This window comes from Lynx rufus, unplaced genomic scaffold (genome assembly GCF_022079265.1).
Source record: "Lynx rufus isolate CCGP_SWC_20201006 ecotype Redwood Valley unplaced genomic scaffold, mLynRuf1.p SCAF_29, whole genome shotgun sequence".
Classification (NCBI taxonomy): Eukaryota; Metazoa; Chordata; class Mammalia; order Carnivora; family Felidae; genus Lynx; species Lynx rufus.
Window position 1 is genome coordinate 3,152,109 of NW_025814844.1, and position 53,314 is coordinate 3,205,422.

At 37.2% G+C, this 53,314-nt stretch overlaps 2 protein-coding genes across 3 annotated transcripts; one reads left to right on the forward strand and one right to left on the reverse strand.

The window, feature by feature from the left end:
• Nucleotides 1-9,902: 9,902 nt before the first annotated feature.
• On the reverse strand, nucleotides 9,903-30,333 carry PSMG2 (proteasome assembly chaperone 2). The gene is made up of 7 exons (XM_047090339.1): nucleotides 30,177-30,333; nucleotides 26,684-26,855; nucleotides 23,040-23,098; nucleotides 20,070-20,188; nucleotides 19,041-19,214; nucleotides 11,041-11,161; nucleotides 9,903-10,209 (listed from the first exon to the last, which is right to left on the reverse strand). Exons 1-7 carry the CDS (start codon nucleotides 30,231-30,233, stop codon nucleotides 10,111-10,113), a joined length of 801 nt encoding a protein of 266 aa, XP_046946295.1. The 5' UTR covers nucleotides 30,234-30,333; the 3' UTR covers nucleotides 9,903-10,110.
• A 414-nt stretch (nucleotides 30,334-30,747) lies between these two features.
• Nucleotides 30,748-52,886, forward strand: CEP76 (centrosomal protein 76). Of its 2 annotated transcripts, XM_047090340.1 has the most exons (12): nucleotides 30,749-30,879; nucleotides 31,922-32,077; nucleotides 33,235-33,316; nucleotides 33,904-34,128; nucleotides 35,632-35,817; nucleotides 37,220-37,317; nucleotides 37,888-38,016; nucleotides 42,933-43,121; nucleotides 46,501-46,667; nucleotides 48,074-48,407; nucleotides 51,175-51,392; nucleotides 52,044-52,886. In XM_047090340.1, exons 1-12 carry the CDS (start codon nucleotides 30,817-30,819, stop codon nucleotides 52,180-52,182), a joined length of 1,986 nt encoding a protein of 661 aa, XP_046946296.1. In that variant the 5' UTR covers nucleotides 30,749-30,816; the 3' UTR covers nucleotides 52,183-52,886. The 2 variants fall into 2 exon arrangements, with proteins under 2 accessions (XP_046946297.1, XP_046946296.1); XM_047090341.1 differs by lacking the exon at nucleotides 51,175-51,392 and having other exon boundaries at nucleotides 30,748-30,879; nucleotides 52,044-52,143.
• The last annotated feature ends 428 nt before the right edge of the window (nucleotides 52,887-53,314 follow it).

The window sequence follows — 53,314 nt, forward strand, 5'->3', positions numbered from 1 at the left end:
CTTTAACCTAATCCTTGTGTCTATTGGACAGCTAGGTGCTTTTATTCTCTAGGTTATACACTCAGGACAACTGAAATTAATGTATATTTTTATTTTTATTATTTTTTCAAGGTTTATTTATTTTTGAGAGAGAGAGAGAGAGAGAGATGGAGTGTGAGAGAAGGAGGGGCAGAGAGAGAGGGAGACACAGAAACTGAAGCAGGCTCCAGGCTCTGAGCTGTCAGCACAGAGCCTGATGCGGGGCTTGAAGTCACAAACTATGAGATCATGAGCCGAACTGAAGTCAGACGCTTAACTGACTGAGCCACCCAGGAGCCCCAAAATGAATGTATTTTTAGTAAGCCTGGACCAAGGACGTAAATTTAGTTCTCCTTACTTTGCTTCTGTCACGTCTGTTTTGGTGTGTGCACAAGACTTCTCTCTCGAGGTGGAGAGGCTCAGAATGGATTTTTCCTCTGTTGTGTTTCCATTGTGTGCATCTGGCACCAGTGGCCTGGCACAGGTGGAATTTCATCATGGCCAGAAAGCATTGCCTGCTGCGCCTTCCAGGCAAGCAGGGCAAATCCCTCCTGCACTGGGGCTGTCGCTACATGACCAGCAGTGACCCCAGAGTAGAAGTGGGGTGGGGGGTATTGCTGGGGCCCCAATTCATTTCTAATAGCATCATCTCCACACATCTACTCTTTACTTTCAAAATCCTGCGAGCATCAGTAGCATCAGTACCAAATCTAGACGTTTCAGAAGTATTTGGATTGTTTGACAACAAAAGGTCTGTGTCAAGTGAAGCTACAATTTGGAACTGGAAAACCAAAGACTACTAAAGTTTGTTAGCACAGCCACACAGCGGCCAGGGGAAAGAAGAGTTAATGAATGTACCTGTGTACAAGGTACTAAGCCTGGAAAAAAAGGTCTAATCCAGATATTTCTGTTCTACCCACTGTCTCAGCCTAATCTCCGCTGCAGTACCACAAAGCTTTTCATCTGTCCCTCCCAGAATCCTCTCCTCATCCTTCACCACCAGCTTCTTGTTTCTCCTCTAACATACAGAGCAATTTAGCTGCTTTGGTTTCTAATCCAATTACCACAGTATTGAAAGAGCACACATGTGTGATGACAATGAGTCCCCAATACACCCAGTACATTCTGCTTAGTGCGAATTTTCACTGAGCTCTCCCAGATAAAAAATCCTGCATATACAATTGTTTATTCACTCAACAAACATTGGCTGAGTGGCCACTAGGTGTTAGGCGCTGGCACACAAAGATAAAGCACAGAGTGGAGAGTAGGTGGTGAGAGACTCAGGCCACTGACACTACCCGCTGCCCGGATGTCTGTTTCCTGCCTCACCGCCTTTGTGCGAGCTCTTCTCTCTGCGGGTGTGGCCTCCCCTTCCCTCTGTCTGTAGGATTAACTTCCACTCAACTTGGACATCACTTCCTCAGCACAGCCCAGCCAGGCTGTTTTCGGGTCATCTCCTCCCTGTTTCTATAATATACGCGTATTTTTACCTTTACACCTGCCACAGGGAACTGAAAATAACTCCCCAAAAAGGGGAGGAGGGGAGAAAGCTCAATGTCCACCACATTATTTTCAGTATAGTTTTGAGTTTCAAGGATTTTATTTCTTCTGATTTACCTTCTGAAAAGGAATAAAGATGAATTTTGGCATAAGCACAGAGAATTGCCCTAGGAGCTGAAGGCTCCATGGGCCTGCCAGTATCCTGCCTCCCTGGTCGCCATTTGTACACTTGTCACTACAGAGCTGATGGCCTGTGAGGTGGCACATGGGCCAAAGGCCTGGGAGAGGCTTCCAGGCTTGTGCCGGACTGGACAGGAGGGGCCTGGTCACCGTTGCTTCCCTTGGGGAGCCGGCATGTGGGTCACCGGAATTGGAGGAGTGTGAAGCAGAAACAGGGCCCGCAGCAAGGCAGGTAGTCAGCTGGAGGAGCGGAGGCCAGCGGGCTGAGCTCTGCCAGGCTGAGTTTGCATGCGGTGGGCTCTCCACGGTGAACAGCAGAGGGTTGCTTCAGGTTGTCACTGGGTCTAAGGGGACAGTGCAGATCTCAGCTTGCGGTCCCCATGAAGCCTGGTAGCACATCTTCTGAGCTTTCCTCTGCCTCTCGACTTCTTTAGACCACATAAAAACTCATCACCAGAGATGTCATCTAAATATCTCTCTGATACAGGTGAGAAGAAAGATAAGAAAATTAATACACTAGAAATGGAAAACCTTAGGTTAAAAAGAAGCATTTTTGGGGCGCCTGGGTGGCTCAGTCGGTTAACCGCCCGACTTCAGCTCAGGTCATGATCTCACAGTTTGTGAGTTCCAGCCCCGCATCGGGCTCTGTGCTGACAGCTCAGAGCCTGGAGCCTGCTTCTGATTCTGTGTCTCATTCTCTCTCTGCTCTTCCCCCACTTGTGCTCTGTCTCTCAAAAATAAAATAAAAATGTAAAAAAAAAATTATTAAAAAAAAGAACCATTTTTAATTAGAGTTGCAAAGCTTCTGTGGCTCTCCACCTTTTTTGGGGGGATTAGTCTTAATATTTTATTTTAAAAAGTTGGGTGTGTATGTACACTTGTTATACTCTATACCTTTTTTGGTAATTATTATTTTTAATTTTCCCTAAAAACTCTGTTCTTCTTCCTATAAACTTTATTGTGGCAAAAAACACATAACACAAATTTACCTTGTTAACGATATCTAAGTAGACAGTATAGGCTTGTTACCTATATGACCATTGTTGTACAGCAGATCTTTAAACTTTTTCATCTGGCAGGACTGCAACTCTACACCGAGTGAACAACTCCTTGATTTTCCCTTTCTCCAGGCCCTGGAAACTCCCATTCTGCTTTCTGTTTTTATGAGTTTGGTTACTTTAGATACCTCATATAAGTGGAATCATGCAGTATTTGTCTTCGTGTGATTGGCTTATTTCACTTAGCATCATGTGCTCAAGATTCATCCATGTTGTAGCGTATGATGGAAGTCCCTTCTTTTTAAAGGTTGAGTAATATTCCATTGTATGTGTAGACCACATTTTCTTTATCCATTCTTCCATCCATGGACATTTAGGTTGCTTCCACATCTTGGATATTGTGAATAATGCTGCAGTTAACATGCGTAAGCAAATATCTCTTCGAGATCCTGTTTTCAACTTTTTTTTAGATATGTACCCAGAAGTGAAATTAATGAATCATATAGTAATTCTATTTTTAATATTTTTAGGAACTTCCATACTGTTCTCCATAGTGGCTGCACCATTTAGAATCCCACCAATAGTGCACACCCTCACCAAAACATGTTATTTTTTGGTGTGTAGGATTTTTTTTTTTAATGTGGCCATCCTAATGGATGTGACGTAATATCTCATTGTGGTTTTGATATGCATTTCCCTGATATTTAGAGACATTGAGTATCTTTTCATAAACTTGTTAGCTATTTGTATATCTTCTTTGGAAACATGCCTATTGAAGTCCTTTGGTCACAAACCTTGATCTCACAAAGACCTAAGCTGAAATCAAGAGTCACTTAACTGAGCCACACAGGCACCTCTGTTGCACAGTAGTTTTTAAGCTTGATATAGTCACATTTGTCTATTTTTGCTTTTGCTGCTTGTGTTTTTGAGTCATATCCAAGAAATCATTTCCCATTACAATGTCATAAACGTTTTCCGCAATGTCTTTTTTTCTAAGAATGTTATAGTTTCAGGTCTTAGGTTTAGTTCTTTCATCCATTTTAAGTTAATTTTTGCATATGGTACTAGGTAAGGGTCCATCCTTGTCCTTTTGCATGTGGATAGCCAGTTTTTCCAACACCATTTGTTGGAGAGACTATTGTTTCCCCAGTATGTAGTCCTGGCACCCTCACTGATGATCATTTGGTCATAAATGTGTGTCTTTATTTCTGGGCTCTTTGTGACAGTACCATTCTGTTTTGATTATCATAGCTTTGTAAGATGGTTTGAAATCATGAAGTGTGAGATTGCCTACTTTGTTCTTCTTTCTCAAGATTGTTTTGGTTATTTGAGGTCCCTTGAGATCCAATATAAATTTTGGGATTTTTCCCCCCCAAGAAATCCACTGGGATTTTTATACAGATTGCACTGAATCTGAAGATTGGTTTGGATATTATGGACATTTTGATAGTTGAGTGTCTGACTCTTGATCTCAGCTCAGGTATTGATCTCAAGGTTGTGAGTTCAAGACCTATGTTGGGCTGCATGCTGGGCATGGAACCTACTTTAAAAAAAGTTTATTAGGGGCACCTGGGTGGCTCAGTTGTTTAAAGCCCAACTCAGTTCAGCTTGGGTCATCATCTCATGGTTTGTGAGTTTGAGCCCCACATTAGGCTCTGTGCTGACAGTGCAGAGCTTGTTTGGGATTCTCTTCCTCCCCCATTCCCACACTCTCTAACAACAACAACAACAAAAGTTCATTAGTAAGTATTTTATTCTTTTTGATACTATTGTAAATAGGATTGTTTTCCTAATTTCCTTTTCAGATTGTTCATTGTTAGTGTATAGAAGTGCAGCTGATTTTTGAGAGTTGGTTTTATAATCTGCAAATTTGCTGAATTCATTGAACAGTTCTAACAGTTTTTGTGTGTAATCTTTTGGGTTTTCTACATGTAAAATCATGTCGTCTGCTAACAAATATCTTTACTTCCCTCTTTACAATTGGATATCTTTTCCTTTCTTTCCCTTGGATTGATGCTCAACCCACTGAGCCACCCAGGCCCCCCTAATGTTACATTTATTTTGTTATGTTGAATTGTTCTTGCATTCCAGGGATAAATCTTACTTGTTCGTGGTGTATAGTCCTTTTAAAGTGCTGTTGATTTGTTTTACTAGCATTCTGTTGAAGAGTTTTGCATTGATATTCATCAGGAATATTGATCTGCATTTTGTTGGATCTTTGGTTTTGGTAGCCAAGTAAATGTTGGACTCATAAAATGTGTTAGAAAGTTTTCTCTCCTCTTCAATTTTTGGGTGGGGTTCGAGAAGGATTGGTGTTAATTCTTTAAATATTTGGTAAAATACTCTAATGAAGCCATCTGGTCCTGGACTTTTCTTTGTTGGGGGGGAGGTGGTTTGAGTGAATTGGTAATTGATTATTGATTAGTAACTGATCATTAATTAAACCTTACTAGTTATAGGTCTGTTTGGATTTCTCTTTCTTCATGATTGAGTCTTATTAGATTGTTTCTAGGAATTTATCCATTTCTTTTAGGTTATCCAATCTGTTGGCATATAATTGTTCATAGTAGTCTTTTATAACATATTTTCTGTGGCATCAGTTGTAATTTCTCTTTCATCTCTGATTTTAGTTGAGTCTTCTCTTTTTTCTTTGTCTAGCTAAAGGTCTGTAATTTTGTTGGTCTTTTCAAAAAACCCAATTCTTTAAGTAGCTAGCTGGCTGCGTAGGTAGAGCATGTGACTCTTTATCTCAGGGTCATGAGTTTGAACTCCATGTTGGGTGCAGAGTTTACTTTAAAAAAGTAACCAATTCAGGGCACCTGGGTGGCTCAGTCAGTTAAGTGTCTGACTTCAGCTCTGGTCACCGTCTCATAGTTTGTGAGTTCGAGCCGAGCCAGGCTTTGTGCTGACAGCTCAGAGCCTAGAGCCTGCTTCGGATTCTGTGTCCCTTCTTTCTCTGCCTCTCCCCCATTCATGCTCTCTCTCAAAAGTAAACAGTAAACAATTTTTAAAAAGTGACCAATTTTTAGTTTCACTGATTTTTTTCCTATTTTTCTACTTTACTTATTTCTTCTCTAATATATATATATATATATATATATATATATATATATTTTTTTTTGCTAACTTTGGATTTAAATTGTTCTTCTTTTCCTAGTTCCTTAATGTATAAAGTTAGGTTGTTGATTTGAAAAGTTTCTTCTATTTTAATGTATTTACTGCTATAAACCTCTCTTAGTACTGCTTTTGCTGCATCCCATAAGTTTTCGGTATGTTGTGCTTTCATTTTCATTTGTCTTAAGATATTTTCTAGCTTCACTTGTGAGTTATTCTTTGACCCATTGGTTGTTCAAGAGTGTGTTAATTTCCACTTATTTATAAATTTTCTGGTTTTCGTACAGTTACTGATTTCTAGTTTCATTCCGTATTAGTCAGAAAAAATACTTAATATGATTTCAATATTCTTAAATTTGTTGACTTTTTGTGGCCTAACATGTGCTCTGTCCTGGAGAATGTTCTATGTTGGCTTGAGAAGAATGTGTATTCTGCTGCTATTGGGTGGAGTGTTCAGTCTTTTCGGTCCAACTGGTCTATAGTGTGTTCCTGTTTCCTTATTTATCTTCTATCTGGTTGTCTGGTTGTTCTATTCATTATTGAAAGTGAAGGTTTGAAATCACCTATTGTTGGGGACCCTTGGTGGCTCAGTCAGTTAAGCCTCTGACTGTTGGTTTTGGCTCAGGTCATGATCTCACAGTTCGTGAATTCGAGCCCTGTCTTCTTTGCTGCCAGCGCAGAGCCTGTTTGGGATTCTCTCTCTGCACCTCCCTGCTCATGTGCTCTCTCAAAATAAATGAACATTAAAAAAAAAAAAAAAAAAGAAATCGCCTATTGTTACTGTATCCTTATTTCTCTCTTCAATTCTGTCAATGCTTCATATATTTGGATGCTTTAACGTTCGTGCATATATAATTGTATCTTCCTGGTGTATCAACCCTTTTATCTTAGAAAGTCTTTATCTCTAGTGACAGTTTTGACTTAAAGTCTATTTCGTCTGGTATTAGTATAGCCACGCTACTCTCTTTTGGTTACCCTTTGCACTGAACACCTTTTTCCATCTTTGTATTTTTAGCCTACACGTGTCTCTACATCTAAGGTGTCTTATAGACAGCACGTAAATGCATGTTGGGGTTTTTGCTTTTTCTATCCATTCAGCCAGTCTAGCTGAAAGGATAGAAACAAAACAAAAGCTGGGGACTTAAATCTGTTTAAAGTAATTACTAATAGGAGAGGACTTAGTTTAGGCTGCTATACAACACCATAAACTAAGTGGCTTGTAAACAATATTTATTTCTCATACATAGTTCTAGAAAGTGGGAACTCCAAGATCATGGCATTGGCAGATTTGATGTCTGGTGAGATTCAGCTTCCTCATTGTGCCTTCTCACTGTGTCTTCACATGGTGTAAGGGGCTAGCTAGTTCTCTGCGGTCTCTTTTATAAGGGCACTAATCCCATTCATGAGGACTCTACTCATCACCTAAGTACCTCCCAAAGGCCACCTATTTAATGACCCGCATTTGGGCATTAGAATTTCAACATATGAATTTTGGGGGACACAAACATTTGGAAGATCCATAGCACTTACTATTGCCATTTTGGTTTTTCTTCTTGTCCCTCTTTTCCTCTTGACTTTGTGTTTCATTTATGTTTTTGTGTTGACATGCTTTGATTCCTCCCGCCCCTCCTTGTTTTCTTTTGTGTATCTTCTATGGGTGTTCTTGTAAGAGTAGTCCAGCCAGTCTTAAGGGTTAACTTGCTTCAAGTTAACACACTCCTTACTTGCTAGCCTAAGGCCCTTGATCTGTAACAGAACTAATTTACTTTGAGATTTGCAGACCACTGGCCTTGGGGAGTGAAGAACAAGTATGTTTCCAAGCTGCAGAGGCCAGCAAGTCTATTTGAAGCAATCTCAGCTTTCTAATTAGCCTACCATTTTTTTTTTTAGCAAGATGTTTTTCTTTTAGGTCACACAAATGATTTTACTGACTTCCCTTTGTGTATCTGTAGACTTTGCCCTCCTTTGCAATAAGAACAGAGCACTCTCACACATCACAAAACAACATCCCCTCGCACAACCCCCTTGCACTGAGATGTTTGTAGTTGGCATTGAGTCTGCATACAATCAAGACATGTTGCAGGATGCTGAGGTCTCCGCTGATTAACCACCCTAAACCCCTTTTAATCTCCTTGGGCCAGACAAACTCCAGAGTTGCCTCTTGAATAAGAGTCCACCTTCTCCCCAGGTTGCCAGCCTCCTGAATAAAGCTCAAATTCCTTTCTAATAAAAACTCCTCTGTTGGGTGATCTTTCAGGCAACAGGCAGCTGAAATTGGGTTTGGTAACATTTTCTTTGTGGTTACTGCAGGACTTACATAAGACATTTTATAGTTGTAACAATCCATTTTATGTGGGTAACCTAACTTTAATCATACACAAAAACTCTATTCTTTTACATCTTTCCACCCCCTTTTTGATTCACAAGTTATATCTTTATATATTTATTAATATAGTTTTAGATATAATTTTTTTAAATTTGTTATTTTTTTAATGTTTATTTTTGAGAGAGACAGAGACAGAATGTGAGTGGGCTAGGGGCAGAGAGAGAGGGAGACACAGAATCCAAAGCAGGCTCCAGGTTCTAAGCTGTCAGCACAGAGCCCGACGTGGGGCTCAAACTCACAAACCACGGAGATCGTGACCTGAGCCAAAGTTGGACACTCAACCAACTGAGCCACCCAGGCACCCCTTTTTAAAATTTTTTTTAACATTTAGAGAGACAGAAAGAGACAGAGTGCAAGCAGGGGAGGGGCAGAGAAGAGAGAGGGAGACACAGAATCCAAAGCAAGCTCCAGGCTCCGAGCTGTCAACACAGAGCCCAATGCAGGGCTCGAACTCACAAACCATGGAGGTTGTGACCTGAGCCAAAGTTGGACACTCAGCTGAGCCACCCAGGTGCCCCTAGTTATAGTAATTTTTAATGCTTTTGTCTTCTAAAGTCTATACCAGAACTGAAAGTACTTTACAGACCACCATCACAGCAATATAGGATTCTGTATTTGGCCATTTACTTTTACCAGAGTTTTATATTTCTGTATGTTTTCACGTTGCTAACATCTCTCAGCCACTCCCTTCTGGTGTCTAAGTTTTCTGCGGAGATACCCACTCATTATCTTGTGGGGGCTCACTTACATGTGATGAGTCATTTTTCTCCTGCAACTTTCAAGATTCTTTTGTCTTTGACTTTTGACAGTTTTATTTTTCCCCATAAAGTGTCTTGGGAGTGGGGCTATTTAGGTTCATTCTATCTGGAGTTCTCTGAGCTTCTCAAATGTGGATGTCCATTTCCTTCCTCAGATCAGGGAAGTTTTCAGTCTTTACTTCTTCTAATTTGTGTCCCTTTCTCTTTTCTCCTTCTGGAACTCTCATAATGCATATATTTGTCCATTTTATGCTATTTTATAGGTCCCTTAGGCTTGCTCCACTTTTGTTTTTATTCTTCTGATCTGATAATTTCAATGGTCAGAATTGCTGATTCTTTTCTCTGCTTGATCAAATCTGCTGTTGAACTCCTGTGAAAAATTTTTTAGAACTCCATATGGTTGTTTTCAGTTTCTCTTCGATATTCTTTTTGTTCACGCATTGTCTTGATTTTTAGTTGTCTGTGCTCTTTTGTAGATCATTGTGCTTCCTTAAGACAATTAATTTCAATTCTTTGTCATGTAATTAATAGATTCCCATTTTCTTGGTATTGGTTCCTGGAGATTTGATTTTAGCCCAGTGAGGACTAATTTTGGATTCCTCTGACTTCTAGAATTACCAGATAATAAATTGTATTGTTTTAAGCCACTAGGTTTGTGGTAATTTATTATAGCAGAAATGGGAAACTAATACAGAAGTCTGAGTTAATAAAAAACAAAAGAGGGGCCCTTAGGTGGCTCAGTTGGTTAAGTGTCCAGCTCCAGATTTTGGCTTAGGTCGAGATCTCATGGGTTCATAAGTTCAAGCCCCCACATCAGGTTCTGTGCCGGCAAGAGAGCCTGCTTGGGATTCTCTTTCTCCTTCTCTCTCTGCCCCTCCCCTATTTGTGCTTGCTTGCTTTCTCTCTCTCAAAATAAACTTAAAAAAAAAAAAAAGGACACATTTCAAATAAAGTTACTTAGGAAATATTTTATTGTACAAAATTTACATTTGTTGTAAATACTAAAATGCATGGCAAAACAACTTTTTGTTAATCCATTTTTTTTGAGATTTTCTGTGAAAAGATTTATTTCCTAATACATTCTCAGATAATATTTGTTTAACAGTTGTGTTGGTAATAAGTACCTTGAGACATAAGTTATAAAACTGAAAACAGATCAAAAAAGCGCAGGAGGAAGACCACTGCCAAAGAGTAATCTCCATGAACTTGGCATTTTCCACTGCAAGGCAGATGCTGTGGGGTCATCACACTGTAACTGAAAAAAAAAAAAAAAAAGTTTAATCCTTCAACTTTACCACCAAACCCCTTTTCACATTTAAGTAGCATAAGACCCCTTTTCTAGTTTCTTTTGTTTCTGCTCTTTTTGACTTTGACACTTTTAGTTGTGTTTCACTGTAAGTAAAAACAAAGCAATAAATTTCCATGTCTCTATATTAACTGAAGATAGATTTCCTTAAGTTCCAAATCATAAAGATATGCCAGAAAGGCTATGGGTGAAGTCCATCCAGTAAAATCAAATTTGAAGGGAACTGAGGTAAAAAAATAAAAAAAAATCAGTGCTGTGTGATTTGTATCAATTTGTTCCTAGCAAAAGCATGAATTAAAAAACAGTACCTATCATATAAAGCAGCCTTACGGTGCTTCTATTATGCCTAAAGGCTAACTGATTTCCCTGGGTGTAATGCTCTTATAACAGAGAAAAGTATTTTAATTATAATATGTATTTAATAGTTACAGTATTGCTTACATAAATATCTTTTGCTTTCCTGAAAAAAAAAATCCTGAATTTGAAAGAAATTTGTTTATTCTTGTAAAAATATGTCTGATATGATTAATGCAATGTGACCAATTAATACCATGAAGTACTTAAAAGTTTTCCTTTTTTGGAAAATCAGCTTTAATGAAACAACTGTAGATAACTGGTTGGTTAAATGCTCTCTTATCTTTTCAAAAGCTGAGCTAAACTAAATTTTACATAAAGATGTATCAAATTTTCACTTATTTGGCCTACTTATATAGAATATAAAATACAAGTTTACAAATACATAACTGGAGAAATCAGAGGCTTAAATGTAGTAAAACTTACACATGGTTTGATTATCTGAAGCCATTCATTAAGATATTCAACAAGACCTAGAGCATCTGGGATATTGTCTCCTTCTGACACAAATTTCAGCAGAACCACCATTGGAATTTCTTTAGAACAGCTATAATAAATACAGAGAAAAATTAAGTATTCTTCTACTGATATAAGACCCGGATTCCAGTGTGCCTGTTTTTATAGCTAAGACGATCTGCCAGGTTTTAGGCAAGGAGAAGATGCCACCTAATAAGATCACTTATTTATCCCCCTTGCCCCAGATGTATGGTATTTGTGGGGATAGACCTAGAAGCCATGTAATTAATGCCCACCATGGGCATATGTAAATTTGTGTATCACACAGGGCTGCATGAAAAAACATCCCCACTGAAAAATGTTCTGATCTACTCTTCAGATCTGCTGTAGAAGACAGTGATTTTCAGAAGCACCATAGCAAAGAGACTGAAAGAAAATAATACCCTTGTTATTAATAATCTAAAGCAGTGAAGGAAAAGTGTGGAATAGAATAAAGGGAAAAAAACTTATTGCTATTTCTTACAGATTCTATCTACTGAGTGATTTATTATGTGCTAAGGACTGTCTGCATATTTTATAATTCAATCCCTCAGCAATCCTTGAGGAAGTTATAATTATCTCCATTTTATAAATGAATCAGTTTGGAATAATGGGAACACAGACAGAATGCCTGGATTCAAATTCTAGCTCTGCTACTTACCAGACATGTCAGGCAAGTTACTTAATCAGAGCTTCAGTGTGTCTCATATGTAAAAGAGGGAACACAACAGAACTTACCTCACAGGTTGTTGGGACATGTAAAGGAGGCAGTAGAGGAAAGTGGTTAACACAATGCTCAATACATAGTCAATACTATGAATGTGTTAGCCAGTATGATGAAGTAACTGAAGTTTAAAGGGCTTGAAGCATATTTAACATGCTCAAAGTTCTGTATCTGGGAAGTGGCAGAGGTGGGACTTGAACCTGAGTCTTTCTGACTCCAAAACAGTCTATTTGCTGTAAATGTCTCAAGCTAGTGATGAGATGGAGGTAAATCAATGCAAAAAGCTTCCTGTTTGCCAACAAAAGCAAAAATATTTTCTAATACACTAAAATCAAAAACTAGGAGAAAAATACGATGCTAAAACTTGAGAGCACATGACTGATAGAGAGGTTCAGAAATAAAGTGAGTTGGGTTCCTAAGCAGGGGATATCAGATGTGGAGAAGACTCTGATAGGGAGGTTCAGAAGTCTCAGATGTACTAGGAGAGGCTAACATAGCATCTCAGTCTCTAAATATTAGAAATTGGAAGTTGTTGATGAATGGATAAAGAAATTGTGGTATATATACACAATGGAATACTACGTGGCAATGAGAAAAAATGAAATATGGCCTTTTGTAGCAACGTGGATGGAACTGGAGAGTGTGATGCTAAGTGAAATAAGCCATACAGAGAAAGACAGATACCATATGGTTTCACTCTTATGTGGATCCTGAGAAACTTAACAGAAACCCATGGGGGAGGGGAAGGAAAAAAAAAAAAAAGAGGTTAGAGTGGAAGAGAGCCAAAGCATAAGAGACTGTTAAAAACTGAGAACAAACTGAGGGTTGATGGGGGGTGGGAGGGAGGGGAGGGTGGGTGATGGGTATTGAGGAGGGCACCTTTTGGGATGAGCACTGGGTGTTGTATGGAAACCAATTTGTCAATAAATTTCATATATATATATAAAAAAAAAAAGAAATTGGAAGTTGTTAGCAAATTACATCATCTCCATATGTAGTTCTCAAATATCACAGAGGCTCTCAAGCTTTGTATGGAAGCACTGTGAGCTGTGATGACTCAGAAGATTCCAGATCCTACACATTCCTTAGAAATGGATCCTGCCTAGAGGAGGCTAGCTAGCCTCCCTGGCTGTGCCTTCATTTTCAAAGCTCGACCTTAAAAAATGAAGTATGGTCTTGAATTTACAGTGCCTCCACTACTAGTTTGTAACACAAAGAGTAGCGTAATAGTTTTAATACCATCCTCTGGACCTCTCTAAAAATGAAAAGTGGAGAATGACTAATTTTATTACTTTGTGACATTAAAAACCTAGACACATCCATTATTAAATTATAAATGCACTTCTATTCCCATTAAATATATGGGATTTCAGGTCAGCCACACCACTGCCACCCCTTATTATTAGAGTAACTAACATTATTTTTTCCAGAGATCAGAATATATATTTGTTCTCATAATGGGAAGGCAAAATATATACGTTACAAAAAATTTAGCAAATATTCATGATGTGCACTGAGGAAGAAAAAAAGGATTCAAAATTATATAAGCTCTATGATGAGTTTTTTTTCAATTTCAAAAATTCTTTATTGCAGTGAATGTATAATTACACTGAACATTGAACAAGGGTTTGATTATAAGAGAATAAAAGATGTGTGTTAGAAAATTAAAAGAAAATTGATTTTGTGAGAAACATTTTTAAACAGGATGAACTCTAAAGTTATAAAGGTAGACATGGTATATCTTGCAGATATGTGCATTTAATTCAGATATATTTTTAAAGGAGTTGGGAAGAGAACAAATGAAAAATTAGTAATGGTAGTTACTTCTGATACGTTATATATACACACACACACATATATATACGTATATATACGTGTATATATATATATATATATATATATACATATATATGGGGGGGTGGGGAGAAACAGGGAGAGAAAGAGCATGTGCGCATGCAAGGGGAGAGGGGCGAGGGGGGGCTGCGGAGAAAGAGAGAGAGAGAGAAAGAGAGAAAGAGAGAAAGAGAATCTTAAGCAGGCTCCATGCCCAGCACGAAGCCTGATGCAGGGTTCAATCTCATCACAACTGTGAGATTATGACCTGAGCCTGAAATCAAGAGTTGGACACTTAACCAACTGAGCCACCCAGGCACCCCAGAACTGAGTATTATAAATAATGTTTCTTTGGACTATTCTATATTTTCCAAATATTCTATGATGACTATGTCTAACTTTTATAATATTTTGCTACCTAACTCTGTGGGCAAGTTTACAACTACCCAGAAGTTATTCTTTGGTCTCACAGAATTTTACCCTACACATGTGTGGCTTAGACTTCAAAGACTCAGAGAGACCCCTACAGCTCTTCTGAATAGTCCTTCTATGGTTCTCTGCCTTGTACTTTCTGAGTGTCCTAGCATTCCCCAATGCTGGTATCTGTCTCCTCAACTCAGCAAGACTGGTCTGCTTAGGTTCCCTCCCCCTCCCTGTGTTGTAGTCCAGAAAATATCTCCAAGCAGAAAGTTGGGGGCAATTGTAGGACTTTATTTGCCTTCTCTCAGGGATCACAACTATGTGCTGCCTGGTGTCCAAGTCTGAAAAACAGTTGTTTCATTAATTTTGGCCAATTTCCAGTTGCTTATGGCAAGATGGCAAGTCTGAGATCATTACTCTAACACTGAGTGGAGCAAAAGGAGGAGGCTAATTTGTAAAGAACTAAGCAGACAGGGTGAAGGTGCAGAGAGCTGTGGGAATACAAAGAGAGTAGTAACTTCCTTGTGCAGAGGGAGAAGCATGTAAGGACACAGAGGAGTGCTGTACGAGGTGACTCTTAGAAACTGGGTTGGTTTTTGCAAGGGAGACAATAGGAGAAAGTACATGGGACAAGGCAAGGAAGAATGAGACAGCTTTTAGGAAACCATGACTGCTAGTAGTTTAGCTGGAGTCCAGGGCACCAAGGAATGAGCCAGGCAAGGAGATCCTGCAGGGCCTTATATGACACATTAAGAAATATGAACCAGATTCTGCATAAAGCAAGTAAAACTGCTGATGGATTTAAAAAAAAAATTTTTTTTGATGTTTATTTTTGAGACAGAGAAAGAGCATGAATGGGGGAGGGTCAGAGAGAGGGAGACACAGAATCTGAAGCAGGCTCCAGGCTCCGAACTGTCAGCACAGAGCCCAACACGAGGCCCGAACTCACAAACTGTGAGATTATGACCTGAGCTGAAGTCAGATGCTTAACAGACTAAACCACCCAGGCGCCCCACTACTGATGGATTTTACTCTGGGAATGTTGTGATCAGTTCTGAATTTAATTTTATTTTTCAATTTTTTTTTAATGTTTATTTTTGAGAGAGAGACAGAGTGTGAGCCCGGGGTCAGAGAAAGAGGGAGACACAAAATCTGAAGCAGTCTCCAGGCTCTGAGCTGTCAGCACAGAGCCTGACGCAGGGCTCAAAGTCACGAACTGTGTTATCATCACCCGAGCCAAAGCTGGACACTTAACTGACTGAACCACCCAGGTGCCCCAGTTCTGAATTTCAGAAGGTTGATTTTAGCAATACTGAAGATGGATTAAACGGAGTCATAATGAAGGAGGCGGGGGAATCAATCAAGAGATCTTGATGGCAGCAGCTACAGACTAAACTCACACCCCTCCAAAACTCATATGCTGAAGCCCTAACCCCCAATGCAATTCCATCTGGAGATGGGACCTGCACAGGTAATTGAGAGTAAACCAAGTCATAAGGGTAGGGCCCTAATCTGACAGCACTGTGGCTCTGTAAGGAGAGAAGGAATCAGAGGTCTCTGCTATCTGAAGATACGGCCAGAAGGCAGCCATTTGCAAGCTAGGAAGAGGGCCTTCACCAGAACTCAACCATGCTGGCTCCCCAATCTCAGACTTCTAGCCTCTAGAACTGTGAGCAAATTAATTTTTGTGGTTTAAGCCACCCTGCTGATTTTATTTTGCTATGACACCCCAATCAGACTAACAGCAGTCTAGGCTACAAATGATGTGGCCTGAATGAAGCAAAAGAAGGACTGAAAGCTGGTGGTTTGCAGGGCAGGCCAGAGAATGATTACGTAGTCATGGCTTCCAGGCTGTGGTAAAAGAATAGCTGAAGTGATATTTTATATGATGAGCAATAAGCTAGACAGGAAAAGAAGTAAAAACACGAATGGGTGACAGACTGGAAAAAAAGAAAAGTGAAAAGAAATGAGCAGGTTTTAAGGGAAAAACAGAAAGCTGGAATGGTACACAAGTATGGCCAGAGATGGACAAAACAAGGTGTATTAGGAAAACAAGCTGAAATGCCTGTATCCTTTCTGACAGAAGTCTTAGATATTTCAGAAAGAAGCAGGGGCATAAATAATTACAAATAACAAGGAATAGGTTCAACTTTTAGACAAAGAATAAAGCTCACTATGATCCTGGACCATGAGTGCTAGCTCTAGAGTGAAGTGGTTAAAAGTGCAGAATTTGGGGCCGGATGCCTACGTTTGAATCTTGGCTCTGCCACATGTTACTCATATGGCTTTTAGCAGTTATTTAACCTTGCAGCCCTTCAATTTTTTTGTTTATAACATGTAGTTAATAGCACATATCTATAAGATCAGTATGAGAATTAAATAATTTAATATATGTAAGGTGCACAGAAAGTACCAGGCACATAATTTGCTAACACCATGACTACTACTTATGTTACTATTATGACTTCTTCAGGTCATATAGAAATCACAATGCAGATTTCAGAGCAAGCAAACCAGTCATTCTACTTTGCAAGGCTAGGATTATACTCTTGAAATTTATTATGTTAAGTAAGGAGGCAGATTTTTGGTGGACTTTCAGCAATGGTAACGGGGACATAATTTTTTTCTAAGGTTAGCTCTGCCCACTTCTCTAGAGCCACCACTGACAGCACAAGTGGTGCTCCTTATTCATGTCTCCTCATGGGAGAGCAGAGAGTAGACTAGCAGTAGAAGCCACCTTCTAAACACCATTGGCTCTGTTTTCCATGAACCCACCAGGCAAATCAACTCCTAGCAAGGAGGAAAAGTCAGAGGGAGTTGAAGCATACAGCAAGGCCTACTGGTTAGCCCTAAATTTAGCCTCGGGTCATATGAAACAGGAAGCTAAGGGATAAGGCAGGCAAAAATGGGGATAGTGTAAGTGTCTACAAATCTGATGGCAGATTGGGCCATCATATAAGTCATAAAAGTCAATTTACAAAAAGGGGCTTAAAGAAAAAAAGATCTCTTTCTAGTTTCCTCCTTTACTTTTACTTGCCTGCTGTTAGTGATTCTCAAAGATCAATCAAGAGCAACTGCAGAGAATTTAAAAGAAAAATGCACAAAAATAACTATAAATCTGTTATTGGGCATATAATACATAAAGATGTAATTTGTGACAATATCATAATGGGTTGGGGGGAGATAGTGTGACCAGTAGTAGTTTTTGTATGCAACTGAAGTTAGTATCAACTCAGACTGTTATAACTTAAGAATGTTACATGCACTCACCATGGAAACCATAAAGCAAGTATCTTTAGAATATACACAAAAGGAAATGTGAAGAGAATCAAAAGATGTCCCTATAAAAAAGGTGGCAGTAAAGCAGTAAATGAAGAACAAAAAAGGTATAAGACATACAGAAAACAGCAGAATAACAAGTCCTTCATTAGTAATTACTTTTAATGCAAACGGATTAAACTTTCTAATCAAACGACATAGACTAGCAGAATGGATTAAAAAAATGATCTATTTACCGTCTATAAGAGACTCACTTTGAATATAAGGACACACATAGTTTGAAAATGAAAAGATGGAAAAAGATATTCCACACAAATAGTAACCAAAAGAGAGCAGGGTGGCTGTAAAAATATCAGACAAAATATCAAAAACTGTTGTAAGAGATGGAGAAAGCCATTACATATTGAATAAAAGGGCCAATTCACCAAGAAAATGTGATAAATACAAAGATATATTCACAAAACAAGAGCCCCAAAATATATAAGCAGACATAGAATTGAAGGGAGAATTAGACACAGGGCTACAATAACAGTTGGGAGACTTCAACACTCCACATTCAATAATGGAACAAACGGACTGATTCATAATGAAATAGAGGGACTTACACAACACCATACACCCATTAAACCTAACAGATGTATACAGAACATCCCACTCAACACAAGCAGAATACACATTTTTCTTGGGTGCACATGAAACATTCTCCAGGACAGACCTTTGGTAGGGCACAAAATAAGACTTGATAAATTAAAAAGATGAAAATCATACAAAGTGTCTTTTTCAATCATAGTAGAATGACACTAGGACTCAACAACAGAAGGAAAACCAGAAAATTCACAAATATATGGAAATTAATACAGTCAAGGAAGAAATAGGTCAAAGAAGAAATCACATGGGAAATCAGAAAAATACAGGAGAAAGAAAATGAAAACAACATGCTGAATTTAAGAGTTGCAGCTAAAGTAGAGTATGAGGAAAAGTTTCAGCTGTAAACGCATGTATTTAAAAAGAAGAAATTTCTCAGATTGATGACCTAAGTTTACATCTTAGGAACTATAATAAGAAAGGGAAACTAAACCTGGAGTTACCAGAAGAAAGGGAATAATGAAGATTAGAGTGGAGATAAATAGAAAACAGAAAAACAATAGAGAAAATCAATAAAACCAAAAGTAGTTATTTGAAAAGATCAACAAAATTTACTAAGAATAAAAGAAAACTCAAATTACTAAAATCAGAAATGAAAGTGAGGATATTAGTATGGGCTTTGCAGAAATAAGTAGGAGTTATTATTTAATGAGTACAGATTCTCTGTTTAGAACGATGACAAAGTTCTGAAAGTGGACAGATGGTGATGGATATACAACACCGTAAATGCATTAATGCCACTTAATTGTACACTTAAAAATGGTTAAATTTAATGTTACGTATATTTTACCACACTTAAATTATGTGATGTGTAAATATATAAACATATTCTCAAAGTTCTGATAAGTAATCCAACACACTCTCCCACTTATCTTACTTTCATTATTTTTAAGTAGGCTCCACACCCAATGTGAGCCTTGAACTGGTGACCCCAGAGATCAGAGTCACACATTCTACAGCCTGAGCCAGCCCTTCCTACTTTCATTTTTAAATAAGGTGGGGGAACAAATGAACAAACAGACAAACTCACCCTTCATCATAGAGTATTTTTGTGATACCTCCTCCAGGAATACGGATACAAAACTCAGAATCATCTATTTCAGGAATGCATGGGCTTTTTTCCATTTCTTCCCAGTTCAGGCTCTTTATTTTATTTTGAACAGTTTTTTGCAAGAAAGGTGTAAGCAGGTATCTGAAGGGAGTACTAGAAGCAATCATATAATTCAGTTTTTAAAAACATAATAAATTTGAACATTAAGGCAAGTATCAGTTCTTTTAGCAAATACTATTTGTTCCATGTGTATTTTGTTGCAAAAGCAAAGCACAAGTTTCAGCAGTCTATGGAAGAATAGCATATAAAAATATTGCTCTGGCTTGCTATTTACACACTTAGGAGAGAGCATAAGGACCCAGGCCAACTTAAACTAAGGCAAGGTCAGCATGAAGATAATCAATTTCCCACAAGCTATGCTCCCTTCTGGCCAAGAGGACTTTTGTGAGATTCCTAGAATTGTATGTTTATTGTGAGATTCCTAGAAATTAGCTCCAGTTTTGAAAGGTTAGTCTTGGCTAATGCTTTTCATCATGATTTTATAGGTGCGGAAATGATAATGAAATAGTTTATATTTCTATCTCTTGGATACTTTGCCTTATATTTAGGAATTCAGTGTGACATACCTGATTTATACTTAGAGGCAACTGGATTTCTGCAATGACTGAATAAATAGAAATACGAATTCAATTTTCCAAAAATCATCCAATGAATCTCTCCTCTTTCTCTTTATCAGCTCAGCTCTGTAATGTCACCACACACCATACCAAACAACCGAAGCACAGTTCCAGAACAATCTATATCTTTACACCAAAGCCTTCCTTCTGCCTCAACCATAACACTACTAACCATACTCCCTCCTATCTCCTGACTTTATCATCTTTCTAAATTCCAGAGAGGGGAGGTAAAAATATACATAACTTTTAAAACTTATTTTAGCTTTTTAATAGAGACACCATCATAATATTGCATAAATTAAAACAAAACTTTTCAAAGGCAAAAACATACCTGCGAAGCTGTAGGTCATTACGGTGATATGAATGACTGCTTGAAAGAACAATAACTTTGGCACAGTTACTACTTTTCACCCAGGAAAGCAGTTTTTCACAGAATGGCTTTGATTTATACTTCATATACCATTGAAAGAACAAAAAGAAAGTCTCAAAGTTAGATCTTAGCATATAATAAGAGTATCATATAAAATATTTTATTAGCTTTATGTGATGATAATTTATGTATTAAAATTATAATTATTTTTACTTCTACTTTCCTGTCCTTAAACTGAAGGTGAGAGACGAAGAGCAATGAATTGTTTATTGTAGCTTTACAATTAAGAAATAAATCATAAGAAATCTAGTTTTAAAAAAATTCTGTGCTGATGGACAAAGGAAAATTTCCCAGTTCTCTACTTAATCTATTGTTACTTAAAAACTATCACATGGTCATCTATAAAAACTATCACATGGTCATCTATGAGATCTTCTTGCTAGAAATTTCTGACCTGAATCTGATCAGGAAATGATTAGGTGAATCTAGGATGCTGAACATCTGGCATGAATCCTCGAAGAGTGAATACTATGAAGAACAGAAAAAGGAGGCCACTTCTACGTCAAAGGCTAAAACTAAAAAGACGTTACAGCCAAATGTAACATGTGAACCTTGATTGAAGGTTCCAAAACTGAAGAATATTTTGGGGACAATTGGGGAAATTTGAATATGTCTTATGATACTACTGAATAATTCATTAAGAGCTGATTTTCTTAGGTGTGATAATGCTGCTGTGGTTGTGAAGGAGAATGTCATGAAGGAGAGATACATGCTGAACTATTTATGGGTAAAATATCATAACATCACCAGCCTACTTTTGGATTATTTGGCAGAAGGAAACTGCATGCACATGCAGAGAGAGAGAATCAAGCAGGTATGGCAAGATATTAACAGTTGGTTAATCTGGGAAGTGGGTTATACAATTTTGGGGGGTTATGGAAATTCTTCTCACAGACCGCTATTAAATAATTATTCAATAAAATTTAAAATGCAGATAAGAAATAGCTAGTTCTTCAACTAGGGAGATGGTACAGCCTGATTAAATTAAAAAACTGTGTTTCAGTTTTCTGAAATCTCATTTTACAAATGAGGATAATGTTAATACCTGCTTTGTCACACTGTCGAGATGCTTATGTAGAGTAATATATATATAAAGTACAGCCATATTGGTGTGAAGAAATCAATGCTCAATAAATGTTAGCTATTTTGAAATCACTATTCCCATCTACCAAAAATTTCATTCAGACATGTTTGTCTTTCTTAATTCTTGAACTTACACTGGTATTAGGAAGAGAACAGAAAAAGCCACATAGCATAATGGAAAAATATTAGCAACTCTCACTGCAAAACTTTGGGTATGGTATTGTTAACTAAAGAAAGTAAAGAGTGGATCTAATATGAATATTAAAATAATCATAGCACTATTCACAGTTGTCTCAAACTAGAAAAAAACCTAACATTCCATTAACAGTACAATGGATAAATTATGGCTTATTTATACAACAGAATCCCACATAGAGGTGAGAATGAACAAACGACCTCTCCTTCGAACTACATGGATGGACCTCACTAACAGAATGTTGAGTAAAGGAAGCTAGACATAAAGTACATGCCATGAGATTCCATTTACATAATAATATAACTAAGATGGAGTATGCGGGAGAGGCAACAGAAAGCTGATAATTTTCTGACCTTCTTAACAGATGGTACCTTAATCGACTCAACCAACATTTACTAAGAGCTCCTCTACATGCTACATACTTTTCTAGAAGCTGGGGATATGAAAGTGAGTGATACACTGTCACTTCTCTCAGAATACTTACTTTATATTAGAGGTAGATAATAAACAAATATATGATACTCTAAGTAGTGATGAATTGTGAAGAAAACCACCCCAGGATAAGACAATAGGGTAGTCAGGGGAGGCCTTTCTGATGAGGCAGCATTTAAGCAAGGACTGAAGGAAGTAAACCATTTAGGTATCTAGAAGAAAAGTATTCCAGGCAGAGAAAATAATGTAAAGACTCTGAGATGGGAGTGAGCTTAATCTGTCTGAACAACACAGGGAGACCAGTGTGGCTAAAGCAGGGTTAATGAAAGAGGGAAACCATTAATGAGCAAACAGGAATGGCTCTAAGTTCGATTAAGTAAAGCAGTTGTCCAAGAGAACTCTCTGTGATAATGGAAGTGCTCTTTATGGCAGCTGCTTGCCACACATGGCTATGGAGAACTTCAAATGTGTCTAGTGTGAAGGAGGAACTGAATTTTTAATTTTATTTTAGTTTATGAATCAAAATTTAAATAGCTACATGTGGATAGTGGCTACCATACCAGCACAGAGGTAGAGCCTAATAAGTCACAGTAAGGGCTGGGAGTTCACTGGGATGAAAACAGGAAACCACCAGAGGGTCTGAAAAGAGAAGTGATGGATTTGATTTAGGTTTAAAGGATAACTGGTGGTGCTATCTGCAGACAATTAGGTATTTATGGAAGTGGGCAGAGCAAGAATAGAATTAGGGGTAGGAGAGAAGGCAGTGATTTGGACAAGAGTGGCAGTGGTGGAAGAGGAAAGAAGTTAGATTCAGAATTTATTTTGACATGTACATAATTTATATGTAGATGTCACTGGTTGAAATGTAATACAAATGGACTAAATCCAAAATATTCATTTGTTTAAATGTTTTCACCCATGTTACCTAAGTTGGGAATATATAAGATCCAAACAGTATGCCTCATTTCCTTTCAATATAATCAATCAGTAAATGATGGTAACACCTATTCTAAGATTGGTTCTCTATAGAATCAGACTTTTCTTAACCGTACATACAGTAAAAAGAGCAGAACTGAGTTTTGAATCTTAATTCTTAATAATACTTAGTATTTTCTCATTATATTTCACTTCAATCAACTTAAAAAGACAAATATACTAACCTTAATAAAAATGGATCTTAACTGAAGAGCCACTAGCTTCTTTGAAGGCAATGAATATACTACAAAGACAAAAAGAAAATGAAATCATGAGAGTTAAAATGATGGAGTTATACAAGTGAAATTACTAACATAAAAACTAAAATTGAATTGTAAGAACTTTTATACCTAATATTTTCAATAATTAAATATAAAACATATGAACTATATCATTCAGTTAAAATAGAACATTTTAGAAGTACCTTAAAATGCACCTGTGGGCTTTATTCTATATAACAGATTCATTTCTGAAAGGTTAACTGTTAAGAAAATATAAAATTATATTTCTTCTGACTGTGATTGTAGAATCAGGGAAGAATTCCCCGGAAACTTCTGGTGTTATGACACATGAAATCATTCTTAAGAATGTTTTTATTTAAGGGGTGCCTGGGTGGCTCAGTCGGTTGAGTGTCTTACTTTGGCTCAGGTCATGATCTCACAGTTTGTGAGTTCGAGCCCCACATTGGGCTCTCTGCTGTCAGCCTGTCAGCGCAGAGCCTGCTTCGGATCCTCTATCCTTCTCTCTCTCTCTGCCCGCCCCCCCCCCCCACCTGCACAATCTCTCAAAGAAATAAATAAAACATAAAAAAGAATGTTCTTAGCTAAAAACAAACAAAAAACAAAAAGGGGCACTTGGGTGGCTTAGTTGGTTGAGTATCCAACTCTTGATTTTGGCTCTGGTCATGATCCCAGGGTTGTAAGATCGAACCCCATATCAGGCTCTGTGCTGAGTGGGAGCCTGCTTAGGATTCTCTCTCTCCCTCTGCCCCTATCCCTCACACATGCTTTTTTTTTTTTTTTTAAATGTTTATTTATTTTTGAGAAAAAGAGAGAGAGAGACAGAGTGAGAACAGGGGAAAGGCAAAGAGAAAGGGAGACAAAGAATCTGAAGCAGGCTCCAGGCTCTCAGCTATCAGGAGAGCCTGACACAGGGCTCAAACTCACGGACCGTTAAGACCACGACCTGAGCCTAAGTCAGACGCTTAACCGACTGAGCCACCCAGGCACCCCTGCTCTCTCTCTCTCTCTTTAAAAAAAAAAAGTTATGCTCCCCTCTTCTCTCTGGAGAAGAGCAACACTCATTGGGATTTAGAGAAGGAATAAAATGCAAGAGAATGTTAGCCATATAATAAAATCCCTGGAATAGGTACATTTGTGTTCTTTAGAAGTTTTTGAAAGATAACATGCAAGATAATATGTAAAATTTTCTGAGTCAAGGTGTGTGCTCTTCTTCAAGGAAAAGGATCCACAACCTTCACTCACATTCTACAAGGGGGCCTACTGTACTGATGCTTAACATGTCCCTGCCCAACCTCACCTCTGAGAATGAGAACCAAGGACAAAATATGGAGTTTCTTAGAGGCATGATTAGGCCACTGTGCTAAAGAGTAAAATTTTAGTTACTGTAAAATAATTTACAAATAACCCAGACTCCAGTAAATCCTTTGGCAGATCATGTCTCTCCAGCTATAGCTCTTTTGGGGAGTGTTGGACTGGGGTAGTGACTAGGGGCTTTGCTGCAGCAGCAAGCCTAATGACCTCCAGGTATTTTCAGGACAAAGGAGGTAAGAGCAGAAATTTAGGAATTAGGGAAAAGAGCACAAATTTAGGGGAAAGGGACTAAAACATGAGCCACTTAGGCCTGTAATCTATCTCTGATGTGCACATTTAGTGCAATTCAACAGACTTAATGGGAAGAGGATACATCTGTAGGGAGTGAGCAAAATGTAAGACATACCACCTCCTACAATATTAGCACTCATATTCATCATCAGTGTATCAGGAAAATCTTTTTTAAGATCCTGCTTCCCATTACTTTTCTCTTCTGAGGTGATACAATACAAAAGCAACATCACCTTTCATGTTTTCTGGTATAAAATATGTAGCTTTTATCTAATCAAGGCTTTAGATCTAAGAAGTTACAGAAAATACAGACACTAGGGGACCAAGATAAATGACACTACAAGGAAGTTATAAGACATATGCAGAAGATAGGACATTCAATAGGACAATGGATCTAGTTGTTTCCTCAATAAATTAGTTTCATGAAGGGATTAAAAAAAAAAGAGACTGCTCTACAGTAAAAAGTTTCCGAGGCATAACAATCAGAAGTACTATGGTGGGTCTTAGTTTATTTTTTTATTATTATTTTTTAATGTTTATTTATTTTTGAAAGAGAGAAAGAGAGACAGTGTGTGAGCGGGGGGCAGTAGGGAGACACAGAATTCAAAACAGGCTCCAGGCTCTGTGCTTAACCAACAGAGCCACCCAGGTGCCCCTAGTGGGTCTTGGTTTAGACAAACTAACTTTGAAGGACATTTTGGGGTAAACTGGAACAGTCTGAATATGGATAGGGTATAGTTAAGATATTAAGAAATTACTAATTTTGTTAAATGTGATAGTATTTTAGCTATAAAGAAAATGTTCTTTAAAAAGACAAATATGTATTTAGAGGTGGAATGTCATGATATCTATAATTTATTTCAAAATACCTCATCTTAAAAATAGATAAAGTAGATTAGACATAGCCAATTGACTTGTTGTGAGTTTGTGTCAGAGAAAAGCCAGTGGGTCTTCCACTAGTGTGAAGGTCCATCAGGGTGGTGTGGTGCTTAAGAAACAGGTCTCAGGGGCCAGAGCCTTGATTAGAAACTCAGGTATACCAATTATTAGTCATGTGACCTTAACTTCTTTGTACAATGGTTTCCTCATCTATAAGACTACTTATAGAGTAGTTGTGAGGATTAAATGGATTAATACATGTAAAGAGTATTAATGCACACAGTGCTCAGCTCATATAAAATGATAGTTGTTATCATTAGTGGAAGTATATAAATTCTAGTTCTACTATTTCTAGTACTTTATCCTTTAAGGCAATAGCTGAATTCAGTCTTATGGTAAACAGAACACTGAGAAGCCAACAGAGCACCTTGTCATCAAACGAAGCAAGTGGGTGCTCCTGTGCTTCATGATCAATAGCTTTCCCCCACTCACTCAGAGCAGTTCTGTACTATAAACACAGTGGTCACGGCAATGTCAACTGTGTTCCCCAATTAAAACAAACATGACAGTGCAATGAGGAATTATGGAGATTTATGGCATGGTAAAAGCCTATGTCTACTAGTAGTATTAGGCAACTCAATTCTCTGAGCCTTATCAATATTATATTATTATGGATTCTATAATAACATGAGAGGATAACTATCAGGCCTACGTAAGGTAGCACATGTTAAACATACAGGACTGAGCTCGGTGGAATTCTCTTTACCTCTTTCTCTAGTATTAGTGGTGCTTATACTTGCCAGAAAGATCAGAAATTAAAACTGAGGATAAAAGAAGGACAAAAAACCTTTATGTTAAAAAAAAAAAAAAAAGGAAATCTCAAATTCTAGTAAAAAATATAAGTACAGTCATCTTAGGAGCTGCCATTTAGAAAAGACTAAGAACTAAAACCATGATGTACAATAGGACAATATGACCAGGTCATAAATACTGCACAAAACTGGCACTAAATAAATATATGCTATAAAACAATATCCATTGAATCTATTTCTGATTTAAAACAACTCTTCCTTGTAAGAGAATAAAACATGCAAAACCTTACATACCTTCAGCATTTATACTGAGTTCTGTTGAATTTTCTTCTGCAGTTGCATATGGATTGTTTCCAACCATTGGCACAAGACAATCAGTATAGAAGTAACCAATCTTACACATATTCAGTGTAGAAATAATCAAATCTATTGCAAGCTGGCCAACATTTCCAACAGATACTGCTGGCTGAAATAAAAAATGTTCATTAAGTAATCAAAATTAGCAGCACTTTTAAAAGCTTAGACAGAAGACAATAATCACAGGACTACATCTGAATGGTTATGCTCAGGTGCATCAGAACTAAATATGGACTCTTTGCATTAGCTTCAACAAGGTGTCAGCAGGGGCTTCCTCTACTTTGGAGACTATTGGTTTAACACCTTATTGAAAACCGACTATGTGCCAATCATTGCTCTAAGCACTAGGAATGCAGGAAGACAAACGGATAAAAATTCCTGCCTCGTGGAACTCTCATTCTAGTAAGGGAGTAGTTAAATATAATAAAATAGTGAAATAATACAGGCGTACTTTATTTTATGGCACTTGAATGTCTGTGGCAACCCAGCCTCAAGCAGGTCTTTTGGCACCATTTTTCCGACAGCATTTGTTCACTTTGTGTTTGTCACATTTTGGTAATTCTCTCAATATTTCAAACTTTTTCATTATTATTATATTTGTTATCATTTGATCTATGGTGATTATGACTCACCAAAAGCTCAGATGATGGCCAGCATTGTTTAGCAATAACATATTTTAAAATTAAGGTATGTACATTGTCTTTTTAGACATAATGCAAACTTAATACATTATAGTATAAACATAATTTTCACATCCACTGGGAAACCAAAAAATTCATCTGACTGGCTTTATTGTGATATTCACTTTATTGCTGTGATCTGAAACCAAACCCACAATATCTTTGAGATATGCCTATATACAGAGGTAAGTGCTATGGAGAAAAATTAAGTGAGAGTGTATATGTGTTTGGTTGCAATTTTAAACAGGGTGATCAAGGAAAGACTTTAGGTGACCAGTCAACTATAGACCTGGGAGACTTAAGGAAGACAGCCATACGAAGACCAGGGAAAAAAACACTTTATGCAGTGGGAAAGCAAGTATAAAGGCTTCTTGGGTCATCTTTCCCTTTGCTTTGTTAGTGCATAAAGGTTAGAGTCAGCTTCTTTTTACGTTGAACACACACACATATTTACCCCCATGACTTCAAACAGTCCAACTGCCAAACCTCTACCTATCGCCCAGAACATTTATCTCAACTCCAGAGACTAATGGATATCTCCCCATGATTCTCTCATAGGCAATGCACATTCAACATGTACAAAACTAAACTGTTGCCCAAACTTGTCCTCATGTTTTGTATTTCAAAAGTGAAACAATTACTCAATTACCTAAACTAAAAAACTTCTTCCTTTTCTCCTACCAACTACTTATAATACATGGCTAATTTTTATTGATTCTACTTATCTCTTTAAAATAGCCCTTCCTTTGCATTCTTCTAGCAATTGCTTCCCCCATCTCCATTTCCTCTTATTTTTCTGGGTCCCTCAGAGTGGTCTCCCACTTCTCATTGCTCTCATCTACTAATCTCTTGGTTATCTTCTGTAATTCCCTTACCCTTCCCAAGGATTCTGCTACTTAATTTAGACCGTTTCTCTCCTGTATCATCTACACTTTCCTCACTATTGTATTCTTCTCATCAGTATGTGTATGTATGGATGTATACATATATACATACATATATATATATATATATATATATATACACACGCTATAATCTTTCCTTCTAAAATACCCTCCCTTGATCCTACATACTCCCCTAGCTACCACCTCACTTCTTGGTGTCTCTCCATAACCAAAATTCCCAACAGCTGTCCACTAAAGCACAAGCATTCAGGCGCTTTATCTCTGAATTAATGAACAAATACATACATATATTCTCTATCTCTTCTTCCACTTATTCAGCCCACTCCAATATGGCTTCCCTCCCTTTGCCACTTTGCTGATAACGGTCAAGGTTACCGCCAATAATCTCTTAGACATTACTTTCCCCACGAATCTTTTTTTTTTCTTTTGCCAGATATCTCCTGGAAGGATGCTTTTCTCTTTTGTGATTAACAAATATTTTTCAGAGAGATACTATGAAATACTACAAAATTTCCTTCAACAGTACATCATCACAAATTTTAGCATTCACTGATATTTCTTGCATGCATTAAGGTGAGAATTGCCCAAAAGTGATTATCATCATTTAAAAAATTAAGATATAACTGACATATAACAGTGTATCAGTTTCAGGTATAAACATATATCAGCTGATATATATATATATATATATATATATATATATATATATATACGTATTGTGAAATGATTACCACAATGTTTACTTAACATCAATCAGATACAAATTTTTCTTGTAATGAGAACTTTTTAAAAGAATGTTTTAATGTTTTATTTATTTTTAAGACAGAGAGAGACACACACAGAATCCAAAGTAGGCTCCAGGCTCTGAGCTGTCAGCACAGAGCCAGATGTGGGGCTTGAACTCACAAATTGTGAGATCATGACCTAAGCCGAAGTCAGAGTTAACTGAGCTGCCCAGGCACCCCTTGTAATGAGAACTTTTAAGATCTACTCTCTTAGCAAATTTCAAATATACACTACAGTACTATTAATTACAGTCACCATGCTGTACATTACATCCCCAGGACTTATTTATAACTGTAGAGTTGTACCTTTTGACTACCTTCATCTATTTCATCCAAGCAGCTCTCATTCTCATCTGCCTCTAGCAACCACCAACCTGTTCTCTTTATCTATAAAGTTGGGTTTTTTTTCCAGATTCCACATATGAAGCTTTTTTTTTTTAACGGGTCCCTGTGTCCCTCCCCCTCCCAACAAATCCTAGGGTTCTTCTGTGCCCTTTACAAAGTGCTATCCTAGCATTTATTGCCCTTATTGATTTACGTGTGTTTCCAACTAAACTGGACACTCCTTGAGGACAAGGACCTACTCTTATTCTAATGGACTGTTTATTGAAACAGTGACTGAATATGGGCAATTTTAGGAGCAATAAAACCGTGTATTAGGTACTGGCAAGGTTTCCTTTTCTGTAGTTATCTGGTTAATGACAAAGCCCTGCCAGCTTAAGAAAGGCTCTGCTACTAGCTGGAAAAAAAGATTTTCTAGGATACAACGAAAAGAAGATGGCCCGCACAACCTACGTACAACGTTACCAGTAATAATCAAACACATTACGTTTTACAGTTAAGACTACAAACTCTAGTCTCAGAAACGTCTGGTGATAGCGCCAACAAAGAATCTTTCTGCAGCCCGGACTCCAGCGACAACCTCCCCGTTTTAAGCAAGCACCGTCTTCTGTCCCAGGGCGAGTGAAAGACCTCGAGGCGCGGTGGCGGCCCCCCAGGCGCCTCCCGACAGACAGCACCCCAAGCCAAGCAGGCGGAGCTCGAGAAAGCGGGGACTCACCATTAGGAAGGTGAAGCCAGCGAGGTCGGGGACAGAATCTCCGCAGGGAACAAACATGGTCGCACCGAAATGGAAGGACTGGGCGAGCACTGACCTAGAGGAAACGCAGGCGACGCGAGCGCGAAACCGCGAGCGCCTCGCTCCGTCCGCGCGCTGGAGTCCCCAGAGCCCCTAGCGACGGGGCCGCGGGGCGGGGCCGTGGAGTCGCTCGGCGTGGGGTCCTGAAGGGCCCGTCCAGCTACCTGCCGGTCCGCAGTGCGGAAGGGGCCCGCGAGTGGGGAAGAGATGGGGGTCGGCAGCGCCTGCGGAGACCCCGGCAGGGCAGGGCGATGGGGAGCGCTGACGTTGCTGGGTGGCGACCCCGAGGGAGGGGAGCGGCAGGTGGAGGTGGTCAGGCAGGGCTGGGGGCAGCCCGAGGCTTGGTAGTCCGCGCCGTTTGAAAGCAACAGTTGAGAGCCGCAGCCGCCGCCGCAGCCGCCGCTTCGGCTCCCGCCCAGCCCGGCCTGACGCGGCGTCGCGCCCCCCGGGAGCTGCGCGAGGCCGGCGGTCGCGCCGGCTCTGCTCTGCCGCGTCTGGCACTCCGGGGCTGGCCGGGGAGCGCCCGAGGCGGGGAGAAGCGCGGTGAGACGCTGGCCCCAGCATGTCGCTGCCGCCGGAGAAAGCCTCGGAGCTGAAGCAGCTCATCCACCAGCAGCTGAGCAAGGTGAGGGCCGCGGGCGCCGGGCGAGATCGGGCCTCTCCGCCCGCCTTTGGTCCTGAGCGCCCGACCTGGCATCCCGAGGCCCGACCGACGGCGGCGCCTGTTTGCCGGGGACACGAGCGCAGGCTCTGGGGCTCAGAGCACGGCTGGGCCGTCTCCGGGTGTCCAGCCGGGGCCGCTCTCTAGCCTCGCTGAAAGACAACAATGCCGGCAAGTGCTAGTGAGAGTTTGAGGTGACGGAACGTGGGAGAGTGATAGCGCAGCTGTTTCTGGAGATCAGATCGAGTACAAGTTGTGTTTGGAGCAGGTGTATATTCAGAGGTCTGGAATTGGAATTACTTTAAGGGTGAAACTTGTGTCTTTCAAGTTGAACCAAATCAGCAATTCTTAAAGAAGTCATGGAAGGGAAGTTACTGAAGGACTTGCAACGAAAAGCGTTTGTGATGTTTCGAAGCTCAAGGAGAACATTGTTGAGGTGCTCAACTGAATGCAGTAATCTGAAATAATAAAAGCTACGGTTTATTGTACACTTGCCAGGCTTTCTGCTCAGTGTTCAGCATTTTTTGGCTAAGCCTCGCAATATGGTCTTGGCAGGGCATTATTTTTTTTCCAGATTCATAAAGGGTGAATAAGTTAACTCAGGGTCACATCTAGTAAGCAGACTTTGAGGTTCTCCAGGTTTGTATTCTTTTGATTATACAATTCTCTTTCAAAAGGTTTGCTTTGGTTGAATGTTATTTGTGGGGAACTGATAACAAAGGTAGCAGATAACCAGCTGAAATTATTCCTAGAATTTGTACTAAAAAAAAAAAAATCATCCTAAATTTTTTTTTGGTTTTCTTCCTTTTAAAAATCTTAACCTTTATTCTTATTGAATTCTGGTAACAATTTTACATTTACTATTATCTTGAGAAGCCTTCCTGAATTTTATCTATCTACTCTCCCATCATTTTTTTTTTCCTTTGGGTGTTTTAGAAAGAAATTAGCTGATTGGCAATGTTTGATGACTTTGTAATGTAAATGGTAATTCGAGTTTTCTACGTAGATGGATGTCCATGGCAGAATAAGAGAAATCCTTGCTGAGACAATACGGGAAGAATTGGCACCTGATCAACAACAGTTATCAACTGAAGATTTGATCAAAGCCCTTAGACGTCGGGGAATCATTGATGATGTGATGAAAGAACTTAATTTTGTTACTGTGAGTAATCTTTTAGGGGAAAGATTTTGAGAGTATGTTCTCATGCTTAATGCCACTTATAGGGTCCATATTTGGGGCCTCTTTTTAGGAAAACCACTTTAAAATGAGACAATTTGGGGGAGAGCATGCAACTCTTGTGGTTTGGAGTCTTACATTGGGTATAGTGATTTCTTAAAAAGTAAAATCTTTAAATAAACTTTAAAACATTAAATAAATGAAATAAAATGTTAAAAAAATGAATAAGATCATTTTCCCTAATACTATCTTTACTTCAAATATAAGCTAACTCTACCCTTGAAAAATAGCAAGTAGGATTATGTATCAGTGAGATTGGAGTTACATACTATATTGCTCTCTCTACAGAATTTTCTATTGTTATTCTCTGGTTCTGTAACTTTGAGTATACATATTTTAGTTAAATTAGGTCACCATAACCTAGTTCTTTTTCACTAGTATTGTTCTATAACGTTTTTGATTAGGCATATTTTTTTTAATACATTCTTTTGGAACTCCATTGTGATTAACAAATTATCAATTTCTTTAAAAAAATGATTGCATAAGAACCTTCAAATCTCTTCATACAAATAGGTCAGTAATGGGATGATAGTCTCTTAGTGCACAAATTAGTAAGTAGGTCTTTTGAAAATGAGGCAATAATGAGAAACTGTGACCTCAATATCTGGGTATTATAATGTAAAAATTGGATGGACTGCATAATACATCAGGGAATAAGTTTTTTAATACAGCCTCTTTTTTTGGTTTTTGAGGTTTATTAACCCATTTGTTTAAAAATTGACCCAGTAACAGCTTCTGCTATGTGAATGTCATTTCCTTGTTAAAATTAGTTCATGGTAGAATCATAAGGCAAATGTTAGGTTTAGAAAAAGTTTACCCTTGTTTAAGACATTAAGAATTTGTTTTTAGCATTCTGTGGACATTGGTTGAAGGCTGTTTAATTACTTATCAAACTTTAGGAGTGACCAGTAACACCACCTTTTTTGCAGACTTTTCATTATTTTAATTATGTAATTATTTAATTAGGCTGGGAAAAGTTTCCTTGAGGGGGGCTTTATACTATTTACTTAGTTCCATTGTTGCCATTCCCTTGCTTAGTTATATTTTTTCTAATTTGTTTTCATTTTTTTCTGCCTTTCTAGGACAGTGTTGATCAAGAACTCCCTTCCTCTCCAAAACAACCTGTTTGTTTCACTGATAGACAATCAACCTTGTTAAAAAAAAGTATGTGTATTTCTTTTTAACATTGATTTCATTTTGGATAGTACTACATATTGATGTGCTATAGTGTTTGGTATTTGATAGAAAACATTTTTTCTTTCTGGAATGAGATACTAATATTTTTATGATTAATCATCCAAAAAAACTTAGATTCTGTTTTGCATGAAGTGTGTATTATGTCAGAAGATTTAACATGTAGCAGAGTGGAAGCAAAAACAGGATCACCTGTTGCTCATGTTTTAATAATGTATTTTATAAACACTGTACAGTCTTTTAATGGTAATTACTTTGTCTGAGTTTGTGGAGGTGAAGGAGTGTTGGATAAGCAACTAAAAAGTAGATTTCTTAAGCATTGGCTCTGACTCCTTTCTAGCTGGGAGAGAGTAGCCAGCATATAAACTCAGATAAAAATATTTTATTATGTATCTATTCTTCCCTGGTTGCAAATGGTCCTGGTATACAGTAAATATGTTACTTTTTCTTTATTTAGTCTTTGATTTTATTTCTGTCAAGTTATTATTTCCTATTGTCTTGATCACATTCCTTAAGTTATTTGGCAGTTTCCTCATATATATTGCTACACTTTACAGCTAATATTGATCCAACACGGAGGTATCTTTACCTTCAGGTTTTGGGTGGAAAAGCTTTCTTGGAACATCTACAAGAACCTGAGCCTTTACCGGGACAAGTTTGTTCAACCTTTACTTTATGTTTACATTTTCGAAACCAACGTTTTCGTTCTAAACCTGTTCCATGTGCCTGTGAACCAGATTTTCATGATGGCTTTTTACTTGAAGTACACAGAGAAAGCTTGGGTAAGAAGCAATAATAAATTGTCATTTAATTGAGTAAATCTTTGTTAGGTTTTATTGCAGAACAACCATAAGACTTTTGCTGTAATGAGAGATTTAAAATGAGTAAATCTCCCTAGGTGTTTTTTTTCTCCCCTCTTTTTTATAAAATCTACTTCCACCCGCCTTCTTACTTTATTTTCTGCTACTTAGTTTTCCTTGAAGATTATTTTTTTACTGCTTTAATGGTTGCTTCTTTTGTAATAAACACTTAAATGCCTATTCGGTGCATTATACAATACTAGGCAAGTGCTGAGGATATATCGGAGGATGAGTCATGATTCTACTCATTTATAAAAGATGGCTAGATTTATGATGTTACATAACTTTCAAAAATAAAAAAAGTTTAGATGGGAATCTATAATTCTCATAATTTTAAAGTTGTGATAGTTGATTCCTATAATTATTTTACATAGCTTCTGTAAATGTATTTTATGTTTTGGTTAGCAAATTTAGCAAAGTTACAGAATTATACCTTTAGAATTTTAGATTACCTAAGATGGTTAATACACTATGAAAAAAATTTTTTTCCCCTCGTGAAAAATGTTGCCTTAATTAGGCTGTTAATGGCTTCACATGCTGGCTCCAAGGTGCCAATCTTTCAGTTTTGTGTAGATAATACAGTGATTATTTCTGGAGGTTTAGGGATAAAGGTAGTTTAGGGGTTAATGTTGACATATTTGAAGGCTTTTTATTATGGTAGATTTTAGTTAAGTGCTTTTGTTTATTTTTTTTTAAGTTTATCTTATTTATTTTTGAGAGAGAGTGTGTGTGTGCACACAGGGGTGGGGCAGAGAGAAAGGGAGACAGAATCCCAAGCAGGCTCTGTGCTGTGAATGCAGAGCTTGATGTGGGCTGCAAATTCATGAACTGAGAGATCATGACCCAAACTGATATCAAGAATTGGATGCTCGGGGCGCCTGGGTGGCGCAGTCGGTTAAGCGTCCGACTTCAGCCAGGTCATGATCTCGCGGTCCGTGAGTTCGAGCCCCGCGTCAGGCTCTGGGCTGATGGCTCAGAACCTGGAGCCTGTTTCCGATTCTGTGTCTCCCTCTCTCTCTGCCCCTCCCCCGTTCATGCTCTGTCTCTCTCTGTCCCAAAAATAAATAAACGTTGAAAAAAAAAAATTTAAAAAAAAAAAGAATTGGATGCTCAACTAACTGAGCCACCCAGGCGTCCCTAGTTAAGTACTTTTAAAGAACGGACTTATCTCTTAGGGATGAAAAACCCTGATATGCATTGAGTAACTAGATGACTCATCACAATTATTCTAGTTTTCTCAAAAGTTAGTGACAAATTTGGGATAGTACTTTTTTAATAATTTGTTGCATACTTTCTGAGGCATTACTGAATTATTTCATTTGGTTTTATGTAAGTTTATTATTAGTATTCTTTGCAATAGAACTGTTCTATGTTGGCCATAATGGAATATGTAATGTGGTGCATTTGTTTGGTTTATGTTGCCAGGTGATGGAACTAGAATGGCTGATTCAACAACAATGTTATCAATAAGCGATCCAGTTCATATGGTGCTAATCAAAACAGACATATTTGGTGAGACTACTTTAGTAGCATCCTATTTTCTTGAATGGCGATCAGTTTTGGGCTCAGAAAATGGAGTGACCAGTCTTACTGTGGAACTTATGGGTGTAGGTATGATAACTAATCACTGTTACCTTTTTGTAACCAGTTTGTTTGTAAATACATTTTATGTTTTCTGAATGCCTTTATAACCCAAGAAGGAAACGTGTAAAAATTTCATTAGAATTACAGTTGGACTCCAGTATTACAGTCTTAGGAAATGTCTTGAAGTGTGCTATGACTATAGAACTTCACAGTCAATCTGACCTTGTCTTAAGGAAAAAAATTTTTATGGGAAATGAATAGAGAAATTTTGATAGCTTTTTTCTCCTCTCCATATCGATCTGATAATATGTAAGGCTGTAAAGAAAATTAAGATTTTTCACACACATGCATGTATGCATATGCAAAAATCTTATAGTTCAGCACACTCCAATGTTCGGTGCATCCCCATTAGTACTAGTGTCTTCCTACAGCAGTAATTCAGATGTGGAGTTGATATTCTTCCATCCTGTTACATGTGGGAATGTGGGACTCAAAGAGGTGTTAACTTGCTCATTGACAGGATCAGTGAGTGAATAGTACTCTTTGAGGACAGAGGTGGTGTGGTGCCTGTCTTACCATTGTCTCCTTGGACTCTTTCGTACTTCTTGATGTGTAATACATACTGTATTTGCTAATAACAGTGAAAAACAAAATGAAACCTGCCAGTATTTTATGCATAACCTGTAAGGGAATTAGTTTGGTATTGAAACTAAGTCACAGAATCAAACCTGGCTTGTGGACAGTATAGCTTTAGTACTTTAGATTTTGGTAAGTCAGACCCAGAATGTGTTTTTCCTTAAATAGAAAGTAGGGGAAAAAAATTTATGTGGGATATTTATTTTCAAAAGAGATACCCATTATTTGTCTTCAAATATAGGCCTAACATGATTATCATAATAATGACCAAGAAACAAGTGATTCACCAGTGAAATAGTAAATAGTTCTGGTATAAAGTGTATTTGTTTTCTGATTCCTTAAATCCAAGCAAGGATTGAAAATTTGTACTCACAGGTGATGTGAAAAATGGGAAGAAATAAATGGGAATTACTTTGGATGACAGAGTATAAATATTTTCTGAGAGTGAGATTTTAATAGTTGTTTTGACTTTGTTTTTAATGTAAATGTGGTTGGCGTACATTTAATGAGATTAAAAATTAAGAATCCCAAATCAATTAGATCCCAAAAGTCCCTTAAAATGTGATTAGGAAGGTCAGAAAATGGGTAATCTCATAATTAGATAAAGGCCTTTGTACAAAATAAAAACTAATTTGATCTGGCTCAAATAATATGAATATTAAAGGTGATGTTGAATATTACCTATTTCATGTAAGTGGAAACACAAAATTCTTAAATTATTTTGGTTGGACTTTGGTTGACTAAGTATACATAGTTTTGAAACCTCTGAAGTTCTAAATATTTATATTTATAGGCACAGAATCAAAAGTTTCTGTGGGAATTTTAAATATAAAACTTGAGATGTACCCACCACTCAATCAAACATTATCTCAAGAAGTAGTGAACACACAGGTAAATAATTCTGAATTTCTTTTCTTTGTGTATTTGTTTTCGTAGTTGTATATTTACCTGTTGATCCTAGACAGTGTTTTCTTAGAAAATTATCATTTATTAGTTTTAAGCAAGAGAATGACAATATGATTATTAAATTTTTGTCTTGGGAGAATAAAGATCACTAATATATGTAGACCAGATTGTAGAGAGGGTATGCAGAAACAGGGAAGTCAGGGGCTTCTGGGTGGCTCAGTTGAGTGCCAACTCTTGGTTTTGGCTCAGGTCATCTCACACTTGAGATGGAGCCCCGCGTCGGGCTCTGCACTGACAGCGTAGAGCCTACTTGGAATTCTCTCTCCTTCTCTCTCTACCCCTCCCAGCTGGTACACACACGTGTGTGTATGTGCACATGCACATGCTCTCTCTCAAAGAAAAATTAAACTGGGAAGTCAGGGGCTCTTACAAATGATGACGATGATGGTGGTTTAGATTAGGGTAGTGGTAGAGATGGGGAGCAGTATGTAGAATTGTTACGGTATTTAAGGAGAAGAAATAGAAATTGAAAAAATATATTTTTTAAATTTCAAGCTTGCTTTGGAACGTCAGAAAACTGCAGAGAAAGAACGATTATTTCTTGTATATGCTAAGCAGTGGTGGAGAGAATATTTGCAGATTCGACCCTCACACAACTCCCGGCTGGTTAAGATTTTTGCACAGGTTTGTAAATTGCATTGGGAAAGGTTCACATCTGTATTTGAGATTTACTGTTGTATATGTAAATTTCATATATATGTAAATTTCGTGTATGTAAATTTCATATATGTATAAAGTTGAATTTGTAAAATGTATTTATTCCAGACAAATGGAAGTTTATTTGTAAAAATAGAATGCTGATTTTGTGATACTCTCTTTTACTAAGTAGGTGAGTAACATAACATAATCTTTGTTTTAATTTGGTTTTCATTTTCAGTTCCTTTTTAAAACCTTTTTTAATGTATTTGATTTAAAACAGATGAAAACCCATTTTGTTTAACTTGGAGTGTGTCCCTGACTGATACTTAGTACTAAATAATTAACTACTAGGATACTTTGTGGTATTAGTTTTCATGTGCAGAATTGGGGCTTTGGGCATATATGCTTAGACATATATGTTGTTAGGGTATTTTTTTAAAGACAGTGTTACATGTAATAATTTTATTTAGCCAATACATCTGAGCCAGTGACTAGTCATATTTAACTGCATCATTTCAATTATGTATCTCTGCCTCTGTTTTTTCTTGTATCCCATGCCCATTTTCTCTCATTAACAAATCAGCATAAAATATATGATCAGATCCTTAATTTGTGTAATTCTGAGGAACCATTCAAATATTTTATATGTATTCAGTGTTTTATAGATGCTTTTATATGAGTATAGTATGGTGTTATTTTGAGTAACATATCTCAAATCCTGTGCATTTGTCTAGCTTTACCCTGGGATGGGCTAAGAGTGGTTCAATTTCTAGATGAGGAGCTTAGGAATCGGAGAGCCTAGTTGATGAGTGGTGGAAATGAGGGAAAAGGTTTCTCACTTTCTGATCGCATTGTCTGTACATTGTTTGGGCAGGTGAGGTGGCAGTGACATCAGGATGGGGTGGAGAGAAACCAGTCAAAATATAACTGGCTCTTTACTGTCTATTTAGTCTGAGGTGAGATTCATTGCCATGTGGAATCTGGGACCAGAAGACTGGGTGGGTGAGGAAGTGGATCAAAGAAATGACAAATGAAAGAGGAGGAGGAAGAGGTTGAGATATGCAGTTAAGCAAATCAGGGAATGGGGATTTTCATGCAGAAAATATTACTTAAACAAGTTCTCGTCTCTTAAAATTCATTGTAAGAATATTTGAACCACATAGGTCATTAGTTTCATGGTAACCATATGAGATTGTCAATTTGTCAGGCATTGCCACTTTTGTAAAAATAAGCAGTATAAGGGATAAAGGAATGAAGAATCTTTCCTAAGATCAAACAGCAACTCAGTCTTGGAGACTTTATTAAGTTGCACTTTTGCCTAGTGCTTTTTTAGCTTGATGGGACCACCTCTCTCTATATAGAGAGAGTAAATAAACTGTTTATCTTGCTGCTATTCCCCAGAAGTGTTTTTTGCTGCTGCTTTCTATATTTGATTAGATAGGAAATTAAGGAGCACCAGTTACTTAAGGCAGTCAATCCAATCACAAAAACTATAGTTTTAAACAAAAGAATATTATTATATAATATAATTAAATTATATTTATATATAACATAATATATAATATTAAATTATACATGGTCTGAAAATGAATTTCCATTGCTTTCAGACACAAGAAGAAATAGTTTACAACAGTACTATCCTTCTGGAGTGATGGAAATGTTCTCTGCTGTCCAGTATGGTAGCCATTGTGCTATTGAGCATGCAGAATATGGTCGATGCAATAAAGAACTGAATTTTAAATCTTACTTAATTTTAATTAAAATTTAAATAGCCACATAGGGTTGGTGGCATTCTTAGTGGAAATTCTTAATTCTTAGTGGACAGTGCAGGTTTAGAAGCTGAAATATTGAAATTTTCAAGACATTTAGTTTATGGGGACATTTATAGGAAATATTGCTGTAATGAAACATAGGATATATTTGTATTCTAAGCTGCTACTATTGATGATTGATTTAGGGCAAATGCATCCACTTTTTAGGTGCTCATGCCTTCCCTATTAGTGGAGTTGTAAGAATAGGACTAAATGGCTTACTCAGGAACTCAGTTAATTACCTTTATCCTAACCAAACATCTGTGGAATCCTCAGAGTCATTACATTTAATAATCATTGTACTTTTTCTCCCTCCCTTGCTTGTTTTGCTACAGTACAATAGTAATTAACTTAGTCATAGCTTTTAAATTTTCTAGTGCAAGAAATTTTTAAAAAGTTATAGAAGTTGATCTTTGAGGCCATTAAATTTTAGGAAAATGTTATAAATCACTTGAGGATTGAGATTATCTTTTTAATGTTGAGATTGTGATTTCAGGACTTAATATTCTCATACTACACTAGATTAACAATAATACTGAGTTAATGAGTTAACGTAAAAGAAATCCAAGTAGTAGTTTTCTTTTTTTTTTTTTTTTTTTTTTTTTAAATTTTTTTTTTTTTCAACGTTTATTTATTTTTTGGGGGACAGAGAGAGACAGAGCATGAACGGGGGAGGGGCAGAGAGAGAGGGAGACACAGAATCGGAAACAGGCTCCAGGCTCTGAGCCATCAGCCCAGAGCCCGACGCGGGGCCCGAACCCACGGACCGCGAGATCGCGACCTGGCTGAAGTCGGACGCCCAACCGACTGCGCCACCCAGGCGCCCCCCAAGTAGTAGTTTTCTACTTGTCTCTAAAATTAGAATCATGATTTTCTGTTTTAAAAATGAGTACCTTGTGGGGTGGCTGGGTGGCTCATTTAGTTGAGAGTCAGACTCTTAGTTTTGGCTCAGGTCATGATCTCAGGGTTTGTGGGATTGAGTCCCATGTGGGGCTCTGTGCTGACAGTACAGAGCCTGCTTAGGATTCTCTGTCTCTCTGTCTCCACTCTCTGTGCCCCCCCCACCCCCACGTGCACACTTGTTCTCTCTCTAAAAATAAATAAATAAACATTAAAAAAAAAATGAGTACCTTGAAATACCCTATGCTTAAATCTCCTTCCTTTTCCTGTCTCTCTTCCTTATTTTCTTTATCTGTCTTTGGTTCTTCATTCTATTTGAGGTTTTGTTTTGTTTTGTTTCAACTGATCCCTTCATTCTGTCTCTTTCTGATTCCTAAGATAGCATGGGGGAGATGGAGACTTAGAGACTACCATGGATGTGTTTGAGCCAGGAGGTACAGTGGGGTGGGAGAGGACAGGGGAAAAAATCAGTGCCTTTTAGAGTTGAGGACCATACTTATGAGTGAAATCATAACATTTTGCTCTGCATCATATAAGAATTCATGGACTTTCTCATTATAATTAAATGAAAATGATAGGATTTTTTTTTATTGCTAAAGTATGAGATTGTATTGGAGAAGTGATGTTTTTGTGGTGTAGAAAAGACATCTATAGTTCCGATAATTCGAACAGATGATGTTTCTGTTGGCTGAGTTAGGTCTTATTTCTGAGGAGCCTTGCCATAATAGAGAGTGTTGTCTTTGAATTTTGAATAGAAAGTAGACCTTTGACTTTGTCATCTCAGTAATCAAGAAGTTAAGGGAAATGTGGGCTTTTATAATATTAACTCTAAAAGCATAGTGGTAGACAGTCATCAGAGACTTTTGTATGCACTGTAGCTCTTTAGCTCAACTCCTAGGATATATTCTGTATTTGAAATGTAAGATGTTTTTCTAAAATGATTTTCGAAACTCTGCTTTCAGTTGACTTGGTTAACAAATCGTTGTTTCCTCTGGATCTCCCAAGTGTAACGGAAACAAACAAAATGAGCTATGATAATTTGTTGTTGTGTCAGTAAATCAGAAAAGCTATTGTTTGAATACATAGTATTAAATTCTGTATGATAATATGAAAGAATAGTTTGGCTTAGAGCCCCTCTCCATCCCCTACCCACTTGCCTATTCTGTTTTCAGAGGAGTTCTTTTTTTTTTTTTTTTTCAGTTTTATTGAAGGATACTTGACGCATATAATTGTATATATTTAAAGTGCATGACATAATGACTTGATATACATATATGTTGTGGAATTACTACCAAAATTAAGATAATGAACACATCCATCACCTCACATAGTTAACTCTTCTTTTGTGCGGTGAGGATGCTCAAGGTCTATTCTCAGCAACGTTCACGTTTACTGTATTAACTACTCATCATGCTGTACGTTAGATCGTCAGAACTTACTCTTCTTGTAACTAAAAATTTGTACCCTTTAGCCTACATCTCCCCTATTCCTCCCTCTTCCCAACCATTCTATTCTCTATTTCTTGAAATGAACCTTTGATTTGTTTTGTTTTGTTTTGTTTTAAGGTTCTACATGTAAGTGACAACCACCATACAAGATTTGTCTTTCTCTGTTTGGCTTATTTCATTTGGCATAATACTCTTCAGATATGTCCATGTTGTCATAAATAGCAGGATCTCCTTTTTTATAGCTGAATGATACTCTGTTGTATATGTAATATCACATTTTCTTTACTGATTCATCCATTAAAGGAAATTTCAGTTGTTTCCATACCTTGGATATTGTGAGTGATGCTGCAATGAACATGGATGTGCAGATATCTCTTTTACATACTGATTTCAGTTGCTTCAGATATATATCCAGTAGTGAGATTGCTGAATCACGAGAATTCAAGTTCTTATTGTCACAAGCTTTGGAGTCAGACAGCTCAGGGTTTAAATCCCAGCTCTATTCCATAACACCTGTAGCTTCAGTTTCTTCATTTATAAAATGAAAACAGTAAGAGATGTTAAGAGGACTAAAAGAAAAATTACATGCACAGCCCTCAGCTTCCTGGTGCTGGATGCAGGGTAAGCATTCAATAAGTGGTGGTGTCCAGAATTCTTTTATCCCACGTTAATATGTTCTAAGAAAGTGTTAAAATCGGGGATGATTAATCTGTCATTACAGTGTTTTCCCCTCTTCCCCCAGGATGAAAATGGGATAAATAGACCAGTCTGTTCCTATATTAAACCACTTCGAGCTGGGAGGCTTTTGGATACTCCAAGGCAAGCAGCAAGATTTGTTAATGTCCTTGGTTATGAAAGAGCCCCGGTTATTGGAGGAGGAGGTAAACAGGAACAGTGGTGCACTCTGCTGGCCTTTCTCTGTAGAAACAAGGTATCCTACATATGTAATAGAATTGAAAACCAGTACATCTTCATTATTGTGAATTTATTGCATTTGAAAATAATTAACTTAGAAAAATGGATATATTGTCCGTTTGAACTAGTCAGAATCTTTTGTTTTCAATACATAAAGAAAAACCTTGGCATCTTTATTTTCTTGTATAGCTTCTTATTTAGTGTAATATGATTTTTGTGAGGTAGAGACAAGTAGTATAGTGTCAGAAATTAAGATATAGAGGTAAATTAAACAGTGAATTAGAGATGGCGCTGGGACCAGAACTATTCATGTGTTAAAATCTACTTAGATGATACATTTTTTTTAAAAGAGAAAATGGCAGGACAAAGTGAATATGGAAAAAAGTCTTGGATTGCATGGTATTGTGTTTAGTTCAAATATAAGTATATATTTAAGAATTTGTGTAGGGGTTTCTGGGTGGCTTAGTCAGTTGAGCGTCTGAGTTGATCTCAGGTCATGATCTCGCAGTTCATGGGTTCAAATCTGACGTGGGGCTCTGTTCTGACAGCATGGAGCCTGGAGCTTGCTTCTGATTCTGTGTCTTCCTCTCTGTCTGCCCCTCCCCCACTCATGCTGTGTGTCTCTCTCTTTCTCTCTCTTTCTCAAAAATAAACATTACAATTTTTTTTTAAAAAGGCACATTGTTGATTTTTATTTTAAAAAATTGTGTAAGTTTATTGATGTTAAATGAATTGATTTCAGTAAACTAATTTTATAGATTGTGTGTGATATTTCCTAATCTGTGTTCTAAAAATTTTGATAATATAAAAATGAGAGCATCTTTAAGCATTCCAGTTCTACCAAAACAGAAGAAAAGAAATTTCTTTATTGTTTTGAAATAATTTTGTTTAGTTTGAGGTTGTATAAATAGTATGAGTATTCATTCACAAGGCAAAGCTTATCCAGTAGAACCTATTTAAGATTAGAGATTGATTTGTCAGAAGGATTTTACCTTAAAAACAATTGAAAACTTAAACATTATAAAAAAATTATTTTGATTTATTCTCAAGCTGTGGTTTCCAAAAGTTGTGTTTATGGATTTTAGCTTTTTAACTTCAAATATAGTAGGAATGGTACATATTTAAAATTATTATGTAAAAAATGCTTTTGCAAAGCAAATAATCATCCCTTTGATTCACTATTATGTTCGCCTGAGTTTGTTTAAAGAGAAAGAATATCTTAAAATTAGAATCTTGAAAATTATTGAAAAAGTTATTCTTGCACAAACAGCAGCATTACAAGAGTAAAGGTGCAATTTCACATATAATTCTATTGCCGGTTTTTCATCTCTTCTTATATTTTTATATTTTTCTCCTGTGTATTTATCATTCTTTCTATAATTATAATTGAGATATAAATAAAATTTTGTGCCCTGTAATTTATACATTATAATTTAACATTATGCTATGAACATTTTTCCATGTGTTGCTATAATTTTTATGATCTCCATTTTAAAATGGTTGTCCGTATAAGGTTTTCTTTAGTTGACATACAAAATCTACTTAACTATTTTGCCATTGTAGTAATTGTTTCTCTTGTCTACAGTAGGCTTGCTTCCAATTTTTTGATGTTCTTGTGAGTAAATTTTTCATTGAATATCTTTGGGAGTATTATTTTTCCTTTGAAATTTTTAAACTATAAAATCTCAGTATAGAAATTGGGTGTAAAAGATGGATATTATATTTTTCAAAAGTCAGTGATTTTATTTTTTTTTTTAATTTTTTTTTCAACGTTTATTTATTTTTGGGACAGAGAGAGACAGAGCATGAACGGGGGAGGGGCAGAGAGAGAGGGAGACACAGAATCGGAAACAGGCTCCAGGCTCTGAGCCATCAGCCCAGAGCCTGACGCCGGGCTCGAACTCCTGGACCGCGAGATCGTGACCTGGCTGAAGTCGGACGCTTAACCGACTGCGCCACCCAGGCGCCCCCTTTTTTTTTTTTTTTTTTATAAAATTTTTTTTTTTTCAACGTTTATTTATTTTTGGGACAGAGAGAGACAGAGCATGAACGGGGGAGGGGCAGAGAGAGAGGGAGACACAGAATCGGAAACAGCAAAAGTCAATGATTTTAAAATGCTATTGGTTTTAGTGTAGTTAATAAAAAAAAACAGCAGTGCACGGGCACCTGGGTGGCTCAGTTGGTTGAGCCGCTGACTTCGGCTCAGGTCATGATCTCACAGCTTGTGAGTTCAAGCCCCACGTTAGGCTCTGTGCTGACACTCGGAGCCTGGAGCCTGCTTTGGATTCCGTGTCTCCCTCTCTCTCTCTGCCCCTCCCCCACTCACACTCTGTCTCTCTCTCTCTCTCTCTCTCTCTCTCTCTTTCAAAAAATAAATAAACATTAAAAAAAAAATCAGTGCAGAGCCACTAATACAAAGTTTGGGGGGAAAGAAATCATCCCCCATGCTAACCCTGAACTTGTTATTTTTGCTTTTGTATATTAATTACCCACAGTCCTACACTTAAATACATATCTTAATATAATTGCATCCTTACTGTTTAATATTTTGATTTTTTTATAGAATATAAGATATATTCTATTTTTGTGGTTTTCATAACATTTTTAAGATTTGAAAGTAATAAAACATTGTCAAAGAAAATTTAGAAAATAGAAGGGAAAATTATATATAATCTACCATAATTATTGCCACTGTTGGCATTTTGTTCTCTCATTTTTCCTAGTATTTATTGCCTTAAGATGATTACATATGGATACTGTAACTCATTGTTTTGAGTATTTTCCCATGTATTTACATTTCTTAGTGTATCATTTGTCATCTTGTCTGTTCATGTCCTTTAGCTAATCATCTTTAAATCTTGCTGCATTTCTATCTATGTTTTATGAGTTTTTATAAACTTTTGATATGAAAGCTCTCTTTTTAAAAAAAAAATTTTTTTTTAATGTTTATTTATTTTAGAGAGAGAGACAGAGGGCGAGCAGGGGAGGGACAAAGAGAGAGGGAGACACAGAATCCAAAGTGGGCTTCAGGCTCTGAACTGTCAGCACAGAGCCCAATGTGGGGCTCAGACTTCTGAACCATGAACCATGAGATCATGACCTGAGCTGAAGTCAGACGCTTAACCTGCTGAGCCACCCAGGCAGGCACCCCTGAAAGCCCTCTCTTAAAGTATACATGTTATGACTATCAGGTTTGTGAGCACTGACTGTGTAAAATAATTTAGGGTCTTCTAAAATTAGTGTATTTTGTCCCCCCACCATTGTTTCAGCTTAACACTAGACTTATGATTAAAAGTGAAAAAATTAATATTCCCTTTTATTGTAATTTTGTATTTGAATATTTGATGAGGAAACAATGTGAAGGAATAAATACTTAAATTCATTTCATTTTCTAGGGTGACTGTGAAGATCATGCTAATCTTCTGTGCAGCCTTCTTCTTGGATATGGATTAGAAGCCTTTGTGTGTGTTGGGACTAAGGCAAAAGGAATACCTCATGCATGGGTTATGACCTGTGGAACTGATGGAACTGTCACTTTTTGGGAGAGTTTAACGGGACACAGGTTTGTCAATTCAGCTTACAAGGATATTAAAATGAAGATGCATATGTTTTAAATTATAAGTTCTTTGTTTATATTGGTACCCAAAGGCACATACCGATAATTTTTATTATTGGATCCTTTTTGATGACTATGTAAAAAATTACTATAGTTAAAAAGCTGTTAAATTTGAAGAAAATTCATATACCTAGAATATTCTTTACCAACATGATTTTGGTGGAAAAAAAAAATTACATTTTACTTTTAATTGTGTAATTGGGATACTCTTTTTCTGATGTTTTTCCCCAAGCCTAAAAATAAGCTCAGGTTGTAAATCATGATTTCTTTTGAAAATTTGATGTCACCAACTCCACATTGGTAAATCCACTGTATACTTTTTTTTTTTTAGTTTTTCTGTCATCATATTTTTTAGAGTTCAGTGCTCCCTCCTTGCTAGGATCATTTCTTTCCTTAACTTCTCCCATAGCACTTTCAGTTTTCATTATTCCTGTCTGGCTATTCTCAATTTTCCTTTATCTTGTCTTTATTTTATTTATTTATTTTTTTTAATTTTTTTTTTTCAGCGTTTTTTATTTATTTTTGGGACAGAGAGAGACAGAGCATGAACGGGGGAGGGGCAGAGAGAGAGGGAGACACAGAATCGGAAACAGGCTCCAGGCTCTGAGCCATCAGCCCAGAGCCCGATGCGGGGCTCGAACTCACGGACTGCGAGATCGTGACCTGGCTGAAGTAGGACGCTTAACCGACTGCGCCACCCAGGCGCCCCCTTTATCTTGTCTTTAAATATTGGAGTTCTTAAAGGCTCAGCCCTGGGCCATCTTCTTCTTTTTCTGAATTTTTCCCTGGTTGATAATCATTTTGGTTAGTTATGCCTAATAATATGTAGCTAAATTATTTTAATTGTATTATCTGAGATGAATGTTTTTGATCTTAATGATTATACATAGAATATATTCTCATGTTAAAGTAGAGTTGATTAAAAAATTTTTTTAATGTTTATTATTTATTTTTGAGAGAGACAGACAGAGCAGGAGTGGGGAAGGGGCAGAGAGAGAGGGACACACAGAATCTGAAGCAAGCTCCAGGCTCTGAGCTGTCAGCACAGAGCCTGATGCGAGGCTGGAACCTACGAACCGTGAAATCATGACCTGAGCCGAAGTCGAATGCTTAGCCAACTGAGCCACCCAAGTGCCCCCTGAGTAGAGTTGATTTTTATATCATACTATGTGCCATACAATTACTGTGGATAGAGTAATTGTAGAAATATAAGAAGGAAAAACAAATATTAAACTCTAGTCTTGGGAAATAGTTATGGCCTTAAGTGTTCAAATAATTTTCTTTCTCAATAAGATGCTGCCTTCTTAATTTTTAAGTTCTTATTATATAAAATTATGATTTACTTCTTTTAGGTATATCCACAAACCTGTCAATCCTGATGAATCTCCAGTTGCTGAACAGCCCAAGCCATTGTACCCATATCGAACAATTGGTTGTGTTTTCAATCATCAGATGTTCCTGGGAAATTGTCAGCCTTCTGATTCAGTAGAAATATGTGTGTTTGATTTGAATGATGAATCCAAATGGAAACCCATGAGTGAAGAAGCAATCAAATCTGTGTGTGCCCCAGGAGCTACAACATCCCTTCCTCCCTTTCCCCCTCTATGTGCATCTACAATTGATGCTTCAGTAACAAGTAATGAAATAGAAATGCAGCTAAGGCTACTAGTGTCAGAACACAGAAAGGTAATTAATACTGAACTTAGTAGTTTCATGCATTTTTTGTCAGTTGTCTATGTATTTAACAATTTTGGGAGGGGTGCAGGTGGGATAGTACAGTCACTTTTATACCGGAACAAAGCAAATTTAACAAAGCAAAGGGCAGCAGAGTTCCTGCCCTTAAGAAGCTTATAGTTTTGAGAGTCAAGAGAGTTAAGTTCTGAGACTCAGAAATTTCCAAATATACCAATACTTGTACTGTTTTTTCTTCTTAAGTTTATTTTGAGAGAGATGGAATCCCAAGCAGGCTCCATGCTGTCAGTGCACAGCCCCGATGCTGGACTGTATCTCAGGAACCGTGAGACTGAGAGTTCTTGACCTGAGCTGAAATCAACTCACTTAACTGACTGAGCCACCTAGCACCCCACCAATACTTTTAAAATTTATTACTTCCTTCTAGAAATAAAGAGTGGTGAACTAGTTCAGATTTTGTTAAATACTACTGTTTTTATTTCTTTTTTGTGAAGTACTTACTCGTATTATTCCCTATTGAAAATATTGGGTTATAATTTTTTATATCCATTTTTTCCAGGTTAGTTTTGTTTGTTTTTTTCTTCCTATTACACTAACTTAGGTAGATGTAAAATTACATCCTTCTAGCTTTAATTTGCATTTTCCTGATTACTTATGAGGTCAAACCTCTTTATTAGCCATTTTGATTTCTTTTGTAAAGTACATTAAAGAAGACATAAAAAGCATTAATCATAAAAGATTAGTGTATTTTAAGAATTTTTGTTCATTAAAATAAACCAGTCAGAGGCTGAAAAGAGCAGTACTGGAATGGGGAAAGTTATTTGCAACACATATAACCGATAAAGTACTAGAATCTCAGAAAATTTATTTCTAATTCACCTTTTGATGAATCCTGTTTTCTGTGTTTCTTGAGGCCATCAAAGGCAAACTGATAGATATGTTTTCTGGGCTCCAGTTACTATTAGCTTTGGCCTCTAAAATCTGCCATACTTACTTGCTAATTCATCAAAGCATCTAAAAGTATTTTGGAAAATATTTAGTCTGGCATTTGTAGTTCTCAGCAATAGGTTGCTCAAGGATCTAGTTCACTACACTGCTGGGAATGAAAGCCCCTCATTACTGCCCCTTTCCCTCCATCACTCATACTGCATTTTAATTTTCTTAGGTTTTGTTTACAAACAAAACCAGTATTTTATTACAGTATAAGAATTTGAATAGAGAAAGAAAACAGGGGTGCCTGAGTATCTTGGTTGGTTAAGCGTCTGACTCTTGATCTCAGCTCAGGTCACGATCTCACAGTTCACCACCCACCTCGGGCTTTGTACTGACAGTGCAGAGCCTGTTTGGGATTCTGTCTGTTCCTCTCTCAGTCCCTTCCCTGCTTGCATGGTCTCTGTCTCGAAATAAGTAAGCTTAAAAAAATTATTCTTTGTTATTATTTTCTTTAAGTTTATTTGATTTATTTTGAGAGCACATGCATGTGAGCAGGGGAGAGGCAGAGAGAGGGAGAGAGAGAATCCCAAGCAGTCTCTGCACAGACAGCCCTGACCCAGGGCTCGATCCCACAACTTTGGGATCACGACCTGAGCCGAAACCAAGAATCAGACACTTAACCAACTGAGCCATCCAGGCACCCCCTCCAAAAAAATTTAAAAAATTAAAAAAAAAAAAAAAACAAAACAAAACTGAGCTAGATATCAGTGTTGATCACTAAGTTAGTAGTGCCTGTAAATCAGCAAGTGAGATTTGCTTTTGCTGCTGGAAATAGATGGATGATACTGGACCTTTGAGGTCACTTGGAACCAGTAAAAACCTTGAATGCAAAATCAAGAAATGCTAGAGATTTATTATATCAAAATATTTAGAATTTTGAGAAGTTTTTTATGTTTATAACTGTTTTTAAAATGTCATGTGTCTGAATATCTGTAGTTTCTCTGATGTATATAAATGAAATCATAATTGCCTTCAACATTCCATAGAAACATGTTTTAAACTCCCTGAGGGCCTATAGCATGTCTTTTTCATCTTTTTATCTCTTTACGGTATAAAAGTTAGTGTTTTTTTAAGAGTTAATGCTCAATAAATACTTGAGTTTAATTATACGTGCAATTCATTTGTTGACTTTTCTCCCCTACTACAGTTAAATTTATGTTGGAGCTCTCAAATTAAGCAGATTCAATCGTATTATTTAAAGTCAAATAAAATGTGATCTCAAAATTCAGTGATACCGTGTTTTTCATAGTAGGACTACTCCACGTGGTCTTTTCTAGTGGATATTAAGGAAGTATAGGATTTTGGAGCCTTTACTAACATCATTGTATTGAAAATTTTTTGTTGGGGGTACCTGGGGAGCTCAGTCAGTTAAGCGTATCTGACTCTTGATTTCAGCTCAGGTCATGATCTCGTGGTTGTGAGATTGAGCTCCTTGTCAGGCTCTGCGCTGACAGCATGGATCCTGTTTGAGATTCTCTCTCTGCCCTGTCTCTCTCTCTCTCTCTCTCTCTCTCTCAAAATAAATAAACTTAAAAAAAAGAAAAAAACATTTTTTCCTCTAAGAAGTAAAACCAGATACCTTATAGTTCCTTTTATTTTTTATTTGCATGTGTCTTTATAATAGTTACTAGAAAGTTTAAAAAATTATGACAGGTTTTAAGAATTTTCTCTTGGAATATGTTAAAATAGTCAACACTTAACAATTGGTTTCTAAAATATTAGTGTATTTCACCTTTTCTTTTTTTCTTTTGTCTTTTGATTGCTATAGGATCTTGGTCTCACCACTGTTTGGGAAGACCAGCTTTCCTATCTCTTATCACCAGCTTTGGCTTCTTATGAATTTGAGCGTACAACAAGTATATCTGCAGGCAATGAAGAATTTCAAGATGCCATAAGGAGGGCTGTACCTGATGGTCACACATTTAAAGGGTTCCCAATACATTTTGTATATAGAAATGCAAGGCGTGCATTTGCCACATGTCTTCGGTGAATGACTTTTCGAATTCATAAATGTTATTATTGGCTTAGCAGTTTTAGCAATCTGTTAGTCTGGTTTTTTAGGAATGATTTTAGAATCACATAATGAAATTTTTTTTTTTTTTAATTTTTTTTTTTTTTCAACGTTTATTTATTTTTGGGACAGAGAGAGACAGAGCATGAACGGGGGAGGGGCAGAGAGAGAGGGAGACACAGAATCGGAAACAGGCTCCAGGCTCCGAGCCATCAGCCCAGAGCCTGACGCGGGGCTCGAACTCACGGACCGCAAGATCGTGACCTGGCTGAAGTCGGACGCTTAACCGACTGCGCCACCCAGGCGCCCCCACATAATGAAATTTTATAATGATTTATTTTCCTTGCCACAGATTGTGAGTCTGAAATGTAGCTCTAGGTAGTTGGATAATTTTCCCATTGATTTTGGTGCAATATTAGTTGAAGATTTCTGATCTTTTCTAGTGTAATTTTTTAAATTTATACACTGTGAGGAAATGTTCTATATTTTGGATAGCTTAACCAAAATTACAGGGCTGTTGGTAGCAGAGACAGGATTTTTCAAAATTATTTTAAATGCTGACTTACTTGGAAAAAAGTAAAACCTATGTTCACTTCTTAATTGAATAAATCTTCTTTCTTCTGTAGGTCTCCTTTCTGTGAAGAAATAATCTGTTGCCGTGGAGACCAGGTGCGACTGGCAGTTCGTGTCCGAGTTTTTACTTACCCTGAATCTGCATGTGCTGTTTGGATCATGTTTGCTTGTAAATATCGCTCAGTATTATAGGACTAACATTTCTGTAAGAATATACCTGTGTTTTATTGGAATTTTACACATTGTACATTACTAGCTGTTTAGAGGTTCGTTATTTTAAAAATCATATTCTGGCTTGGATGTCATATTTTACTATTGTATATACCTGACTGAAAATGTTTGAAAAAAATCATGTATGTATTTAAAAATTAAGAATGACAAACTTGTATAAATCTGAGTGGAATTTAGTATAAATTAAGTGTTTATTTTAATAAATGCTACTTTGTTTACAGGTATTCAGTAGTTTAAATATGAATATAAAATTTACCCAGTTTTCTTAGAATTAACAGGCAATCAGAGAGATACTTATTTGTCTGAGGGTTTGAGCCATAGTAAAGTCAATATGGAACATTATTTTTCATAGCTTAAATGGGATTATTTTATATAAATAGAAATTAACCTCACAACAGATTTATTAGGTAAAAATACATCTTGATGAATTATCACTTTAGTGGTTTACCCGTGGCTATAGGGATATTTATGACTTTCCAGGGATTTATGGGAGGACTTCGATGCAAGAGCAGGAAAAACTAATACCCGAAAACATAAATATTAATAATAAAAAAAACTCACAGAAAAGTACATGAATAATTTATAAGTATTTGATTGAATTATCATAAAAATGAATTGAGTATTTTAGAAAAAATTTATCATACTCTTTTTTTTATGATACTGATAAAGTGTTTTCTATAATTAATTTTTTTTAATTTATTTTTTTAAGAGAGACAGAGTGCAAGCAGGGGAGGGGCAGAGAGAGAGGGCAGAGAACAAGCAGGCTCCAGGCTCTGAGTTGTCAGCACAGAGCCCGACGCGGGGCTCCAACTCATGATTTCTGAGATCATGACCTGAGCCAAAGTCGGACACTTAACCAACTGAGCCACCCAGGTGTCCTTGTTTTCTATAATTAATATTTGCAGTCTGTTGCTGATTTTCTGTAGTCAAAGGATCCATTATTAGCCTCTTCATGGATTCCATTTTATGAACCCACATTTGTTTTTCTTTCTTCCCTTTTTTCATTGTGATAAAAACATCAGTGTATATGTAACTACTCTAAATGGGAGAATCATTATGTGAGGCCACTGGAAAATAAACATATGTAAGGGAC

Coding starts and splice junctions, on each gene's coding strand:
- PSMG2 (XM_047090339.1), bottom strand. CDS start 30,233: ATGTTTGTTCCCTGCGGAGATTCTGTCCCCGACCTCGCTGGCTTCACC. Junction 26,856..30,176: donor CTGGCTTCACCTTCCTAATG/GTGAGTCCCCGC, acceptor TTTTTATTTCAG/CCAGCAGTATCTGTTGGAAA. Junction 19,215..20,069: donor AATGACCTACAGCTTCGCAG/GTATGTTTTTGC, acceptor GATTGCTTCTAG/TACTCCCTTCAGATACCTGC.
- CEP76 (XM_047090340.1), top strand. CDS start 30,817: ATGTCGCTGCCGCCGGAGAAAGCCTCGGAGCTGAAGCAGCTCATCCAC. Junction 33,317..33,903: donor ATCAACCTTGTTAAAAAAAA/GTATGTGTATTT, acceptor TACACTTTACAG/CTAATATTGATCCAACACGG. Junction 43,122..46,500: donor CCTTTCTCTGTAGAAACAAG/GTATCCTACATA, acceptor TTCATTTTCTAG/GGTGACTGTGAAGATCATGC.